This window comes from Xenopus laevis, chromosome 8L (genome assembly GCF_017654675.1).
Source record: "Xenopus laevis strain J_2021 chromosome 8L, Xenopus_laevis_v10.1, whole genome shotgun sequence".
NCBI lineage: Eukaryota > Metazoa > Chordata > Amphibia > Anura > Pipidae > Xenopus > Xenopus laevis.
Genome location: NC_054385.1, coordinates 12792044 through 12864132, shown reverse-complemented (window position 1 = coordinate 12864132; position 72089 = coordinate 12792044). Strand labels below are relative to the sequence as shown.

The 72089-nt window shown below is 41.8% G+C and overlaps 1 protein-coding gene across 1 annotated transcript; it reads left to right on the top strand.

Moving 5' to 3' along the window:
* The first annotated feature begins 30831 nt into the window (after positions 1-30831).
* On the top strand, positions 30832-69848 carry avpr2.L (arginine vasopressin receptor 2 (nephrogenic diabetes insipidus) L homeolog). Its single transcript, XM_018241467.2, has 3 exons — positions 30832-31120; positions 59280-60156; positions 68589-69848. Exons 2-3 carry the CDS (start codon positions 59280-59282, stop codon positions 68792-68794), a joined length of 1083 nt encoding a protein of 360 aa, XP_018096956.1. The 5' UTR covers positions 30832-31120; the 3' UTR covers positions 68795-69848.
* The last annotated feature ends 2241 nt before the right edge of the window (positions 69849-72089 follow it).

Below are 72089 nucleotides of genomic sequence, written 5' to 3'. Positions count from 1 at the left end.
CCCTGTGTATAATACAGTAACCCAGCATTAGGGCCCCTAACAATAATTTTCAAATGCCAACAAACCCCCAGAACAAATACCGGATTTATGTTCCATAGGGATCATAGGTCAGGCAGAGTATGGCAAACACAGGGTGCAAAGAGCAGGCAAAGTATGACACACACAGGGAGCATAGAGAAAACAGAACAGAGCAGGAGACAGGAAAATCAGGATCACTCTAATATGTACTACATACAGTGGCACAGTGCTGGTGCCCCAGTAGAATTTTGAATAAAGTGTGAACAGGTGAACAATGTGGGCAGTTTCAGTCTGGTTCTCGGGTGTGAACAGTATAGGCCTTTAGGGTGTGAACAATAGAGGTGTCACAAATGTGATTACATGTGTGAATTTGAGGTTTAAACTATGCAGGGGCCAGTTAATCTCTGTAGTGATACCCTTTAAATTTTACAAATAGTAAGCAAACACAGCAGGCAGACTTTGATGTGGAGGGCCACATAAGGGGGGGTCTTGGACAGCCCTGATATAAACAATAGTAGTGATTCTGAATCAAACAGCAGTTTTACCAGTGCAAGTTAACACTCTATTATATTTATATTACTTTAAAACACTTTAATTTTTTGATGTTACTTTTCCTTTAAGTATGGGCGCCCATTGTAGGTATATAGGACACAATTTATATTGTTTGTTTTTCTTATATTTTCTGTGCAGCCAGCACACCCTTTTTTTCTGGCATAAGACACTTATTCTCTCCCACGTGGGGCAGGGTCCACTTCTTCTTTCTGGGTATTTGTGCATTTCAGTTGTGGCCATTGCCTAAACTGGTCATTATATGTAGAATATATATGTGCATCTCCATGCATTAGATATAATAAAATAAGTTTTTTTTTTATGGGGCGCTTTAGTGGCATGCTTTAGAGTGTTGCAATCATTGAGTGTACGGTATGATTGCATAAGTATGATTTAGCCCACCACTCTCATGATTGAACATATAGTGAAACCACATGCAACAGCATCTCTACTGTAGTTAAAAAGTTGCAGTGATCATCCAGGACCATTAAGTCCCCTTCAAACAAAAAATAGATGGGCTTCTGCAGTAACTAAAGTATGTAACATTAGTAACAGGACACTAAAGAACATATATCATGTGATCATAAGTTGCATTGTCCTTACCCTTACAACAAGCAGAGCTGGTCATGGTGGGAACCTTCCCTCCCCACATGGAAACAATCTGGAAAAAAGTAGAGGCGTTTGTTAATAGAAAGGCTGTTTTGCAGTCACTAGGCCTTCAAAATTTATCTTACAATTCATCCATTTTTTTAATCAAAGAAACGGTGCCTCTATGATAAATATTGGAGGTTGAGAAGTATCTTTTATCTCCAAAGTTTCAATCATTTCTATATTGTTTGAGGGGTAGGGAATAACATATGCAGCAGAAAAATATCCTGTTCCAAATTCAGGCACTTAAATTATTATCAGTCTTATAGCGTTCACCAACAACAGAAAAATACAAAACTATCTCTCTCTTGCATTCCTAGTGGTCATATTTGGCTCAACGCAAATCTGATGCCGGCCCATAGAGCTAGCATGGTCACTAGTGGCTGTGTTGTGTACTAGACCTGTGGGCTTATCTCTTACAAGCAGGAGTTGTTAGTTAAATGCAGTAGACCTAAAGGTGGCCATAGACACACAAATAATATCGTACGAAACTCGTTTTCGTACAATATTCAGTGCAGGTATGGTGGGAAAAGAGCCGACCGATATCGGCAGAAGACTTAGATATTGGTCGGCTCGTTGATCGGGCTGGACGAAAAATTTTGATTGGGTGCCTTTGAAGGCACCTAAACATCGGCCATTGTTAGTGCTGAATCGTCTGATACAGGGAGAATTCTATTGTTTCTACCTGTATATCTGACCATTCAGCTCTACACGTGTGTATTGAAATGAACGATCTTTCATGGAAACATCTTCTCCAAGAAAGATTGAATTGTTATGTCTATGGCCAACTCTACACAGAGAATAAAATATATCTAATGGCAAAAATGTCAGCTCCCTGTTTCATAAAACACCCTTGAGGATATTTAGTAGTCACCTTGGAGTTTCATGATCTTGTGCCTTTATATGATCATGGATCTCTATAGAAGCTTGTAATACCCTTACATTTACACTACTTGTTACAGGTTATCGATGAGATTTGTGTATTGCATATTGATTTATAGCAGTTGCCATTTTAGGCCAAGCTGATCCTTACATTGTCCTCCACTCTAAGCAAAACTAAGAAGTGAAGGTAGAAAACCCTTCAATGTCATGGCAGATGGCTTGTCATTCTTTTCATAATTGAAACCTCATTGTTTAGAATGTATGGCATGTGCAAGATTAAAGAGCTAAGAACACCCAAAGGAGCTTTAACCCTTGGGCTGTCATGCAGGGACCTTGAGGACTTAAGGATAATGGCATCATGACAAATGAATAGGGTGTTTTTCTGTTTTCATCTCTGCAGGCACATGGCTAGATACAAACAGGTCATTTGAGTACATAAGTGCCACTGTATCTTGCACTTGATTTTTCAGACTTAGGCATGTGAAATTATGCTGGAGATCTGCAAAAGCATGTTGCTTGTTGGGTAAAAACATTTTTTTTTGAGAACTTTAGCCCTTTTTCTCATGGCCAACTTCAACGGAATGTCTGGAAATAGGTACAAAGCAAAAAACATGATAATCCTAGATGGAAGTTGAGCAAATAATCATTTACAGAACAAATTCAGCAGGACAGATATGTAATATATAAAACTCACACTTCTTTTAGCATAACATATGCATTAAAGAACGGACTAATCAATAAAATCTATGGCGAAAAATGAAAAGAGTTAGGTGTGAGCTGTATTGTGACGCACTTTCAGTCACCCAGCATTAATCTGGAATTTATCAAAGTCTTACATAGAGCAGGAGCTAGGCAGGGGAATGTGTATTTGTAGGCAGGGAGCTTATGTAAAATAAAATGTGGCTGATATTCTCGGATACAATAGGAAAAACAGACCCAGTGACTGCTAGGAGACCCAGGAGTTCAGAGACCCCACTTAGGGATCGGAATGTTTTGTACGGTCAGTATATGTGTCTAAATTACTTATGAAGGGACTCGAAAAGATTATCTAGTGGGGCACAGCAACCTCCACTAAAGTCTATTTCAGAATGAATAGGCCCCTGGACTGTTTTTCTTTTTTCAATACTACAGGAGTCCACTGTGTATAATATATGGGAGAGCAGGTACACTATAAAATTGGCGTGCCTCCACCCAGGGTTAGGACAAATTTGGCGGTAGTACGTCTCCCTGGAAACTTCTCTGACTGCAGCATAATTAGATATTAATGGGCCAAATTCTTTTTCAGGCCCCCAATATGTCTAGAGTTTAGGGATGCACCAAATCCACTACTTTGGATTCGGCCGAACCCCCGAATCCTATGCGAAAGATTCAGCCAAGTACCGAACCAAATCCTAATTTGCATATGCAAATTAGTGGTGGGAAGGGGAACACATTTTTAACGTCTTTGCTTTGTGACAAATGTCACGTGATTTCCCTCGCCACCCCTAATTTGCATATGCAAATTCGGATTTGGTTCAGCCGGGCAGAAGGATTCAGCTGAATCTAAATCCTGCTGAAAATGGCAGAATCCCGAACCAAATCCTGGATTCGGTGCATCCCTATACAGTGGCGAAACTAGATATTACTGGGCCCCACAGCAAATTACTTTTCAGGCCCCCAAAATATCTAGAGTATGACCTGTTTTACCAATATGTATTGAAATTCTATATGAATTAGGGCCTTATGGGGCCCCTATTCCTTCTGGGGCCCCCTGCAGTCGCAGGGTCTGCTTCTTCTATAGTTACGCCCATGTCCCTATACCTCCTGGCCCCCCCCCTGCAGTTACATGGCCTGCTTCCTCTGTAGTTACACCTTTGTTCTCTGACCCAAAATCACACATAGAGATAGGGTTGATTTATTTGCAGGGCAGCGTACCTTTAACTAACTTTGATAAATATAGTATCAGTCAGGAGCAACTTCACTTAATAAGGCAAATAGTTTGGTCTCTGAGCTGCTGAGGGTTCCCCACTTTAGTGGCAGTTTCTTCAGAGTCCTGAAGACTCCCTTTGGCTTTCTGACTGCCAAGTTTAATGTAAGACTACAATACCCAGCATGCAATGGGACCGACTTGTGTAGAAGTCGGGAGTTACCAGATATTGGGCTCTGTACCCCAGTCTCCCGTCACTCTTAAGCATTCACTCATTTTCCTGTGACTTTCCTCAATTTCAGACAATTTCTGGGCAAAAATCTACTGGCCACCAAAATGTCTAGAGGTTGAGCTGTTTTATCATCATCATTTATTTATATAGCGCTGTCAAGATACGCAGTGCTTTACCATTATTTATTGAAATTGTATACGTATTAGGACCTTATGGGGCCCCTATACCTCTTGGGCCGCCCTCTGTTGTTACACCCCTGGTGACGGACGAATCCGTCACATTTTGCTTCATAGAAAAATATGAAAAAGGCATATTTTAATATATATTCATTTATTTTGTTACACTTTTCACTGCAGATATTGTGCTATTTTTGGGCTACTTTTGGAGTGCCTCTTGGCTAGTTTTGGGCTGGTTTTGAAAATTAGACCCAGCAACACACAGCAAGATACAGGAAGTCACAGCCTACAAGAGTTTATAAAAGTCAATGACTGGATTATTAAGCCCTGTTATGCTACTGCAGGAAATATAGCACTGATTTTGCTACAGGAGTCCTGTGTCTCCGCTACTGTAGAGAGCAGGTACACTATGGGGCATATTTATTATGCTGTGTAAAAAAAAAAAACAGCAGGGTAATACACCACACATTGGCAGATAAATGCCGTTTCTCTCACCCAAGTATTATACGCATGTGCTAAGATGTGATCATCAATATTCATGGTTACATAACAGGTTAGGAATATTAAATTACAAGTTTCTCCTCCTGCATTTGTCATAATGCTGTCTGTATTTCATATTTATTGTGACATCTAATTAGTATCTGATATTGTTTTGTACAGAATGAAGTTAATAAAGTCCTGAAAAAAAAATTCTGGCCATGTTCTGTTTTGTTACAATCATCTTGATGATGTTTCTATCATTGCTGCTTCGTAAAAGAAATGGGTTGAGTGTTGCGAAATGAACTGAACAAACGCTCTCATGAGAACCTGAGGCAGCAACCTCGGCAGTCTCATTATTCTGAACAGTTTCAATTTTCTCATTATATAATATTTGTTTGCATGGGTGAGCCTCATACCAAGAACGCACAACTCATCAGCAAGTCATCACGGAACTCAGAAGATAAATATATATATATATATATATATATATATATATATATATATATATATGTATACGTGTATATATATATATATATATATATATATATATATATATGTATATGTGTATATATATATATATATATATATATATATATATATATATATATATATATATATATATATATATATATATATATATATATATATATATATATATATATACACATATATATATATACACACACACATATACACACATTGTGACAAACTGGCTGCATTCAAACATTTCCCCACTCTAGGGGTTCTCACCATGTAGCTTCCAGGACACTGTAGCTTCCAGAACACTGTAGCTTCCAGAACACTGTAGCTTCCAGAACACTATAGCTTCCAGGGTCAAACAGCAACATCCTTTAAACAGACAAACCATTCCCTATTTAGACGCGTCCCTTGCTACTTTCAACTCCTACACGGGAGAAATTAAAGGCAAAAGACACCTTTTTACACTTCTCTGTGATCATTCTTCCACAACACTTTAAACAAGAATGGTTTAGTTACTGAACATGTCTCAAATTATTGTATATTGTTCAATTGTATAATATAGGAATGCAGTTACATGAATGCTGCCTTCTGCCAGCTCTCCATTATTCCCAGATCAGTTCTGAAACGTGGATGTACAATACTGATGGAGCTCACAAGTAGGAGAGGTTATAGATAGGACTAGGCATGGTTTAGGTTGGTTAGTGAACAGGCAGAAAGGTCAGGTGTCTCCACTCCGCTTCACATGGGAAGACTTGAGAGTGGTATGCGGTTTGAATGTCAATAAATAAGTCAGAAGCACCTTCATAAAAACCAAGGGGATAAAGAAAAAATAACATGTATCTCTTAATATTTCCTTTATACAAAGACAAAGTTAAAAAATATGTCAGTAAAACTGACTATTAGACAGTGACAATGAACGGAACAGATATTTCCTTTCTCCCATTGGGCCCTATATTCTCTTGGGCCTCAAGCAGCCACTTGTCTTCATTGTCAAACCTTTTGACAATGAAGGACCTTTGCTGCCTGAAACATGTCGTGTGGACGCACAATAAGGCACAGATTAGCAGGTATTCTGCTATTTGCCCTTGATTTCCATATCTTATGATTAAACATTTTGTCTTGTACAATTCCTGGTAATACAATCACTATGAATATATATACAACTGTCTCCTACTTTCCCAACACACATATTATTTTCAAAAATGAAACAGTTAAAGTAGTAGACTTGAAGGAATTCTAGTATTCCTAGGGGTAATTATATGTTCCACAAAACATATCTAGAGTCAGGGGAAGTTGGAATCTGATTTTTCCAAACTGGTTTAGTGTGACCCATTCTCGTTCTTAGTTAATATAGGGGGAGAGAGTCTTCATTGGTTTCCACTCCATACCAGGGCTGGATGTGCCGTTAGCCTGGAGCAGGAAGCTCCAGTATTAAGCATTGAGATGGTCAACAACCTTAGAGACTGAGGACCCTGTGAAAAATGTAAGGGTAGTAGTGCTCAGTTCTGTCATTGTCCACTCCTAGGATCTTTTTGTAAAGGCATCTTACAAAGAGCATCCGCTTCTCCAGTAGGAATTGTAGTGTGGAGTAAGCATTACCTAGATGATACCTTTTAAATTGTTGGGATTACAGACTCTCTGAGATGTACTGTTGAGATTCCTTCAATCCCTTGATATCACCTATAGGTGATGGTGCACGTTCATCTGTAAACAGCATACTCTTGATTTAATACTCCTCGCAAATTGTCTCACTGTTGGGAAGTTACTGTGGGTTAATAGCTGTTAGACCAAGAATCACTGGTGCTTGATGTGTTCCTCATATATGGTATATAAAAGTTGAGAATTGTATTGCAGCAGAAGAAAGCTGAGAGGTGGTAAAACAAGGGAGACCATTTCACCTGTTACAAATTAGAAACATTTTGTAATGTTCTGTAACATTCCTCTGAATAAAAAAAAAAAAGAAGCTTAATAGGAATGTTCAGTAAAAAGTTGACAATGATGGACACCATTGATGGAGTCTTTATTATGGTGTTGTACTACTGGACAATTTAAACGATGAAATCAAACAAACTATATATTGTGGAGTTTCCTGCTCAAAACAAAATACATGCCTCTTTTTAATAGAGGATTAAATGGTAACCATTCAATGAAATCTAAAAACTTCAAAAACATCTTGAAATGCTTTGGCAATCTGTTCTCTATTTTTTTTTCCTTGAAGTAACCAGTAGCCAAGAATAACTACTTTATGACCTACATCAGGATTCAGTTAGGGAGAAGAAGAGACACCCAATGATATATTATAAATTCGCACACTGTTATTGCTTTGTTTATTGCTTTCCTCTTCAAAAGAACTTACTGTTCCAACAGGTCTTCATTTCTCTGCCGAAGTTATTATTAAATTCTGCATTCTGCTTTCCTCTTCTAGTGCCAAGCAATTTTCACTTAAACGTTTCCTCCAGTGAGCTCTTCTTACCCGTTTTCTGAGATGAAGACAATTCTGAAAATGAGTAGGGTATTTGTAGACCCAAAACTCTTAATGTCTATTTCCATGGTCAATCATCTTTTTTCCCTGACATGACATTGTGTTGCTCTTCCCAGTATTGTTCAATAGCAATGCTACAGCCTAATTCTATATTAGACCCCTTCTTTCTTTGAAATGTTGTAAATCAGCTGAGAAGTAGTGATGGGTCGAATTCGCGGGGAATTTCCGAGTTTCACCGCCAGCGAATAAATTAGCAAAACTGCAACCGAAAATTTGCCGGCATCAAAATATTTTTTAATTTAATGGCCGTCAGAATTGTCGTCAGCATCGGAATTGTCACCGGCGTCAGAACCGTCTCCGGCGTCAGAACCGTCTCCGGCGTCAGAACCGTCTCCGGCGTCAGAACTACGCAAATTCACTGACACGCGAATTATTCTGAACGCTACCTTTTACGCAAGACTGCCTTCGCCACCTCAGACCAGGCAAAGTGCAATAGAGTAGATAGGGATTACTTAAAAAAAAGTTAAAAAATTTCTAAGTCCCAAAAAAAGCTGGAGTTTTTTCTTCTTTTATGGGTGATAGGCTGAAAAAGATCGAAAAAATTTCCTACATTTCCTAACTCATGGCACCTTAACTATACAGTGGGCACATGTGTAGGGCAAAATAAAAATTTTATTTGCTGTTTTGAAGGTTTCCCAGGCATGTGTAGTGCTGTTACATATACCTCCAATGTAACTTTAATTTTGTGCCATATGCAAATTAACCATCGCTAGCGTAACTTTGCTTTGCTTGGCGAATTAACGCTAGCGCAACTTCCCAACCTTAAGCTTCCCATGAGTGCAACTTTGGATTTTAGTGAATTTGCGAAGCGCTGGCGAAAATACGCCTGGCAAAGTGCGGTGAAGTGCGGCGAAGCAGACGCTGGCGCAACTACGAATCTTAGTGAATGTCCCACTTAGTCTCCTTAAACTGGTAAAGAAACCCTAAAATGGTTTTATCTAGCAAAGCCTGGAATCTTGTATACTCGAAACATTATAATCCGTTGCCCTTATACGTCCCTAACCTCTTCTTATTTTCCTCCACTGTGGGGGAAGATTAGCAGGAATTTTCCACCAGAAAATTTTAAGACCACCTTCATATAGTTTACTTTACAATCAAAGTACTTCAATATTTTATTTAAAACTACAACTTCTACTTTGGTTTTTGGAATTAAGCAGGATTCAAACATATAATAAGCCCAACATAATAATTGAGAAAAAAGAACCCTACTCCCAGAAGTTGGGGAGCTATTTGCTAAACATGGATTTGCTGTAGAAATGACTGAGCAGTTTAGAGGCTCCTCTCTGAAAAGTAGAATTTTGTATCAGTGCAATGAAAAATGAACAATGTAGGAATGTCGTTTGGTTCTATATTTTCACAGAAACATCCATAGAATTTCTATCTTCAGTCTCAGTGCACCTGAACCAGCTTGAACAATGGTATTTGCTCATTTGTGCCAAACATTAACCGGTTATTTTTGTCTCTGAATATGTACACCAAGCTGTGAAAGGGAAGTTATCGTCAAACATAAAAGTCCACTGGTTTAATGAGAATAGCTTTAGCAAGGTCTTGTTTTCTCTCATTTTTAAATTGATATTTTAAAATATCAAAAAAGTTGTTTTTTTTTCAGTACTGATCAACCCAACAACCCCTTTATGCTTGTTTGGAGCTGGAGGTAAATGTAGGGTTCTACAAGTTCTCACTCAGGGATCATATCTTCTTATAAATTTAGAAGATAATAGCTACCAGGTTTAAGAGTATGGAAGCGCCACATATAAAGTATAGTGAATTCCTAAAATTGCAAGCTTGACATTAATCGTTTCATGAACAAGGGTCCAATAAACTCACAGATGGTGGCTGGATTATAGCCGCATTATTACAGTACAGCTACAGCTACAGAATCTGAAGAACAGCCATTAGATGGTTCTGAGCCCCAGAGCATATTTTTTTAATGGATTCTTCCATCCACAAAATATTTGGAAAGATTATATGTTTTGCACAAAAACTTAAAATTTAAGAGACCGGTTATGATGCTTTTTGTAAAAAACCACTACATCTTAGGGGCCTTAGTTTTTCTGTTGACACTTTTGAAGGTCTCACGGAAAGTGCTTTATCTATATGTAATAGATGCAAAACCATAAGAGAATTAAAGTATGCTCGGGATTCTATGCAGGCATCCTATGAACTAATAAAATCTAGGTGAACAAACAATGGATGTCTTTTACACACAGATATACAGCTAAGCAGAGTAGATAGTCTTGTTTGTGTGTTTTAGGTCACCATTATTTGTAGATTCAGTGACAAAAATCCCCATTACTAACCTTGGAAAGCAAATGGTCATTCTTCCAAATATCACCCCCCCACTTAATCATAAGTTGCCTATAGGGTTGAAAGGGTATCCATCATATTAACCACATTGGTTTCTTTTTTTCATTTGAACCTGATGGACATTAACCTTTATTTACAGATTATATTACAGGTATGGGATCCGTTATCCAGAAACCCGTTATCCAGAAAGCTCCAAATTACTGAAAGGCTGTCTCTCATAGACTCCATTTTATGCAAATAATCCAATTTTTTTAAAAATGATTTCTTTTTTTCTCTGTAATAATAAAACAGGAGCTTGTACTTGATCCCAACTAAGATATAAGTAATTCTTATTGGAAGCAAAACTATGTTTTTGGGTTTATTTAATGTTTCTATGATTTTCTAGTAGACGTAAGGTATGGAAAGATCCCTTATCTGGAATACAGCAGATCCCGAGCATTCTGGATAACAGGTCCCATACCCCCTGTATCCATCCATGCATGGATAGTCATCCATGAAAATCCAAGAAGATATTTAATTATCCACTATGTCCGTGAATGCATTGTGCAAAAAAAAAAAAAAAACATAATATATATTTATTTGTACCCGGATGATATTTTTCGAAGGTGAGTGCCAGTGACATTTTTGTTTGAAATAAATCAGTTTGGACAAATTCCAGTTGAATGTGGTGCTGTGTTCCTGTAAATTTTTCCTGCATCCAGGCAAGCGGATACATTTGCACAGGGAGTACTCCTCCTTGTTCTTATATATGTACAGTGTATATACAGTATATTTATATATTTTTTTTCCCTCTGAAGTTGCTGGTACTGTGCCTAGCCTTGAATAACTGGGTCAGATATATAAAAAAAAAAAGTTAATAGTTACCACTAACTATGCCACGATAAAAATACATTTCTCTGCCAGATCAAGGAAATTGGAACTTCCAACATTAAAAAGAACAAACCGCAAAATACATTTCAATCATTAATTGGCTGCTTTCTCTCTTTCGTTTGATGGTGCTTTTAATATTCATACATCTCCTGCTGACAGGTGCACGTTTCACAGTAAAACCGGTCTCTTTCAGATAACATAAGATTTTGCTGTAGTGGTAAAGTACCAAAAACCATGACAGTTCACAAACGGCTAATGGAGTGAAATTGAAAAGAAATGGTTCAAGAATTGTGCAGAAGATGTATTTATCTTATGTATTTAAGAGTGTGGAAGAATTCCCTTCAAGGGCCACTTATATTTTCCTGCAGAACTGTACTTATTACAAGGTAATGTATCTGGAATTTTGCGATAAACCTTTGTTCACAAGCCCTGGTTTATTTAGATTATGTAAGGAAGTAATTGAAAGGTGATACAGAAAAATAATAATGTCCAGTGTCGGACTGGCCCACCAGGATACCAGGAAAACTCCCGGTGGGCCCAGGTGTCAGGGGGCCCTTGTGCTGATAAAGATTTGGCCAATTTCATGGTTATTTCCTATTTCTATGAGAACAAAGAGGCTAAATAGATGGAATAATAGATTATAGTATGTAAAAAAAAGAGACTAGGAGAATAGAGGTTGAGTGAGTAGAATAATAATAACAGTACTGAGAATAGGCTCCTGGTGTATGGTTCTTTGGTGGGCCCCTGGTGTCCCAGTCCAAAACTGATAGTGTCACTGATACATTGCACACCTGTTAAAATTAGATTGTAAGCTCTATTAAGTATTTGGGCCCACTGGGATACCAGGAGAATTCCCGTTGGGTCCAAGTGTCAGTGGGACCTCCTGCTTCTAAAATTTTTGCCTATTTCATGGTCATTATCAATTTCTGTATGAGAACAAAGAGGCTAAATAGATAGAATAACAGATTATATTATATAAAGAAAAAAGACTTGGAGAATAAAGAGGTTGAATAAGGAGAGGTAGAGGAAATATAGTTTGGAGTGTGGGCCCATGATTTAAGGTTTTGAGGTTTTCTGGAGGGTCCCTGGCATCCCAGTCTGACTCGGTTTTGTATGAATTTTTTATGTTTGTATAAATCCTTCTGTTGTACAGTGCCTGATGATATGTTGGACCTTGGACCCACTTCAGCTCTTTATTCCAGCCCTGCCTTTCTTTTTTGTGTAAGAGTGATGGCATGGCACAGATATGTCACTCACGTAGAAACTTAGAGCATTGTATTTGTACAATGGAATATTAGGAGTTGAATCTATATTTGTTTCTTTTGATTAAAGTGATGATAAACCTTGTATTGTTTTCTTAAAGGGATACTGTCATGGGAAAATTTTTTTTTCCAAAATGAATCAGTTAATAGTGCTGCTCCAGCAGAATTCTGCACTGAAATCCATTTCTCAAAAGAGCAAACAGATTTTTTTATATTTAATTTTGAAATCTGACATGGGGCTAGACATATTGTCAATTTCCCAGCTGCTCCAAGTCATGTGACTTGTGCTCTGATAAACTTCAATCACTCTTTACTGCAAGTTGGAGTGATATCACCCCCTCCCTTTCCCCCCCCCCAGCAGCCAAACAACAGAACAATGGGAAGGTAACCAGATAGCAGCTCCCTAACACAAGATAACAGCTGCCTGGTAGATCTAAGATTAGAACAACACTCAAAAGGAAAAACCCATGTCCCACTGAGACACATTCAGTTACATTGAGAAGGAAAAACAGCAGCCTGCCAAAAAGCATTTTTTCTCCTAAAGTGCAGGCACAAGTCACATGACTGGGGGCAGTTGGGAAATTGACAAAATGTCTAGCCCCATGTCAGATTTCAAAATTGAAGATAAAAAAATCTGTTTGCTCTTTTGAGAAATAGATTTCAGTGCAGTAGTCTGCTGGAGTAGCACTATTAACTGATGTGTTTTGAAAAAAAAAACATGTTTTCAGATGACAGGATCCCTTTAAGGATTGTATAAAAATGACATCTCCGTTATTCAAATCATGCTTATTGGTGCTTCTCCTGTAGGTATCACTTTTTTGCCAACATTTTGATGGTTTACCATCAACTCAAACAGAATTATCACTTTGGGGGAGACATTAAATAGCATAGGTGAACAATTCAGTTAAATAAACAGGATGCTAGATGTTTGGTTTGCTAGTTTGCTTAAACTTTTTCTTTTTAAAGAATGCTTTTTATTGATTTTCAACAACAACAAAAAAGGGTATAGAGGAAGAGAAGAAAGGAAAGTAAACAATAGACAGCAATAAGGAGGCTGGAGGAATGAAAGTCAATCACAACGAGGTTGCAGGTGATTCAGTCCATGGAGACCATAATTCTTTTCCCGGACAACCTCTTGCCATATAAGTGAGTTTGTAAAGTTCCAGTTGGGAATTAACCATAGCAATCCATTTCCGCAAGGTTGGTGGTGATGGTCCCATCCAGTGAAGAGCTATGGTTTTTTTACCGTAGAACAAGAGCAGTTTCATGAAGTGTCTGGTTCTTACTCTGGGTACCATGGAATCTACTAATCCCAGCAAACATGTGGCAGGGTTGAGTACCTGCAGTAGGGCTAGTTCTGCTCCCATGAATTGAGTGACCTGTTGCCAGAACCTCTGCACTGTGGGTTGGGGCAGCTCCACATCATATGTATGAAGTCAGCTAGCTGTTCACTACATCTCGGGCAGTGTGGTAAATCCCGCTTACCCATGGCATGCAATTTTTGTGGGGTATGATATGTCTGATGTGTAATTTTAAACTCAATAAGTTTATCCCTAGTGCTAACAAGAGGTTTGTACAAAGATTCAATAACTTCTTCCCAGTCATCTGGATCCAGTTGGATCCCACTAACTTCCCACTTATATTTTACCCTAGGTTGTGGGTCATATCTCCTAGTAAGTAGCAGTTTGTATGTTTTTGATAGGAGTTTTGTCTTAGTAGGTTGAGATAACAGGTTCTTTATGTGAGGACTCTGTACCAGCGGTGGTGTGGGGAATTGGGTAGAGCACAAATGTGATATCTGCATGTGCCCAAACTCAGATAGATTGGGGCGAGAGGTAACCTATTGTAGGAGCAGAAGAGTATGCATAGTATTGTTAGTGTACAGTTTGCTTAAACTTTGATACAATATGTTCCTTGCGGCTTGATTGTTTTAGTTTAGTTACCTGTTCTTCAACAATAGTTCATCACCTGCTTAAAGGGATACTGTCATGGGAAAACATGTTTTTTTCAAAACACATCAGTTAATAGTGCTGCTCCAGCAGAATTCAGCACTGAAGTCAGTGAAATGATTTTTTTTATATGTAATTTTGAAATCTGACATCGGGCTAGACATATTGTCAGTTTCCCAGCTGCCCCAAGTCATGTGCTCTGATAAACTTCAATCACTCTTTACTGCTGTACTGCAAGTTGGAGTGTTATCAACCCCTCCCTCCCCCCCCCAGCAGCCTAACAACAGTTACATTGAGTAGAAGAAACAACAGCCTGCCAGAAAGCAGTTCCATCCTAAAGTGCTGACTCTTTCTGAAAGCACATGACCAGGCAAAATGACCTGAGATGCACCTACACACTAATATTACAACTAAAAAAAAAACACTTGCTGGTTCAGGAATGAAATTGTATATTGTAGAGTGAATTATTTGCAGTTACATAGTTACATAGTTACATAGTTAAATTGGGTTGAAAAAAGACAAAGTCCATCAAGTTCAACCCCTCCAAATGAAAACCCATCATCCATACACACACCCCTCCCTACTTTTAATTAAAATTCTATATACCCATACCTATACTAACTATAGAGTTTAGTATCACAATAGCCTTGGATATTATGTCTGTCCAAAAATCATCCAAGCCATTCTTAAAGGCATTAACTGAATCAGCCATCACAACATCACCCGGCAGTGCATTCCACAACCTCACTGTCCTGACTGTGAAGAACCCTCTACGTTGCTTCAAATGAAAGTTCTTTTCTTCTAGTCTAAAGGGGTGGCCTCTGGTACGGTGATCCACTTTATGGGTAAAAAGGTCCCCTGCCATTTGTCTATAATGTCCTCTAATGTACTTGTAAAGTGTAATCATGTCCCCTCGCAAGCGCCTTTTTTCCAGAGAAAACAACCCCAACCTTGACAGTCTACCCTCATAATTTAAGTCTTCCGTCCCTCTAACCAATTTAGTGTAAACAGTGTCATTTAGAAATAAAAACAACATCATAAAAATCATGACAGAATCACTTGAACAACCTAAATGGTTATTAGGTTACTGGTAACTTGTTTAACCTGTTTGAAGCTTGATCATTATTTGACAGAGTGTTTAGTTCCACAAAAGATAGAATTTGCAAATCTAATTGGAGAAGGTTAAGTTAAGGTCTATAGATCAATCCATGAGAAGAGAAGGATAGTTGATGGTCTTCAGAGCAATGCATGAGAAAGACAGGTGATGGTCTTTAGAGCAATCCATGACATATTTCAAAAGAACCTTTGTCACGTCATAGCTGAGATTCCAGCTATCTTCATAATAATTTTACCACAATGATCTAAGATCATAACTGCTGTTAGATATTAGATGCAACAACCCCTTTTGTACGTGAAAAGTTGGTGGCATGCTGTGCCCAGGTCCTTCAAGATAACGGGCTAGAATTGGACCATGATGTTTTAGAAAATTCATCCATTTGTTAAAGGGGTCACGTTTTGTCACAAGTGCTCCTGTGCTGAACACCTGTTCACATTCACAAATGTTTTGCCCAGTAGCCCACTATGATGAAAAGTAGTGGCCAGGCACAGTGTGGGGGAAGTGACCAGTTTGTGTCCCCCATTTGTGTGCATATAAACCATGCAACCACAGTAGTCTCAAAGTAGGCACAAATCTGTTTTATAGTGGCCCTGCAAACCTGGTTCAAAAGGGACATCTGGAGAAGAAATATAAACACTAATGTAAAGGAGCACTTTAAAAACGTAGTACCAGGACTGCTGGAGCTTTTGATGCTCTGGTTCTTGAAAAACATTAACTTCAAACATGGCCCAGCTGTCCTGAGAATTCTACGAACAGTAGATCCAGAACAGCTGGAGCACAGAATATGATCTATGGCACCACGAAGACAGCAAAACATGTTCAACCCAATCCAGCTGTAGTTTCCAGAATCTGGCTGAGGATAATGGGAGCCATAGTGTCAAACAGATGGAGGCCTGTGACAAGATAAGACTCTTTCAATCACAGTAGACCCTGTTAATTTGTTTAGTGAAGTCTGTGCAATATATCACATGGCATAAAGCAACACAGGAATCTGAGAAATGTCTACTTTCAGAGGTTTCTCACACCTCAATTTTTATCTGTCTGATCGTCTGAAGCTGATAATCAAAATGTTAGGCAGTGTGATGCAGAGATAAAGACAAGTATGATTCATCGGGGCTGGATCATGAAATGTCCACAGCCTGATGCTTAATAATTCTGTGTAGTATAATTGCATTTCAGAGCTGTATGGTCACTGTTACAGGAACTAAGGTACATTATATTTGTATCCACATACTGCAGTTTAACACAGTAGTAGTAACACAGTAGTAGTGACATTGAAAGAAATACCGACATACTACTCCTGGCATACTCTGAGAACTGGGAGACTGGACAGTAGTGGTGCTAAATATGATTGTCTAACAAGTTGTCCCCAGCCTGAAGGCCAATTGGAGTGAGATGTTGAAAGAATTCCTAAGAATCTCCTAGATACTTTTGGAAGCCCCTGTAGAAAGTCTAGTAGATTATGATTTGGGAATTTGATATCCTAGACCAGGGGTCCCCAACGTTTTTTTACCGTGAGCCAAATTCAAATGTAACAAGAGTTGGGGAGCAACACAAGCATGACAAAAGTCTCTGGAGATGACAATTAAGGGCTGTGATTGGCTATTTGGTAGCTCCTATGTGGAATGGCACCGAACAGCATGATCGAAATGACTACACCTAGTTTTTATGCAACTAAAATTTGTCTCCAAGTCTGAAATTCTAATGTAAGCACCTGCTTTGAGGCCACTGGGAGCAACATCCATGCGGTTGGTGAGCAACATGTTGCTCACAAACCACTGGTTGGGAATCACTGTCCTAGACCTTATTTAAAGGATTCCCTAATTAAATCTAGGAATCAATGGGGAACAGGGGAACCCGACCCAAAACAGCTTCATGGTCTAGTTTTGGGTCCTGACACATAGTTTAAAAACAACATTGGAATTGCAGCTGAATGGCTGATACATTTATCAAATAGGGGTCTGGCCAAATGTTGGACCTCAAAGGGGAGCTTGAACTGAAGAAGTCCAAAAACCACTAGTCTAAACCAATGGGCAGTGACTCTTTTACTAAATCAAGCAACTGGGGGAACAGATCAAGCTTTAGAAAGTGCCTATAAAATATGTAAAGTATGTACACATCTGCTGTGTTCTAGGTCATAAGCTGCGGTGGACAGTTCCTTCTATTACATTAGTATGCTATTCCTAAATAATTGGCAAGGAAAATGCTTAGTAACCAAACCACTAAATCATCAAATAACACCTAGTTCAGGGTGAGACAGTTGAATTTTAATACCCTATTCCAATGTATGCCAAATGTTAATGGTGTAAAGAATCGCAAACTGCATAACTATCTTTCTTATCTACTAAGGCAAATAAATATAGTGTAGAATTACTAAATTACTGGCAAAAGTGACAATAAATCCCCTAGAGGCCACAGAGATGGTGCTTTTTATTTAGGTGTATAGAGCAGGTCTTTTAAGGCTAATGCCAGACATGGTACTTCTTGACTAGTGTATAAATTCCACCCCTATGCCAGGAATTAGCCCCTTATTTGCCTGCATACAGAACCATTGCGTTGGCCCAAGTGCAGGCACATATGTTGAAATGCAAACTGTCGGGTTTTGTTGAGTAATCTGGTGCATGTGCTTGCACCTCGGCCAATGTAATGGTTCCGGGTGCAGGCAAAGCAGGGAATGATAATTCATGTAGGGGCTCCACGTAGGGGCGGTATTTATCCACTAGCCGAGAAGCACCACGTCTGGCATTAGGTGTTAAAGGGCAAATGACCCTCAAAGAATCCGTATTTTTCCTTAGGGCCTATGAAATTCAAGAAATGGAAAAACTTGGACAACTGAGTTCAATGCAGCCAAAGCTGTCAGTTCCCACTCATATACAATAGATGAAAAAATGCTGCAAAGGAATCCCTTGCACAAATAATGGGCCGGGCCATTGTAAATGGTATTTATGTTTAGTGTAAGAATCAGGTAACATGATACTCTCAGGAGAGCTATATACTCCAGAGGAAATCCCAAGAACTTCAATCTCACACGGTCCCTATGGACAGCAGAGAGGAAATACATGGATTCAATGGTGATACTGTAATGAACTGGAAGTCAAAGCAGAGGGCACATACTAGTAGGGATGTAGCGAACTGTTCGCCGGCGAACTAGTTCGCGCGAACTTCGACTGTTCGCGTCCGCCGCAAGTTCGCGAACGTCGCGCGACGTTCGCCAATAGGCGTTCGCGTCAAAATCGGTCGCCCATTCGACCATTCGATCGCTAAAATCGAACGATTTTCGTTCGATTCGAACGAAAATCGTTCGATCGAACGATTAAAATCCTTCGATCGTTCGAATCGAACGATTTTCGGATGATCGAAGTTCGCGAACAGTTCGCGAACAGTTCGCAAATTTTGCCGGTGTTCGCGAACGGCGTTCGCGAACACATCGGCGGCGGTTCGCTACATCCCTACATACTAGTACATTTATAGCATCATGTGAAACATACCAAGGAGGACACAGTTAGGCATTCAAACAGCTTGGGAGAGGGGCTACTAAAATACAAATAAACAGCATAATAAATAGCGTTTTCCTTTTCTATAAAGGCATTTAAAGTTTTCTTTCTTCTATGCTCTTCTGTTTATTTGTGTTTTCAAGTTTCCTTGCAAGGCAACTTCAAGCGGCTTCGGAAAAGCCAATGTAACTTGTATATTTTTCCACCGGAGATTCACATTATTGCCGGTGGAAAAGAATTGGGAGAAGATTAGTCGCCTGTGCTAGAAGAGTTTAAAAGAGGACTAAACCATAAAAATGAATATGGTTAAAAATGGCATATTTTATATAATGAACTTATTGCACCAGCCAGTAGCATAACTAGAGGGGGCGGGCCCTGGTGCGTGATGCGTAGCTGGGCGCCGCCCTCTCCGTACCGCCCACATTTTCAGTGGCGTGCGGGCTGCTGGGGGGCCCTGAGGGGGTGCGGGCCCTGGCCCGCTCGCACCCCCTGCTCCCCCGGTAGTTCCGCCACTGGCACCAGCCTAAAGTTCCAGCTTGTCAATAGCAGCAATGATGATCAGGACTTCAAACTTGTCACAGGGGGTCACCATCTTGGAAAGTGTCTGTGACACTCACATGCTCAGTGAGCTCTGAGCAACTGTTGAGAAGCTAAGCTGTACAACATTTCTAGCTACTTATTTAAGCTTTAGTTCTCCTTTAATAGCAGGCTGACTAATCTCCCCAAGCTACAGGGCCCTAAAAGGCATCATCATCCAAAAACAGTTTTTCTGCATAATAAAAGAAAATGTCATTCAAACAACCTGGTTCATTAATTATTCTCAGTGATTTGAACGTTATTTGTAAATAGAAATGCTGTTGAAAGCAGTACCTGCCTGTTCCTTCTTCGGCTTCAACAGCAATTACATTTAGGGTCTGGCCACATGGGCAGATTCGGGGAGATTTTTCGCCAGGCGACAAATCTCCTCTTCTTCGCGGCGACTAAACTCCCCTATCTGCCTTCCACTGGCTAAAATGTAAATCACTGGCAGGCACACGGATCGCTTCATTTTCCAAAGTCGCCGGTAATTACCCCATGAGGAAACTTCGGGCGACTTTGGAAAACAAAGCGCTCCACCCCCAGGCGATTTACATTTTACATTGGAAGACAGATCGGGGCGATTAGTCACTGCGAAGAAGAGGAGATTTGTCGTCTGGCAACTAATCTCCCAGAATCTGCCCATGTGGCCAGACCCTTACAAATAACAAAAAAAAACACTGTACATTTTTAATGAAACAAACAGATACTCAGATTTCCAGGCATTTTGCCGAATGCAAACATAACTGGAAGCAGCATTTGATAGGAGAGGTAGCGCAAGCAGAAAACATTACTGAAAATTGAAAGTAAATGGATTACAAAATGTAATAATTCAACCCCTGATGGACTAAATGACTTCTGAAGTTTCACAAAGTGTCTGTGATACAGATTCATCTTTTTATATTTACAGGTCTTCAATATAGAAAACACCAGCAGCATAGACTAATTAAAGGGAGTGTAAACCCAAAAAATTATTCTAAACAACTCTGACCCTCATGGGCCAGACCCCCTCTCCCCACATGGGATTCCACAAAATAAAAAAAGATTTAGGCACCTTCGGCGTGTGCGTGTTGTGCCGAGCGCTCTCTCATGTGTGCGCACCGAGCGGCGCCTCATAGTAGGGGGAGGGCAGGGAGGGCAGGGAGGCCGGAGGGGGCCCTGTACAGCAGTCCCGGTGGGCCCCGGGGCCCCCCAGTCCAACCCTGATTAATAATGGCCGATATTCAGATGCCTTCAAAGGCGCGCTATCAAAAATTTCCACCTTGGCCAATTGATGAGCCGACCGATATCCAAGTCTTCTGCTGATATTGGTCGGCTAGTCTCCCACCATACATGACCGAATATCGTAAGAAAATTTGTTTCGTACGATAATATCGGTGCGTGCATGGCCACCTTTAGATTTCATTTATGAAATCAGTTTCTACGTGCGACATTCCTATTACTGACATTAGATTCGGCGCATCCGATGTGCCGCCTGTGCTTCCTCGCGTCATGTCGGAACAGAGGTAAGCGCATTGTGCAGTTCTACCCTACAAAATGAAGGCTGAAAGCTTGTGTGTTTTGAGTTGTAGTTTAAAATCACCTGGATATATTGGACTGACTAGGCCTGCTCGTACTACAGACAATTACTGAATTTCTGTTTTGTATAAAAGTTTTTTGATTTTATGAGGGACAAGATGACGATGGTTACTCTACACAATGCTGAAGTAGAAATGAATGGCAGACTGATTTAATATAGGCAACCACTGCTGGCTAAACGGCTCAGTCTGGGCCTGTATATCCACATAAATAATACAAATAGGGATAGCCTTATGGGACCCTCCTACAATAAAGGACAGGAACATATGGTATAGTAATTCAAGTGACTTGAGAATACTGCAGATGGGAAGGAAAAGGCACATTAGGGGGGTGTTCTGTTGGCTCCTGCCAAAACCACTGCATATCTCTTCCCATGTGATGACTCAGCAATGCTTCCATGAACTATAATAATAGTACTATAATAATCCCAGTTCACAAGATCTTTGGTGGTTTTGGGCATGTTATCAACACTTTTTCCAAGCCAATTATACCCATAATATATTGAGCTACTGACATAACATCATGTATCTGATTTTAATCATTTCTCATGTGAGTCAAAGGCCACCTTTTACAGTTTTATGCAGCTTGCCTGGCTTTTATTATAAACAAAAATGAACAGGTTCAGCACACTTGCTTCAACACAGGAATAGCAGTCCCCCTCACAAACCCACGTTGGTGTATATAGAAACAAAAATGTTCAGCACTTACAGCATTAGCAGAATTGAGTCCCAAAGTCCTTTCCAGTTCCTTCCTCTAGTCACTTGATGATATTCCAGTTGCAACTCAGCATGGAAAACTCAGCATGGAAAACTCAGCATGGAAAACTCAGCATGGAAAACCCAGTCTGTTTCTCAGCTACTCCCACACTGGGTAAACTGTTTTAATTAGCCCACCTGAGTGCAAGAAAAACCTGAACCGGCTACATGGCCTGAAACTATTCTAACAGAAACTGGGACAAACATTAACTGTTTCCAGGACTTTCCCAGGTATCCTATCAGCCATTCTGCTACTATATATATATATATATATATATATATATATATATATATATATATATATATATAGATATAGATATAGATATAGATATAGATATAGATATAGATAGATATTATGTATATAGATTAAACTGCACTCACAGCTCTTCTTCCATGATTAAAGAGTGATTAAGTCAACATTTCAGCCCTTACACTTGGGCCATTTTCAGGAAGTGCAAAACTATACACAACACAGTGCTTTTTTAAAATTAAAGAAAGGTGCCAAAAAAGCTAAGTGATGACGTGGTCTGTGGCCATAATCTCACCCTGTGACTTTATTATCCTATTAAATATTTACATCCAGGGTCGGACTGGGGGGCCCGGGCGCATGCGCGAGCGGCGATGCGCATCGGCGAAAACTTTTTTTTCTCCAAAATTTTTATATGTATAGGGGGTCTGGCCCGGTGGGGGCCCACGAGGGTCGGGGCCCACCGGGTTTTTTCCCGGTGTCCCGCCGGGCCAGTCCGACACTGTATACATCCAGTGTCGGACTGTGGTTCCGAGGCCCCCTAGGGCTTCTGACACAGGGGTCCTCACCCCCCCCCCGTCTCCAGGTGCCAGGGCCGGAACTAGGGTTAGGCAGAGTAGGCATGTGCCTAGGGAGCAAAGCTGGGGGGGCCCCAGGCCTACCCTATGTCCGGTCCCCTCTCCCCAACTCTATTCTAGCTGCTCGGTCTATCTGTGCTTCTGCATTCACGCATGCGAGTCGAGTGGCAATTTGCGCATGTGTGCACAACGGTAATTTGTAAATGCACATGTCTAGTCGGCACCGGGACAAGCCAGGTTGCCTAGTGTGCCTGGCTGGCCTAGCTCTGCTAGGCACAACCCCTCTCCAGACCCCCTGCCCCAGGTGCAACCCCCCTCCTGGCCCCCCGCATGTACCCATCTCTAGTTGCGGCCATGATTGGGAGCAGAGGAGAAGATCGGGAGACAGCACAGGCCAGTGCCGTCAGCAAACGGGTGTGTGTCTAGGTCGGCGGGACCCGTGAGGGCCAGGGCCGACCGGTATTACACCCGGTGTTCTGCCGGCCCAGTTCAACCCTGTATACATCAAGTATATACATAAGTTATAAGGAATATAGTGAATCTTATATAAACCCCCAAAATCGATTCTGTGTAAATTAAAAATATCATAGGGCAAAACACCCTTTCTAATCAGTCCAATTTATCCCTAAATGAAATAGCGTAAAAACCCTCAAACCCTTCAGCAGGGGGTAACATCGGCTCTATCGCACTTACACCATTGTAACCCTTCAGTACAGGTATGGTCCAATGTATCAGCCGGATACGTGTGGTGTATAGTTTTGCACTTCCCGAAGAGCGCCCGACTGCAAGGGCTGGAACGTTGAATAAATCACTCTATAATCATGGAAGAAGACCTGTTAGTGTGGTTTAATCTTGTAATTAAATAGGTGCACCAGACGGGAAGGCAGTTCGGGGAGATTAGTCGCCCCGAAGAACAGGCGATTAGTCGCCGGGCGACTAATCTCCCCAAATCTGATCGTGTGTCCTGACCCTAAAGGTAAGGAACCCCAAGTTAATTAAATATATTACATTTTGTAGGAGCACATTTAAAGGGGATTATGGTGATCTATAGGTACCCATTTTTTTGGTCCTGCCATAAAGGTCAGGGCACACACTCAGATTCGGGGAGATTCGGGGAGATTGCTAATGCAACAATGTAATATATTTAATTAGTGGCGAATATTAACTCAAGTGATGAATAAATAACTCTAAACCAAATTCCGATGAATATATCTGACTCCAGGTCTTCAGTAAATACAGCAATATCCTCTTTCTATTCTGATTGAAATTAAAGGGAAAAGTAAACCTTAATAAAAATTCTATACTAGAATCCGAGGTATTTACATTTATAAGTCATCTACGTTCTGCACCTCCGCACCGTTTATTAGGCGCCATTCTACTGTACATAACGGTAACCAAGCAACTTACAGAAAAGACAAACAAAGATCTGGGAGAGATTGAAAGATCCAGAACAAAGGAAATGATACGAGCTTCATCCATCAGCAAATTACTGCATTCCCAAGTGAAAAGTGTAGAACTAAAACCTTATCTCTGTTTTCTTAGATAAGCAAATCGCCAACGGGATGGCACTCAGAGCGCTTCTCGTTTTTCCTTGAGGCAACTTCGGGCGACTTTGGAAAAAGTGCTCCGAGTGCCATCACGCTGGCGATTTACATTCTAGCCGGTGAGAAGGATTTTCGGGGAGATTAGTCAGCCAAGAAGATGAGATTTGTTGCTGGGCCACTAATCTCTCCGGAATCTTAGCGTGTGTCACCACCCTAATACATACAGTGGTTTTCTGTTCCCCTGGAGGCTTCCATATTTTCTATTAACTGGCCAATCAGTGAGCCAGGGTGACTAGCAAAATCTGCATGGAGTGGTGGTGTGTTTAGAAGGCTAAATCGGAGAACTATACCTAAAGCAACCAATCATAAGCCCTGAGAGAACCAATGCTTAGACTGAATTTGTTTACTTGTTGGAAATGTAGTTTTGAGGCAACATAGAACAATACCAAACTCTAATAAATTCGAATATACTTCGAATTCAATTGGGAGGTTATTTAAGAAATACATAGAATATCTAAAACTGGAACGAATCGAATTAGACTAAAATCGAATCAAATTTTTTCCTCCGAAAAAAACTCGAATGTCAGGAAGGCTATTACCATCTTCAATTGGTCACTGGACCTCTCCCGCTGACTTCTATACATACTCAGCAGGTTTAAGGTGGCGAATAGTTGAATTAGTATTATTTCAAGGGTATAGGTTTGATAAATCTCAAAATTCGAATTAAAATTCGAATTAAAATTTGAATCGAGTTTGGATAATTCACAATTGGAATTTGTCGTAATTGTCACTTCTAAAGCTGGCCATAGACACAAAGATCCGACCACAGGGTCGGACTGGCCCGGCGGGATACTGGGAAAAAGCCCGGTGTGCCCCCCGCCCCCTCTCCTGATCTCCTGGTCCTAAAATAAAAACCAATTTGGGGCGCTGCACAACTCTGTGCGGTTCTGTGGGCACATGCGCTCCGTGCAGCTCCGTGTGCGCATGCGCACCATGCGATTCTTGTGCAGCTTTGTGCGGCGTCGCAATAGGGAGGCCAGGGGGTCCGGAGGGGGCCCTGGACAGCAAGTCCCGGTGGGCCCCGGGTCCCCCAGTCCAACCCGGTCTGACCGTACGAATCCTCCATTCGTACGATTTTTGGACCGTGTGTGGCGAGTCCCGACATTTTTCGTCCCACGGAGGTCGGTCGATCAGACAGGTTAAAAGATTTCTGTCGGCTGCCGATAGTATCTCTGCATGTAGAGAAGAAAAAACAAAAGTTCTATCTGTAGAGCAGGGGTGCCCATACTTTACTAATGCTGGTTCTACTTTTAGTGATGTTGTCCCATTATGATCTACATCCATAAAAGCATTGTTAGCATTCTGTTCAATGAAATATTACTTAAATATTATATTGATTGATGAAAGAATTTATATTTCAATGTTTAACAAACAACTATTTCTTATTTAACCTTAGAATAAAAAATATCTGAATGAAAATCATGAAATAGGAGGGTGATTTAGACAAACTGTTTGTTGACAGTGTCTTAATATCTACTGATCACCAAATAAAGGTCTACCTTTTGGGCACCCCTGAGATATAGATCGGTGGATTATGCTTTGCTCTGCATTTTGTTAACATAAAGCAAGACAGGTCTGTTATTTTTCACATTAGAGGGTCCTTGTGGGCCCCATTCGAGGAAAATGCCCATTAGTTGCAGACCGTGTTGAAAGTGGGAGGTCTAATACAGGGCTCTGATTGTTGAAAAACGGACCCTGCGTGTAATGTGTGGATAGCTTTGCTTGGCCCAAAGCCAACACTGAGAACACTGGGCTTATCTCCGTTGCATAACTTTGTTCCTAATAAAACAAAGTATTTTGGAATAAATGTTTAATGGGTAACAGTGGAACTTACATGCCCTTATGTGATCTAAGCAGTACAATAGGGGGACAAATCTCCTCTTCTTCGGCTGACTAATCTCCCCGAAATGCCTTCCCTACAATGTGAAACTCCGGTGGGATGACATTTGTATAATTTGTTCACATTTTCTAGGACAAAAAAGTTCCTTTTAGAAGCTGCTATGTGTAATGCCTGTGAGATTTTATTCTGCTAATTTTCTGCAAACATTTTTGGCCACACCCCCTAATTACCATGTTCATTTTACAAAATTTTGCAAGTTTGAACACATTACTGTGGGTTTTATGTGCTATTACAGTTTTGCTAATGAAGGTGACTTGCCCTTTAAGATGTGAGTTATAAGATTGCCATACACGGGCCAGTTGGCAGTTGACCTAGCCGGCAGCTTATCGGCAGCCCTCTGACGGGCTTCCCCGATAACTGGTTGAAATTCGTCCAGACGTTAGAAATCCCGTTGGATCTGTTTGTAGATGCGGCCCCGCGATCTGACCATCCCTTATTAGTAGCATTATGATCTGATCGTTGGGCCCTAGGGCATAGCGAGGAGAGATCGACTTGTTTGGCGAAATCGCCAAATGAACGGATCTCTACGTGTATGGCCACCTTGTTCTCCCAAGAGACCTCCTTATCTTAAACTGTTGCAAAAGTACCTAAGAATCTATTCTGGGCTCTCTGCCAAAAGCCAATTAAGTTAGAGACATATTATCCTTTTCTGGCTGTTCAGTACAGGAGATCAAAGAGAAAGTTGTGACATTTCAGTAACAAACCCGGGACTGCGGGCTGAGCTGTCAAAATCAGGACTGTCCCGCGAAAAATGGGACATTTGGGAGGTATGTAGTGGCCCTCTTATGGGATAAGTAAAAGTGACTCGTGTTATCATATTCTATTATAGAGCGAAAATACAAAGGGTGGGGTGTGGGAACATTCCAAGGGTAATTAAAAAAAATTATTATTGCAACTGATCTGTCCATACATGTTTAAAAAACTCAAAAACGGCAAACATTGTATTTTGGTTTTTTTTTGTGTGTGAATAATTAGAGGTTTGTAGTTACAAGATTATGATAATAATGTGGCTAAGCCACTACACAACATCAAGGTTGATCCCTTATGATAGCCCTTCAAACTGGCATCACTGTGCATGGCTGCATTATCCTGGAAAAAGTACCTTCTGACCAAAGTTGTTGCAGGGGGACCCAGACCATGGGGGTCTGTTCCTCCATAGCATTCCTCCCAACTGACCCGTTTTCAGTAGGACAGTCCCGCTTTTGACAGCTCAACTCGCAGTTCCACGTTTGGACTGAAAAGTTCCAACTTTCTTCGCACTGAACAGCCAGAAAAAGAAACAAAGTTTCTAACTTAATTGGCTCTTGGCAGAGAGCCCAGAACAGCCACAGCAGCAGATAAGATACTTTTGTAACAATTTTGAGATAAGCAAATAAGTAATTGTAACAATATAAGATAACAGGTCCCTTGTGAAAAGTTAGACTCACAGCTTAAAGGGCAATTCACCTTCATTAGCAAATCTGTAATAACTGAAAAAAAAACACAGAAATATGTTCAAACTTTCATAACCTGCCAAATGTTGTAAAATAAACATGGTAATTAGGGGGTGTGGTCACAAAAATGGGTGTGGTCAAAAATGTACTAGCCCAAGGCAACCACAGCCCTTTAGCAGTAAAGATCTGTGTCTCCAAAGATGCCCCAGCAGCTCCCCATCGTCTTTTCTGCTGATTCACTGCACATGCTCTGTGCTGCTGTCACTTACTGAGCTTAGGGACCCACTCACAATATACAGTACACATAGAATAGAAACGTCACAATATAAGGCTGATTAGTAATTAATACAGATAATTACTACATGGTAGCACAGAAACCGGTGCAATTAGCATCAGAATTTAATAATCAGCCCTGCAGCATCAGCTTATATTACAGGGGAAGCTCATTTTCTGCTGGATAATTAGTGACGAGCCCTAAGCTTAGCTTCTCAACAGCTGCTCAGAGCCCACTGAGCATGTAAGTGTCACAGACACTTTCCAAGATGGTGACCCCCTGTGACAAGTTTGAAGTCTTCGATCATTGCTGCTATTGACAAGCCAAAACTTTAGGCTGGTGCAATACGTTCAGTGTATAAAATATGGCATTCATTTTTAGAGTTTGGTTCTCCTTTAAGGGGTCACAGATTGGGCCCTTACTGTGAGTTGCTGCAGGATTGGGTCACACAATATGGAGCTGCAATGCTCTACATCCTGCATGACTCTGCACTGGAAGAGCTTAGGGGAATTCTGGTATTAGAAGAGAAATTTATAGAGAAAATCCTGCCAAAAAAAAACGTGCAGGCTTTAGCTGATCAGTATAGAGAGAGAGAGAGCGCAAAGGCAGTAAAGCAGCAAGGCATTCCATTATGTGTACAGTTTATAAGAGAAAAACTTGCCTGACTGCATTATTGAGCAGTATCGCATGGCATGTGATTAAACATCAGCTCCAATGCACACACCCAAGAATAAAGGGGCTCATTAAATAGAACAATTGCTGTAATGTCCCATATTAAAGATAATGGGATAGCATACCTCCCAACATTTTGAAAACAAAAAGAGGGACAAAAAAGTTGCAGAGCGAAATTTTTGCCCACACCCATTTTGTGGCCACACCCTCTAATTATCATCATTTACAAAATTTGGCAGGTTATGAAAGTTTGAACACAGCTCTGTGTTTTTTTTCAGTTATTACAGTTTTCTAATGAAAGTGAATTGCCCTTTAAGCTGTGAGTCTAACTTTTCCCAAGGGATCCGTTATCTTATATTGTTACAATTACTTATTTGCTTATCTCAAAATTGTCACAAAAGTATCTTATCTGCTGCTCTGGCTGTTCTGGGCTCTCTGCCAAAAGTCAATTAAGTTAGAATATTTGTTTCTTTTTATGGCTGTTCAGTGCAGAGAAAAACGGGGTTTTCCAGTACAAACGAGGGCCTGCGGGTTCAGCTGTAAAAAGAGGGACTGTCCCTCTAAAAACGGGACCGTTGGAGGTATCCTCAGACCTTTTGATTGGATCTCGTGCATTCTTGAAGTATGGTAAAATTGGGCCCTTGTAGTTATATTTGCCAGACATGAGACAGTATCATTTAATTGAAAATTTCCTACTGGGCAGGTTATAAAACGCAATTGGGCAGATCCGCCTTCAGCAGGTTGTCAGACAGTTGTAAGGGGGTCGGTGACTGCTGCACAAGAGCATTTTAGCATTTCAAAATGTCCTGTGCACCTAGTCCTTTCTCAGTTGCTTATGACCATAATTAATTGCACATACCCAAATTTAGTGGCGGATTAATGAGATGTGAGGCCCCTCGCTACATTTGCCACAAACTCCCCTTCTGGACTACTCCTACTCCCAAGTGGTCAATGATCTAGCTTTCTTTCAGCTATTATTTTTATTTTATTTTCTTTAAAATAAATATTTTTATCAGTGCTGCTGGGTCTGGTTGAGACGGGTGCACGGTCTGTATGTGCTGGGAGAAGATTAGATTAATCTTTTCCCAGCAGGTACTGACTGTGCACCCGTCTCAACCCGGACCCACGGCCAGCAGATAAAAACAAACTTTTTAAAGAAAATAAAAAATAATAATGGAAAATGATTGGCCCCTAGTCTATAGCCTAAGGTAGCCTATTTATTAATCTGCCCCTGACATGTTCCACATCCAGCCACAGAAAAACATTTACTCTTCAGTTTATTTTTGGCATTTGTTCCTTTTTCTCTGGAACTTATTAACAGGCTAATTAATGACTAAGGATATACCAGGGAGATACCCTGCTGCTATAATGGCATTCATATGCCATCTGCCGACCTGCTGAAATCCCAATCTGTTTACGTAGGTTCCCTTAGGGCAGGACTCGCTGACCCAATGCAATGCGACTAAATGCATGGGACGTGTCGGATGGTTTACTGAAAACGGAAGTGAAGGAGAAATCGCATGTTACAAATACATTGATCCGACTGTCGGATGAAATCGCAGCTGCGTTTAGTCGCATTGCGACGTGTCGGGTCAAAATTCATCATCGAGTCCGGCCCTAATTGTGTAACTCTTCATGTGGCTGTAGACAGAACTAATGATGGAACACTTAGGGCAGAGACACACGCTGCAATTCCGGGAGATTAGTCTCTTAGCAACAAATCTCCTCTTCTTCGGGGCGACTAATCTCCCAGAACTGCCTCCTGCTGGCTAGAATGTAAATCGGCGGCGTGATGGCACTAAGAACGCTTTGTTTGCAGAAGTCTTTTTTGGGAGGCAACTTTGGAAAACAAAGTGCTCCGAGTGCAATCCCGCTGGAGATTTACATTCTCAGATCGCTTCGTTTTCCGAAGTCGTCTGAAGTTTCCTCGGGAGGCAACTTCGGAAAACGAAATGCTCCAAGTGCCGTCCCGCCGGAGATTTACATTCTAGCCGGCGGGAAGGCAGGGGAGGCAGTTCGGGGAGATAAAACGCTGCAATTCGGGGAGATTAGTCTCCTCTTCTTCGGGGCAACTAATCTCCCCGAATTGCAGCGTTTGCCTCTGCCTTTAAAGGGCCAGCACACAAAAAAAGATCAATGAATATTTCCTATTTCCCAGCTACATAAGTGTCTTCATCTCTTTTTTTTACTAAACGAAGAGGCAAAGGCTATGAACTGGAGCTTGAATCAAGTGCTGAGTTTCTTTTGAGATGTTTGCCAACCCCTGGATGTGAGTGTGTTTGTGTGAAACACCCACCCACCCTTCCCTTCTCCTCCTCCCTGCGAGTGCACAACTATCAGTCTCACTCTCCTGCCAAACATAAAACTCCAACAGTCCAGGCTGATGGCTGGGTCCTCAATTCCTTCCTACTGTACATTGTCCTTTTCCCGATGGGATTCTAGGGGCTGCAGAGCCATGAGAATGTAACACTGACATGTCAACCCTCTACTCCTACACTTGACATTTTGGATTTCCTTAAAGAAAAATCCTAATAATACTAAACCAGATGCCTTGATAAATAGGAAGGAACTGTACAGATTTCTCTAGCAAGGTAAGTTGGCTAATGGTTTTATTGTATTTGATTTCTGTAGAATTCATTCATTTGTAAAAAGGGTTTCAAAGACATAGATCTGTGCCCATTAAGCCACATGTGCAGTTTTCAGCAGAAAATAGACTTATCAGCTAAAGGTCAGGGATTTTCTGTCTAAAAAAAAAACAGCTTGAGCTCTGCAAAATTAGGAAGCACAGCAGGAATATTGTGACACTAATTTCCTAACCCGGCTTAATTCATTAAAAAGGTTTTTATTGTAATCGTCTGGCTCACGCGTTACCTTTTGAAATGTTTTACCTGTGATACAATACAAGTGAATGGTAGAAATCTGCTAAGAGCCCCCGATAATGTGCATGTGAGAGACAGATTGTCAGCGCACTCAATCATTCCAAAAAAACTATTCTTTGCACATAAGGAAATCAATACATCCAGTAATAAACAGAGAAATCTATTCAAGTGTTCATTAAAGAATATAGCAGCTTTTGTTCATTTTAACGTTTTAAACATAAAATAATCAAAAGTTGTAAGTAGATAAATTATACAATACTAATGCCGTTTACAATAAGTATAGATGGATTGAGAAGTTTAATTTTTCACCATAACTGGGCAGCTTTAAACTTTTAAACATTGTGTGGGACTGCATAGGCATAGTAGTGGGGATAATAGCTACTGTGACTGTGGGATAGCAGGTATAGTAGGGAGAGATGGTGTCTATAGTAACAGTGGGATAATAGTCTCTGGGAAGGGAGTGTGACTGTGGGATAGCAGGTATAGTAGGGAGAGATGGTGCCTATAGTAACAGTGGGATAATAGTCTCTGGGAAGGGAGTGTGACTGTGGGATAGCAGGTATAGTAGGGAGAGATGGTGCCTATAGTAACAGTGGGATTATAGTCTCTGGGAAGGGAGTGTGGCTGTGGGATAGCAGGTATAGTAGGGAGAGATGGTGCCTATAGTAACAGTGGGATAATAGTCTCTGGGAAGGGAGTGTGACTGTGGGATAGCAGGTATAGTAGGGAGAGATGGTGCCTATAGTAACAGTGGATAATAGTCTCTGGGAAGGGAGTGTGACTGTGGGATAGCAGGTATAGTAGGGAGAGATGGTGCCTATAGTAACAGTGGATAATAGTCTCTGGGAAGGGAGTGTGACTGTGGGATAGCAGATATAGTAGGGAGAGATGGTGCCTATAGTAACAGTGGGGATAATAGTCTCTGGGAAGGGAGTGTGACTGTGGGATAGCAGGTATAGTAGGGAGAGATGGTACCTATAGTAACAGTGGATAATAGTCTCTGGGAAGGGAGTGTGACTGTGGGATAGCAGATATAGTAGGGAGAGATGGTGCCTATAGTAACAGTGGATAATAGTCTCTGGGAAGGGAGGGTGACTGTGGGATAGCAGGTATAGTATCGTATTAAGTATAGTATTAGTAGGGAGTGATGGTGCCTATAGTAACAGGGGGGATAATAGCCTCTGGGAAGGGACTGTGAAAGCAGAATACGTCAGTGCTACTGTATATCATTAAAGAATAACAAGGTAAGAAATTTCTGGGTATGTGATGTCAGCGGAAAGCATGCGCACAACTACTCCCGAAGCCAAAGAAACCGTGCTTCTGACGATTTTCCAAAATTTTTGGTGAATATGTGGTGTGCACATAAGGAAACAAAGTTACGAATCATACAAAGTAACTACGCCTTGTAAATTAGTTTCATGTAAACTTCTCCTTAAAATAGCTTTAAAGGGCAATTTTGCCTAGCTCGGGGGTTTCTTAATATATGAGTTATGACGAGGGTGCCACACCCTTAAAAATCCCCATCCTTTTTTACCAGTGCCCTTAAAGGTGGAACACCTAAATCCCTTTTTCTTTTAACACAGTGCAGATTATAGAGTTAATCATGTTTATGGTTCATTGAGCTGGCCATAGACGCAAAGATCCGATCGTACGAATCAACGTACGATCGGACTTTCCCATCTCCCGACCCTCCACTAACCATTCAGATCAAAGTCTTTACCATTCCGATCAAATAGAACAGATCACCCAATGTTCTGCCCCTGACAGCAACCGTACGATACTTATGTCTGACAACACTAGTGACAGTCTCCCTCTGAATCGTACGATCGGCAATACACGCAGAGATATTATCGGCAGCCGACAGAAATTTTCTAACCTGTCCGATCGACCAAACGACCGATCTCCGACGGACGAAAAATGTCGGGACTCTCCACAGATGGTCCGAAAATCGTACGAATCCACGATTCGTACGATCGGATCTTTGCGTCTATGGCCAGCTTTATTCTGTATGGACCTGTTCACACTAGTGAATTACGTTCCACAGGGTGATGTGTGCGGCTGGAAAAGCCTTCAAGTCAAAGAATCTGAAACTCCCCTTGCTTTGATTTTGCTACTGCGAATAGCACCAAAGAGACGGCTGTCATGTATAATAAAAATATCCACTGCTACAAAGTCTGAAGTGAGCAGCAGCCTAAGGCTAGGGGATATGATAATTTAAGGGATCATTTTAAAGTCCAATCACACTTGCTTATCTGTAAAGGAGCATATTGGGGCTTTGTGGATATTATGTAAAAGATTCAGTGTCTTGATAAGAGTAGACAGGTTGTGTATCCTGAGAAACTTGGGGGTCTGAATGTCTCACCCTACTATACTCCTAGCTCTATATCAGAAAGGGAGGAATGTAGTGCAAATGATTCTCCCGCAGTGTTAGAAGGAAACATCAATCAATCAAGTTTTATAAGCTCACTGAGCAAAGGTAAAGTCAAATGGAACGTATTAGTCTTAATAAATGGATACATATTCCAACAGAGACACCTTAATAGTTATTAATGGTTGTGCCAGGTACCATTATATACCATTAGTAGGTACCAGTTCTGTCAGTGGGATATACAGTAGCTAAATAATCTGCAGCCAGTGATCCCCAAGGGTACCATTTCTGACTTTCAGGGCTGTTTTTGATTGGCTGCTGATTGCTTACAGAAGTGGCAAGGTGGGTGACATTTGGTGCTTTGTGGCGATTAAGCCTCTTTCTGACACAGGTCATAATTCATCCGAGCTTGAACCTTCTGGGACTGAATGACTGAAGAGACACAAAGGAGGGAATTTTGTATCAATTTGTGGGGCTGATTGACTAACATAGATGATAAACGGCAGTCAATGCAAAACCAAGTCATTTGGATCTTTGCCTAATTTAGTTTAGGACAATGATTTAAGCATATGCAGAAATGTCACAGCTAGGGTTCTCATCTGGCTGGCAACCGGTATATTACCAACCAATTATCGGGCCAGTATTATAATTTAATTTGAATGTATTTGCAGGTAAACCTGCCTGTTGTCCCCCAATCCCTACTTTCATTGGCAATGATGCATGAGGAGATTAGTCGCACGTAATTAATCTCCACTCCTGCGGGCACATACCTCCCAACATTTTGGAAGCAAAAAGAGTGACAAAAAATTTTATACCGCACGTAGCGCAGCAATTTTTTGACCACACCCCTTTCTGTGGCCACACCCCCTAATTACCATGTTTGTTTTACAAAATTTGGCAGGTTATGAAAGTTTGAAAATATTTCTCCTTATCTAAACTGTGTTTTTGTGTCTCAAAATTGTTACAAAGTATCTTATTTGCACCTGTTAGCTGTTCTGGGCTCTCTGCTAAAAGCCAATAAGTGAGAAACTTTGTTTCTTTTTCTGGCTGTTCAGTGCAGAGAAAAGAGGGACTTTCCAGTACAAATGAGGGACTGCGGGTTGAGCTGTCAAAAGAGGGACTGTCCCTCCGAAAAAGGGACAGTTGGGAGGTATGCGGGCAGCTAGCCTCCTCCAAATGCTTTCCCACCGGCGGTAAAGTCAATTGCTGGTGGTAAAACATTTGCGTTGTTTCGTTTTTTTTTACGGACATCAGTGCATCTGAAATTTTTTTTTAGAAGGTGGTAACCTTAACCACATCAATATGCCTATTTTCAAATCTGCCCAATATCTGCCCAATGTTTGGCCAGATATCAGTCAGGTATGCCATTTGAAAGACCCCATACAAGGGTCAATAAGCTGGCAACTTAGAGCAATTTATTGGCCCATGAATGGTTACTTTTATTCAGATCAATAAGTGAGATCTCAGCTTTTATTTTGTAGCCTGTAGTTGATGGATTCATTGCAATGTAACTGTTCTGTTGCATACACGGGCAGATTAAAGATGCCGATATCGGTCCTTTAGACTAATTCACCAGTTTATCTGCCTGTGTTTGGGTCTTCCGACAGGTCTTCCCGATCGATATCTGGCCACCATATCGATCTGGAAGGTTTAATTTTCCAGGGAATGACCTGTCTGAGCCCATTGCTCCTCCTAGGGCCAAACATTCGGATTATAACCCATTATAGCCCTGCCGTTGGTGGGCACATTGGGGAAAGATCAGCACAAAGTCTTTTGGTAGATGTGTTGGTTTTAGAGAGTCTCTGTGGGCTGATTATAAATACAACTGCAAGTGCATTTCAGAGACGTTGGCTCTTGGAAATGTACGTAAATCTAGCTGAGATGTAGCAGTCAATGTATATGTTAATGGAATTACCGGTCAGGGCTCTTGCCTTTGACGTTCAAACAGAAACATACATTTATGGATTATGGATGAGCATATTTAGTAAAGCTGTTAAAGGGCTAATTAATTTTCAGTAAACCTAACAACCAGATACCAGTTAGGTAGTAGGTTAGTAGAATGGTATTTAGTAGCTAGTAGAATTGAATTCAGTAGGATTTTAGAATTATAAACATTTCTAATCTGCCTCTGTTACGTTCGGTATCCCAAACCCAAAACAAACCCCAAGGTCCCAGGCAGAGGTGCTTCGCCAGTGAGGCAAGTTGAGGCTGTCGCCTCAGGCGGCAGCACCCCACTAGGTACCAGGGGCAGCAAAAATGCTGCTCCTGGTACTTTAACAGCGAATTTCCAGGGGAGGGGGGGAAGCAGCAACTGCTGCTGCCTCAGGCGGCGGAGGGGCCAGGATCGCCCCTGGTCCCAGGCACGGCTCATTCTTCTGCTTATAGGGAACCGAATGTTTGCAGCAGGAACGGAGAACAAAGAGAGTGGTCAAGGGACTGGCTGCACAGTACACAATGATGAGACAGGAGTGTAGTCGAAGTCACAAGCCAGGTCAATACACCAATTTCGCAGTAATCCAAGAGAATAGTCAGTACATAGGCAGAGGTCAGGACAGACAGCAAACTAGACTTGTTCAGGGACAAGCAGGGTCAAGAAAAGATCAGAAACACTAGAAATCGCACCCAGGAACTATTGAAAATAGAACTACATTGGGCAATGAGTTGCCGAGCGTGGGCCTCTAAATATTTACATTTCTCACCAATGTGTGATGATGTCAGACGCAGCTCCGTGTCAATCCCGGAAGAGGCACATGCGCATGTGCCATTACTATTCGACTCACGAAGGCAAACAACGGGTGTCCCCGCCGCACCACCGCTAGACCCCCAGGTACTCTCACAGTCTCTTTCCATGCTGCAACTGCAACTAAATTTATTTATCAGCAAGAGAAGAAGTAAAGAGAGAGCTTGAAGGAGCAGGAGTGGGCAGACAACATGGGCAAGGTGCTAGGGCACATAGGGGCCTATTAATTAAACCTCCATTTTTTCAGGTCGAGTTTTTAAAGAGAAAAACTCAATTTTATAGAGGGAAAAAAACTAAAAATTTTTTTTATAGATTTATTGTAACTGCTAAAAATCTGAATCCAAAAATACTCCAGCTAAAACATGTCAAGGTCATGTAGAAGTCAATGGCAGATGTCCCTTTTGCAATCTGAAGATGTCATGATCTGCTCTGGTTTTCATCCAATTGTTTTCAGGCGACAACTCGAAAGAATTGTACGATTCCGGCATTAAACTTGAAAAATTTGTATGATTCGAAAAATGTTTCACAGTTTTGTGGAGATTTTTCCTGCACCGACTTTTTCGATACGCAGAAAACATTATTCTAAGCAACTTCCCAATATATATTTATTAAACATAGAATTATGTTTGATTTTATTAGACAAATAATTATTTTTTGGGGTTAAGTAATGATACTTGCTCACTTGCTCAAGATAGAATCCTGCAGAGGGTCGGGTACCCATGGGTCACCCGCAAAAAAAGTGTCCACCTGCGGAATGAGGGTAGGATTTTAAGGTGCGGGTATAGATGCGAGCCTGTGGGTCGCAGGTCTTCGGGTTGCGGGTCTCATCTAAATTTCTTATCTTATTTTTTATTGTCTATTATTGTTTATATTTTACAAAACTTGCTTTTGTCCCCACCCACTTTTGATGATGTCGGGTCCAGGTCTTAGAAATTGGTTCCGCACAGGACTCAAGAGCTGAAATAGCCAATATATGCCACAAGCATTAAGTCCTTTGTTGCCATGTCTGTGTCTAACTATCTCTATTATACATTCATTGTATGGTTCCACCTGCTGAAGCAACTTGAAAGGGATTAAATGCTGCAGGGGGGGGGGTCCGGAATAAACTGGAAATAGCTTGCAAATGGCAATCAATAACTTAATGTAGTGCACCTCATTACTCACACCCCAGGTTTATTTTATTGTGCGCATAGCTAGGCACTCAATAAGACAATAATGGCAGAAAATCAATAACACCCACAACCGGCCTCATCAACAATTCCAAATTCTAGTTGCTGACACTTCTTTCACTTTTCCCAGTGGCTTAAAAAAAACACCTATAGAATGTCGGCAATAGACAGCCATGGTAAAGAGATGTTCCTATTTCCTTAAAAGAGGACATGTTTATATTGCATGGTTAATTAGGCTCTAGAGCAGTGATCCCCAACCAGTAACTCCTGAGCCACATGTTGCTCTCCAACCTCTTGGATGTTGCTCCCAGTGGCCTCAAAGAAGGTGCTTATTTTTGAATTCCAGGCTTGGAAACAAGTTTTGGTTGTATAAATACCAGGAGTATTGCCAAACAGAGCAGCAATGTAGGTTGTCGATCCACAAATGGCCAATCACAGCCCTTATTTGGCACCCAGGAACATTTTTCATGCTTGTGTTGCTCCCCAACTCCTTTTATTTCTGAATGTTGCTCACGGGTTCTTAAGGTTGGGGATCTCTGTTCTAGACAGTACTGGTTGTTTTACTGACATTAAACATTGGGTCCAGGATTATAGAGTGTCCAACGGAACCCTGTCCAGTGGGGGGGGGTCTAAAATAAAGGTCTGAATGACCTGAGGATCTCCTTGTAGGCTATATGGCTGCCACCTATCAGTCTGCTACTTGTCACCAACTTTTTAATCCCTTGATCCTCACTCCCACTTTTTCATGATGTCTCTATATAATGTCATCGCCCCTTCCACCACAGGCCAGTAAGGTGGCAACCCTATGCGGGAATGGACCCTTGACATAAGGTTACACTGGAATGTCCAGTCAGTTGCAACAGGTGATTTAAAATGAACAATGCAAGATGCTTTATTTTTTTATTATCCCCCTATATGGCGAGCAAATCACACTGTCTTCCCACACGTCGTCTAAGTAAATCATTTTCCGGGAATATAATCCCATCAATTCTATGTCACCCAGGATCTCTTAAACTTCAAAATCCCAGTTGCTTGAATGTGATTGGAATATTATGTAGGTGGCAAAAAACACTAGGTATAGGATCCATTATCCAGAAACCCTTATCCAGAAAGTTCTGAATTACAGAAAGGCTGTCTCCCATAGACTCTATTTTATCCAAATAATCCAAATTTTTGAAAATGAGTTTCATTTTCTCTGTAATAATAAAACAGTACCTTGTACTTGATCCCAACTAAGATATAATGTATCCTTATTGGAAGCAAAATCCCCTTCCTGCTGTAATCTGAGCCCAGAGCTATGAGTGAGCAGGGAGAGACGCAGGCAGGAAGTGATATCACACCAAGCTAATATGGCAGCTGCTATCCTAAACAAACAGAGAGAGACTCTAGAGCGGTTTACTCTGGTGTGGTAAAGCATTCTGCAGAATAAATATAGCATTCTAGCTTGCACTATTGTGGCAAATCTATTGGCTATAAACTGCCTTGGTAGGTTTCCTTCTCCTTTAAGGTATATAGATCCAAATTATGGAAAGATCCCTTATCTGGAAAGCCCCAGGTCACAAGCATTCTGGATAAAAGGTCCCATACCTGTACTACGTTGGTTTTTACAGACACATACAGCTCTGTGAATTTTATTTTCAACATTGCACTGGGCCAAGGACATTGTAAATGTAGGCCTGGGGCCCAACAGACTTTGTCTGCTCCATTTTTATTATTTATGAGGTGTTGCTTTAATTCACGGTTGCCTTTTGTCTTCATCTTTTCATATGTGGAAAATCCCTTCCCGTTTCCCAGTCCTGTAAAAAACAAAACTGGCACGGGGACAAGGGAATAAATACCAGTTTAGAAGAACAAAGCTCATGGGAGGTAATTGACCCACAGTGTCTCTCTTTCATTCATTCCTTTCTCCCCAAGAACATAGCAGAAGCCTTGGATAAAAACATTACAATGGCTCATTAGTAAACACTGGGCAAATTTGCCCATGGGCAGTCACCAACCAGTGAGTGGCTTTTTTTCTCTGACAGCTGCAGGTTGAACTATGAAAGCAAATATTTGATATTTGGGGTGCTGTCTTAGTTACTTTGGTATGGTAGGGCACCAAAGAGGCTAGCGAAGGTGCCAGAGACTGGGGGGAGGGATGGTCGGCTGGGGAAGGGATTTCTGGGGCTGGTAGTCCACAACGGGATTGGAGGGCAACAGATGGGGGGAGGGCTGTTATTTAAAGAAGTGCAACGCCTCACCTTCTTCCTGTTCCCTCCGCATCCTAGAGCGCTGGTGTAGCTGCCGCACCCACCCTTCCGTCAGTTCCAGTGGTTGATTGATGTTTTATATTCTGTATGTATGTCAATTTCACGCAGAAGGGGTTTCCATTGTTATGTTTTCAGCATTGATTACAGTTGTTTTGTCACAGCTAGCTCAAGGGCGGGGGAAAAGTGTGTCCTTGCCAGACAGACCAAGTCGGCAGTTATTGGCCCATGTGTGGGGCCATCCGACGGCCTTCCCCGATCGATATCTGGCCAAAAGTCGGGCAGATCTCAATCGGGCAGGTTAAAATCGTTTATTAAAATCCCGCCCGTATTGGCAGCATTATGATCCGATCATTGGGCCCTAGGGCCCACGATCGGATCAGCCCAATATTGCCCACCTCAATGAGCATATCGCAGAGAGATCCACTCATTTGGCGACATCGCCAAACGAGCGGATCTCTACGTCTATGGCCACCTTTAGCATATAATACTGGTCCAGCGACAAGTCCTGGAGTCAGGAAGAGAAGTTTAACACCCTTCTGAGGCAAATTGGTGGCATTTACAATAGGGGTATTCTCAACTACCTGTCCATCAACCTGCAACCTAGGTAGGATTTATTTATCAAATTGCTGAATATAATGGGCAATCTCAGCTACAATTTAACTGCACAGGACTCAAAATCAGACTGAACAATGTTTGTTATTTTTCCTGAAAAGGATGTACAGATTCTAAGAAACATTCCAAGCTTTTTTTAGGGTTGAATGTAAAAAACAGAAGGCATCATTGATTTATGGCTTATTCTGACTTTTCCCACCAAAATGTTCTCCTTGGTGCAGGGAATTTAAGGATCGAACAAAAATTCTCTCTAAGGGGGCAAATTCACTAAGAATCGAAGTTGCGCCAGGCGCAACTTTGCCGCTCTTCGCCGCACTTCGCCAGACGAATTTTCGCCAGCGCTATGCAAATTCACTAAAATGCGAAGTTGCGCACAGGGGTAGCGAAAGGTTGCGGAGTTGCGCTAGCGTTGTTTCGCTTTATAAAGCGAAGTTGCGCTAGCGAAGGCTAATTTGCATACGGCGCAAAATTCAAATTTCAATGGAGGAACACGTATCTGCACTACAAATGCCTAGAAAACCTTCAAATCAGCCAATAAAATTTTTATTTTGCCCTACACATGTGCCCACTGTCTAGGTAAGTTGCCATGAGTCAGGAAATGTAGGGGGGAGGAAGGGGAGCCCCAAAAAATTTTCGATCTTTTTCAGCCTATCACCCGTCATGTAGAAAACACGCCAGCGTTTTTGGGACTTAGAAAAAATTTTGACTTTTTTTGAAACAATCCCTATCTACTCTATAGCGCTTCGCCAGGTCTGAGGTGGCGAAGGAAGTCTAGCGTAAAAGGTAGCGTTCGCTACACTGCGCAAGTTAGTGAATTTGCGTAGTTTCGTCGCTAGCGAAGATTCGCCTGGCGTAAGGTTGCGAAGTAACACCAGCGAAACTACGCCAGCGTTCGTTAGTGAATTTGCGCAGTAGCGAAAATGGCCAACGCTAGCGAATTAACGCTAGCGTTCGGCGCTTCGCGCTTTAGTAAATTTGCTCCTAAGTCGGCAACCTTTCAAAATGCAAACACAACACAGAGGATGGATTTGTACAGAATAGTACATTTTATCCATCATCAGAATAGGTCTTCCTTTCATGTAATATTGATGAGGGATAGTTGGGGCTGTAGGGAAGAAAGGAATCGGGGCTAAACGTCAGGTGCTGCATTCTGTATTGTCCGTGCTATGTTTTTTTTGTTGGTTCTTTACCAAGAATTGCTGGATATCTAACCCATTAAGACCAACAACAATCAGAACAATCTGGCCTTATCCAAGGATAAATGCATTGATCCAGTGGATTGTTCCATGGGACATACAAGATGTATGTGTAGATCCATGCATGTACTTTTCGGTTCCGCACTGATTGCAAACTCATTACTTTCAATAGAATGTAATCAGTGCAGCCCACTTAGCTGGAATTTCTAATAGTGGCCCCAATTTGTCACATGTTCTAGTAAGTTAATGGCATCTGGAGGATTTTGATCACCACCATTAGGAGGAGGAAGGCAATAAGCAAAATGTTGTCATCTGCCTGCCACTGTTTCAATGAATCAATCCATCATTTCTGAACTGGAAAACTTATATTTGAAACCATACAACACATACAAACTACATGCAGATAGTGCCACGGCTGTAATCAAACCTACAACCCCCTACCAACGTCGAACTGGAAAATTGGGGGCCCACTGGGGCTCTGACACCAAGAGCCCTCCTTGTAACCTCCAGGATCTTCTTTTAGGAACAAATTTATTCAGAACTTTGACAGATCCTTGGCTCTTGTGTCATCTTTTTGTGATCTTACCATCTTGACATGGATACTTTTCCATTAATCAACTACTCTTGCCCTGTAAATTAGAATTTCCCTTTATTTCCCCTGAGCCTGCCACAATCCAGCGACAGAACAAGAAGGATTATCCTGGCTTTCCCTTCCTGTGAAATGTTCTTCTGTCCTGGTGAAATAAATGCAGATTTCGGTACAGTGGTGTAACTAGAGTGTGCAGGGCCACCCTGCAAAAAAATCTTCAGAGAGGCCCAGTGTACTCTGATCCCCATCCTCCTGCCCACTTCCCATCCTACCTCAACCCTGGTCCTTGTCCCACCTTCGCCCCGCCAACTCCGCACCTAGACCTGCCCGACTTGTGTCCCCCTTCCCTGCCACAGGTAAGAAAGCGGCTGGGGAGGAGAGTTTTTTTTAATTAGCTATAGTGGGAGCCCCCCAGGTCCCTGGGTCCCCTGTGACTGTGGGGGTCTGCTTCCTCTATAGTTAAGCCACTGTTTTGGTAGATTACCTCAATATGGTTTTAAACCCTTGCACGTCCCTTCTCCCATTTCATACGTATAATAAACACATGTTGTATCCCTTATATAAGAACTTTTTTACGATCCTTACAGAAAAAACTGTTTTAGCCCTTGATCGTGAGAGATATATATATATATATATCTATAAATTCCTGGAACTTACAAAATAAAATGTAGTGCAGGAGAATTCCCAGCATTGATTCTCCTTGACCACACAAAACTCTGGGCTCTGTGAATGGTGTATTTGTTGTTGTATCCAGGGTTATGATAATACACATCAACAGAAATAGTCATTGACACAGTGGTGCCTCCAGGCCAAGAATGCATGGATACAAAAGGAAAGATGGGAGAAGGGATATAGAGATTCTCCCAATCCCATCAAAATTTAAGTTAGGTCTTATGGTGGCCATACACTGAGAGATGTCGCTAAACAAGCAGATCTCTACCCGATATGCCAACCTTGAGGTGGGCGATACCGGGCTGATCCAAACGTGGGCCCTAGGGCCCAATGAACGGATCATAGCGAAGGGTAACGGGCTGTCGGAGCGCGGGACCGCATCAATGAACAGATGCCCATGCCCATTTTATGGCCACGCTCCCTAAATACCACCTAGAATTTATGAAAGTTCTTCCAGTCTACATTCTCTCAGTCGACTGCCATCCAGACCAGATTTAGGCTGCTATGTGTACATCCCAGTAGGACGCCCTTCTCCAATGCCCCATCCAGGAAGCTGTCTATGCAGGTGCAAAGGGCCATTTGTGAATATGTCACCGTGTTGCTGTAAATGTTTTCCTCTGGGTATTGGCCTGTGTCCAGTCAACCATTTTGTTCTTTATATTACTCTTTCAAACTCGGCCAGATTACTAAAAGAAATACATATGTATTACTAGTCACAATAACAAGCCGGCCTGCAGTCCTAAGACTTTTGACCCTTTTAGCATTAACTGTTTACCATAACTGTCACTTGCGATTTACACATGGTAGTAACCTGTTTCTCAGGCGCCTGCGGCTCTCTCTTGGCTCCTGGCCATTGGAGGCAAATAGTGACAGTAAGTCTACCTTGTTTTTCAGGATTAGTCATGATGCATATCTTACTGAGTTACATACATACATGCATGCCCTAAATACTCAACAATGTTCATAACATTCAGTAACATCACCTACTGAATCCTGTATCTTTAGGGTCAGGGTCCCTATAAAAGTTTTTGTAATACATTGGTGGCCAGGGTCCCCCATAAAAGTAAAAAAAAATGATTGCCGTGTGCTATAAAAATAAAAGAAAGACCATTGGTGTTCAGTTGAACCTACCTTTAAAGGTCAACTTTGACTCTTTTTCAATGTTTTTCGGTTCCATCTGTGGCTTTTGACTCCATTTGGTGGCTTCCAGCTCCTTTCGCAGTTTTCAGCGACTTCTGCAACTCAAGGGAGGCTCAGCATGGCCCTGTCACGTATGGTGAACCCAAACTCCTGGGGAAGTCACTGGATTCTGGTCTAGGCATGATCTTCTGCCTATAATAGCCACCTGGCCCTTAGCGCCAGGTCTTACCTCACGAGAATCCAGCAACTTCCACAGGAGTAAGCAATGGAGCCAAACATACAGCAGGGAAGGAGCCAATAGAGACAGAATAATCATAGTCAGGCAGGCTGGATAAGAACCAGAAAATCAACCACTGAGGAGTGAGGCAAATGCTGGGTCAGGAACAGGCCCGGGGTCAGAACCAGCAAATCAGAATTCAGGAGCTGGAATTGGTAATCAGCATAGAGGAACAAGCAAGCTTGACCTACAACGGACAATGTGAGAGTGCAGAGCAGGGGTTCTTGTAGCCACGCTGATGGCAAACTCAGAGCACCTGTGGCCAATTGACCACAGGTGAATTCACAATGCCTGCCTGGAAAATAAAGGCAACCAAAGCATGAACTAAGCAACCTCCTGCCTGCTCAGATAGAGCAGTGTCAAGAAGGCAGCACAGAAGATAGCAGGTCCCCAGTTCAATTCCATATAGAATGTGACAGGACCCCCTTAGCTTTAAAAACAACTGGGCCCCAGTACAATTGTGATGGTGGCACTGTATGAAACCATAACAAGTCAATCTTGGATGTGAATAGTGATGTAACATTGCGTGAGAGGGAGATTAGAGTGGGTTATTCTAAGGTGTCATCGTCAATCCATCTCGTTCTCTGGCATAAGCAGAATTGCTTTTTTTTTGCTCCATGCTTCTGGGCCATAAAAATATTTTACTATGGGACACAGTTAGGGGCGTAACTACAGAGGAAGCAGGGGGCCCAAGATGTATAGGAGGGCCCATGAGACAGTGCAACCTCTGTATATTTTGTGGCCCTAAAATGAATTTGCTGTGGGGCCCATCTAGTTATGCCACTGAATACAGTACATTCTTGGAGTGGTGGTGACCTTTATGTGCCCAGCGCCCGCCCAAAATTGCATTCTAGGCGCATGCATCTTCTGCCTACCCCTTGTTCCAGTCCTGGACAGAGGCATAACTATGGTTCCTGCCAACATCGAGACAGCCACTTGCGCTCACCCATTGCCCTTTTGCTCCCTGATATGCTGGACTGTACCAGGACAGAAAAGTGGACAAGTATAAACTAGAGATTCACGAGTCAGTATAACATTGGTTCTGGCGACACTCAAGCACCCATGCTTCCAGGCATTGCCACCTCTCTTCTATGACTTAACCTCTGCATACTGGATATTGACTCATTCACAATGCACTTATTGTACCTCCTCTGGGGCCCTATCCAGTGCTGAGGCCTGGTTGAGTTTCCAGCTTCAGTTCCATCAAGTTCCTGTGCCCCTACTAAGTAACCCAGAGCCATCTCTTTTTCTAATACCCTGTACAACAGGGTTCCCCAACTTTTATTTTATCCCTGAGCCACATTCAATTGTAAAAAGAGTTGGGGAGCGGCACAAGCATGAAAAAAGTCCCACATAAGGGCTGCGATTGGCTGACAGCCTAAAGCTCTATTTGGTAACATATCTGGTTTTATGCAAACAAAACTTGCATCCAAGCCAAGAATTAAAAAATAAACACCTGATTATAGGCCACTGGGAACAACAGCTAAGGGGTTGGTGACATGTTGCTCGAGAGCCACTGGTTTGAGATTGGTGCTGCTCAAGCATAACTTTTAACTCAGCCATGCTGAAGGTGCTAAATGTTTGCCTTTGTGCCATCTACAGCTGTAGTCACTTGTGCATGTGTGCCATAGTACTAGTGGGTGTTCTTATGTAACAGAAGGTTGACCATCTTCCAACCCAGCATCTATTTGAAGGAATGCATTTTGATCCCTGGACAAGCTTGTCAGGTTCTCTCCATAAGGCCTCCTTATCAAAGCCATCAAAGGAATGCCTGTGGGGCATCTCAGCTGTCTCCATTGCCTGGAAAACAGAATTATACTCAAGTGCACCACTGCTGCTTTCTGTCACTTACAGTACTTTAAATAAGTGGTTCAATGCACACACAGATTTCTGCTTTTTTTGCCCCATGCTTTTGGGCCCTAAAAAAATGTTTCACCATTAGACCCAGTAGGCCAGTTACATCTCTACCAAAGGTCACTGATTCTTTGGAGCCTGTAGATTACATTTTATCTTGATAGACCAAGCACTTTGGCAGCTCATAATAAATGCAGATAAGTGGGTACATTTTTTTTTATTATACAAGGATGTTTTTGGATGGAGTTTCCCTTTTAATGTGCAAACCTATCTGTGTTCTGTGAATCGTACTTCCTTTGTTGGACAAGTTACCGTAATGAAACATATCTGCACTTCACTTTAGAAGCCTGTTGGCTCTTTCTGCAAGGAGTAGATAAACCTTTCTTCCACCCAGAGGGATTATAATACATCTATGGAGGAAATGCCCTTGTTCCTCCAGCCGTTTAACCAATAAACCATTTTAGTTGGACCCTTCGGAGAGGTCTCCATTAATCTGTCACTGTGTTGTGGTATCCACAAAAATCTGGATCCGAGCTTATTGTCCCTGAAGCCGCAGGGCAAAGGGTGGCACCCAGATTTCAGACAACTCAAAGCTTGTATTATTATTGGAACTAAGGGCAGAGACACACACTCAGATTTGTGGAGATTAGTCGCTCAGCGACAAATCGCTTCTTCTTCAGGACTACTAATCTCCCCAACCTGCCTCCCGCCGGCTAGAATGTAAATCATCGGCACAATGGCAATTGGTGCACTTAATTTTCCGAAGTCGCCCAAAGCTGCCTCATGAGGTTCGGGGGCGACTTTGGAAAATGAAGCGCTCCGAGTGCCATCCCTGCCCGAGGGAGGCAGTTCGGGAAGATTAGTTGGCCCAAAGAAGATGAGATTTATCGCCGGGTGACTAAATCTCCCCGAATCTTTGCGTCTTCCCTTACCCTAACTGTAGTGTCAGAACTGAGCATACAAGCTGCAGTCATCAGTAGTAAATGAACACTTTCTAAATAGGACACATGCCATAGCAAAGCAGTCATCATTAGCTGTAAAGATTAGATGAGAGATAAAGAGACATTATCCTTAACTGGAAATTAAATTATTCTTTGCAGGACTACCAGAAAGCAGTGCCATAGGCTACAAGCAGTTTGCTATTTTGGGTGATGGGAGACAGGGTGTTTTATTGCCTATGGAAAAGCATTTGTCTCTCATGGGTGATAAAGTGCACTGAAAATACCCTTTAATCCAGAAGAAAGGGGTTCACTCTAATGTAAAATGTCCTATTTTCTCTGATGCCTGGTGGCCACATAAAGTGCTTTACATGCAGTGTGCCCCATTCATATGCACAATACGAATGCATGTCATTTCCTTTTATGGGATATTATTATTAATATTATTCTACTGCATTCAGAGTCATGGGGGTTATATCTCTGGTTACTGGGGGGCGGGGGAATACCCTTTTTGCCCTACCCCGAAACCCTGGCCTTAGTTTTATTATTTCTCCATTTTTGCTTTGCAAGTTCAGTTGGGCAGAAGGCAGTTCAGGGAAATTAGTTGCCCGTAGAAGAGGTGATTAATCGTCGGGCAACTAAATCTCCCCAAATCTGAGCGTGTCTCTGCCCTTAGGTGTATCTGTGAAAGCAAATAGGCATTCACCCTTCATGACACTAATCTCGGGTGACATCCCCAAAGTTTGGTAAACACTGCTTTGTTCTGATGTGCTTGAGCTTATTTTTGTTCCACTTAGGTAACACCAAGGTTTTCCCAGTTAATAGGCTAGTAACTAGGGCCGTCACCCAACCCCTTTAAACCAGAAGCACTGAATCTTTATCTCGTACAACTAATTTACAAATCATTTAGACGTATAAAGCAAAAAGCTGGTGCGCACCCAACTCTAACCCATCCACTCCCAACCCGTACCAGACAGCAACCCAACTGGCACTGCGCTCATCTCTGATATCACAAAACGGGGACAGGGCAGGCGCACACCTATAAATCGAGGCTTCCAGGGGTAGTTCAGCAAGGTTTGGGGACCCAAGGTTAAGAAACATGTTTCCTGCTGTGCTCAGATATTACACTTTTGCCTATTACCTGAAGTGCACAGGAGCTGGGAAAGGCCTGAGGTTACCATTTTTGCTGATTTTATAGTTAGTGACACTTTTTCAATTAATATGAGGTGGTCAAGAAACTAGATTTTTATTGTTATCACTGCATATTTCTATTCCTATTCCAGCCTGTAATTGTGCTCTTAACACTGTTTATACAACCTGATCTTTGCACTTCATACCCAGCGTGTGCAGCCTTAATCTACTAACATGGATACACATTTTATAGGTAAACATCCACAGTGTTCCGGAGTAGCCAGCAATAGCTGCAAGTCTGCAGTGTAATGTATAGGCTGTTGAAAGGTTACACAAACAGTTCTAAACCTGAGACTGAATCATTGTTGCCTTGATTCATTCCTGACCCTATAAAGTGGAAATTGGGTAATACCTGGAACAGCAACAAGCTGTGGTCACAGCATAAATGCTCCAAGGGAATATGTCCTATCATTCTAAAGTTATTTATCCATGATATATATTTATGAATGTCCAGTAAACCATATGCTTATTTTGCAGTGAAAGACATATTTATCAAATGGGATTTACTATGAAAGGTCTCTTTATATGTAGCCAAATTAGTTTCCTATAGAATTTATGGGAGGAAGAATCTACCTTAGAGGATGAGTGTTTCAATGGGGTGGATTGAGGGGGAGAACTCCAGACATCCCTCCTAATGATGTTAGTGTCAGGGGACCTCCCTCATTTGCAGTATAGAAGAAGTCCGCCAAGGACATATAATGGGTGTTAAGGTGGCCATACATTTAAAGGAGACGAAATGGCTAAAACTTAGTAAGCGTTAAAAGGTCTATATAAATACACCAGTACACCATCAAAGCAATGCTGCTCTGAGTCCTCTGTCAAAAGAAACACCACATTTCTTTCCTTCTATTGTGTACTCATGGGCTTCTGTATCAGACTTCCTTCTTTCAGCTTAAACCTCCAGGGCTTGGGCTTGAGCATGCTCAGTTTGCTACTTTCTCCCTCTCCCTTTCCCCCCCTCCCTCCTCCCCTCCCTGCTGTAATCTGAGCTCAGAGCTATGAGTGAGCAGGGAGAGACTCAAGCAGGAAGTGACATCACACCAAGCTTATATGGCAGCTGCTATCCTAAACAAACCAAGAGAGCTTCTAGAGATGTTTACTTAGGTATGGTTAAGCATTGTACAGAATAAATATAGTGTTATAGCTTGCACCTTTGTGGCTAATCTATTGGCAATAAACTGCTTCGGTAGCTTTCCTTCTCCTTTAAGCTCCTGATTCAGTCACTTTTGACCAAGTCGGCAACCATAAAGGTTTGAGTTTGCCGTTGGATTAAGGAATACATCCGCACTGTGCCTACAGACTGCGTAGCAGCAATTATTATGCTATCACTGGCCCAATGGTCGAATGATCAGATCAACCCAATTTCGCCCACCACAGGGTGGGCATATCAGTGAAAGATGGCCAACGAGCAGATCTTTACATACCCAGTACTGATACCCACTAGTTTAGGATGCCAAGCAGTAGTCCCCAGCAGGGACTGAGTGCCCTTTTTTTGCTGCTGGGTTTTCCGAAGCGAAAATAATCTTTATTCTTATTTATTTATTTATTTATATTATATATTTATTACTGCTTATTTAACTGCAGGGTTTCTTAACCTTCACTTAATGAGATCAAATAAACAGAGCAACATACGCAATGAAAAAATGAAAAAGAACCAAATTTGTACAATGTACAGGTATAGGATCCCTTATCCGGAAACCCGATATCCAGAACGCTCCAGATTACGGAATGGCTGTCTCCCACAGATTCCATTTTATCCAAATAATCCAAATTTTTAAAAATAATTTCCTTTTTCTCTGTAATAATAAAACAGTAGCTTGTACTTGATCCCAACTAAGATATAATTAATCCTTATTGGAAGCAAAACCAGCCTATTGGGTTTATTTGATGTTTAAATTAATTTCTAATAGACTTAAGGCATGAAGACCAAAATTACGGAAAGATCCATTATCCAGAAAACCCCAGGTCCCAAGCATTCTGCATAACAGGTCCCATACGTGTACTAGGAGATATTTAGGATGTAAATAAATGTCAGTGTTATAAACCACCGCTGCTCCATGAATTTCCCTGCGCACAAGCAACAATTAGGCCTTAGAAAAGGATACATGTGTGTATATAATACTGTATATATATATATATATATACAGTATTGCTGATAATCTTACTGCCATATCCCTGGGATGCAGAAAATTGCTGGCAATTGGTTGCTCCTAACCTCTCTGTATTACAATGACTTCAACAGTAAATCTGAGGGGTGAGAATGAGCTCTCCTGCTGCTACGCACGGCCTGCAATCTCTTTAGTGCCCTGCCCTTTGTCACTTCCCCTCTCACTGTCACTTTCCACTGTCACTGTCCATTAACCGTGAAAACCTGGAGCTGATGATATTGCTTCTGTAAAATGAGAATTGTCATGAACTGACTGAGTGGCAAGAGAAGAAAGTTATCTGAAGCCAATTTCCTCCCACCAATAATGAGCCAAGATTACTACATCATTTCTTTGAAAAATTGAAAAACTCTTTATCATCTTGAGCAGAACCAAATCTGGGTCAAACAGTGTTTATGCCAAGACAGAGTAACAGGCCCAAACTGTGTGTTCTGCCAAATGCCAGAGGGGCTTCTGTAAGACGCCATAGTCAGTCACTATTTATTGGGCTGGTGGGGGCTGTTTGGACCTCTCGGTGGACTGTTTCGGCTAAAAATGCCAATGCCTATTTTGAGTTTCAGTCCAGACCTGCGGAACACTGATTTTTTGTATTCCGTGTCCTGGCTTGGCTACTCTCTTTCCTATAGGAATTGTCTTTGAAGCAAGAGCTAAACATTGAGCCCCAAATTCTTTACAATGCTCAAGGGGCTGATTGTGATGGAACCATATAGCTAGAATATGACCGGTCTAGGCTCTGGACAGAATTACAAATTTACTGGCTATATACTTGCTGGTAAATTAATACCCTGTAATACCCTGTCCATGTAAGCCCAAGTCTGCCCAATATTTATATACGTTTATTTTACTCTTCGCCGTTCCTTGCAGGAGTCACCCCACGGTCCACCCACTATGTCATTGCTCAACCCTCACACCATCACCCTGCCCGTTTACTCAAACCATTAACCCCCCACTGGTATGATCCTCTTCAGAAGGTGGAAACCCTTCTGACCCGCGTATTGTCTAGACGAGTGCTGTGCAATTGTTTTATATATCATGGTCCAATTATGTTCAGTAGAGCTCTTGAGCAGTCTGGGGGCAATAAGGGTAAGGGCACACAGGCAGATTCAGGGAGATTAGTCGCCCGGCAACAAATCTCCTCTTCTTCGGGGCGACTAATCTCTCCGAACTGCCTCCCCTGCCTTCCCGTCGGCTAAAATGAAAATCGCTGGCAGGATGGCACTCGGATCAATTCGTTTTCCGAAGTCGCCTGAAATTGTCTGACGAGGAAACTTCGGACGACTTCGAAAAACAAATTGATCTGAGTGCCATCCCGCAGGCGTCGGGCCGACTAATCTCCCCGAATCTGCCTGTTTGACCTGACCCTTAATCAGGGCTCCACAGATCAGGGATTAAAGGAGAACTAAGACCCCTTAGGTACAACAACTCCCCTCAACTCCCCCTTCCCACACAGTCTATTACGTAAAAAAAGTGCCCCTGAGATAAAAAAAGCAAATCAGCGCAGCAAAGTTTCCAGGCCCATCTTCTGTACATTACAACACTCATAGTAAGAGCTTTATTAAGGGTCAAAATGAAAATTTGGGTTCGAATTTTCAACATTTTTTTCAAAACTCTCAAATTCGAATTATCCAAACTCGATTCAAATTCGAATTTCGAGATTTATCATACTCTGGCCCTTTAAGAACTCAAATTTGACTATTTGCCACCTTAATCCAGCTGAATTACTATATAACTCAATGGGAGAGGTCCAGGGATGAATTTGGTGATGTTTGCAGCCTTCCTGACAAAAAAAAAAACTCGAATCGAGTTTTTTTTAAATTCGATTAGAGTTCTAATCGAATTTGATTCTAGTTTTCTGGTTGATTCAATTTGTCCGAGCTGAGAATATTTGATTCTATTAATACATTTCATGATTAATACATGAATTAAAAATTTGACCCTTAATAAAGCTGCCCCTTGGTGTCTCACTGCCGACATGGACCCTGCAGGCACATGCTCAGTTGGAGATAGTAAAGAATCCGCTTCAACTGCGCAAGCGCCCGCAGGATCCGTGTTGCAGAAGAGACCCAAAGATTAAATGAATGGACAGAAGATGGTACCTGGGAACTCCGCTGCACTGCTCTGTGCTTTTTAGCTGGGGTTTTAAAACTGGAATTTTTTAACGTAATAAACTATGCAGGAAGGGAGAGATGAGGGGGGCATTTGAACCTAGGGGGTTTAGTTTTCCTTTAAATGAATGTACTGAATTTGGGGCTGGTGAAGGTTTTAAGGTGTGTAAGCTCTTTTGACAAGGGAACCCCATTTCTATGCCATATTATTAGCTATTTCACTTTAGTGTCTATTCTTTCTGTACCTTTCATATGTGCATGTGAAAAGGAAGTTGTTAGCATATATTCCCAAGGCTAAGTACCCCATGCAGATATTTATCATATCAAACACAAGATGCAAGTGTTATATAACTGCTCCAATCCCCCTCCAGTGAAAACCCCTGCAACCCCCTGAAGTTCCAGATTAAAATATTCACAAACTGCCAAATCAGCTCTAGCGCTTTGCTTCTCAGAGAAAGGTCATGACAGCAAATTGGCAAAGTTATGTAAATAGTTCCATTAACCACTTCAATGAATATTTCAAGCCTCTCAGATGTCCCTATTTATAGACTAGAGTTCCAGTTTTGCCTGGATAAATCAGGGCATCTACTACAATCTCCCCATATTCCAAAGGTGTAATAAGCAAAAGGTTTGGTTTTATTTATATATATATATATATATATATATAGCCCTACTTGTGTGCACAGGATTGTACATTAAAGGAGAAAGATAGGTTAGGGCAAATGTAATCGCTTACCTGAGACCTCAAGGCCTGTGCTTCTTTACAAAAATACAGGTAGGGATTAAGATAATAATGGAATAAAAATAATAATAATACATATTAAGAGACCTTGTCCCAAAAAACGAAAGGTGGCCATAGGCGCAACGATAATATTGTACAAAACAAATATTCGTACGATATATTTGGTGTGTGTATGGTGGGAGACGAGCTGACCAGTATCGGCAAAAGACTTGGATATCGGTCGGCTCGTCGATCGGTCTTACCAGAAAATTTTGATTGGGCGCCTTTGAAGGCACCAGAACATCGGCCATTGTTAGTGCTGAATGGTCAGATACAGGTAGAATTCTATTGTTTCTAAGTGTTTATCTGACCATTCAGCTCTAAAAAGAAAGATCTTTTCCAGGAAAGATTGTAATTGTAACATCTATGGCCCCTTAAGTTATACAATAGATTCATTAATAGGGACCCATGCTGACCCATTAGGGCAGAGACACACGCTGCTATTTCAGGAGATTAGTCACCCAGCGACAAATCGCTTCTTCTCCGGGCGACTAATTTCCCCGGACTGCCTTCCCGCCTTCTAGAATGTAAATCGCCGGCGCGACGGCACTCTGATCGCTTCTGCTTTCCGAAGTCGCCAAAGTTTCCTTGCGAAGCAACTTTGGAAAACAAAGTGTTCCGAGTGCCATCCGGCTGGCGATTTACATTCTAGCCGGCGAGAAGGCAGTTCGGGGAGATGAGTCGCCTGAAGAAAAAACAATTTGTCGCTGAGCGACTAATCTCCTGAAATAGCAGCATGTGTCTCTGCCCTTAGGAGAAGACAACATCAAAAGGCTGATGCAGTCATCATCTGATGGGATTTTTGTATCCTACCTACTAGATATCCACCCATTGGCAGATAACAATTGGGCAGACTGTTGGAAACAGGCATATAAGCTGCCAATTTGGTCTGGAGGGGAAAGTTTTATAGGCCTGTTCATGGCTAGACATTCTTTGCTGGGACACTCAGTCTGCCCCTTCTGACTACACCTCCCACCATTCCCTCAAAGGCTTCCTGCACTCCGTCCTATAAAGGTAGCATTTTGACATCTCTTGATGAATTATGATAGACACCTACCCAGGAAAAACAGGTCTGGCTTATAGAAGCCTAGAAATTGCTTTTTAGAAGATGCTGGGTGTTGTGGTTGGCACCTTCCAAAGTTGGCATGCCTGGCAAAGACAGCTGTGAAAGGTGGAGATGTGAGAAGAGGCAGGGTAGGTGAGAGGAGTTGAAAGAAAAGGAGGAATGTTGTCAGGCCGATTTGAGAAGGCCTGTTCTTTAGATCTGCGCTTTTACTCTTTTTGCTTCTGCCATATACATTCTTCTTTATGCCTCTGAAGCCCACAGCAGCCGTGCAGTCATGGAATTGATTGAAGTGGGTGAGACTTTCCAGTGTCCAATAAAACCATTCTGTCTTCATGAAACTCATACTGGTCAATGGACTTGTGGGGTAATATACTTGCTCACTGGTTTCTATGGCAAGACTGTCATTAGTTATCACAGGGCCCTACTAAGTTAGTAGGGCCCTCCCAATAAGGTTACCTAAGCCTCGTGGGTCCATCCAACAAGTAGAATGGGGCCCAATGGAAAAAAAGTCTCATGCATGCATGGCTATGCCCCTGTCCCACCCCAGACATGTCCCATTATACAATAAACTGATCCATGATCCACTCTTACTAAACCTCCTCCCCATAAATCTCCCCTTTCATAAACCCTACATTTTTATACTGTACATATGGTACAATAAAACACATGGAACTAGGAAGACATGGTTCAATATAGAGACTTATAGTATAGTCTTTATGAAGCCTCCCTGTTACTGACCAACCTCCCCCCCGATCAAGGCCACAAAGAACAGAAGTTAAAGGTACATGTGTGTGTGTGGGGAGGAATGGGGAGGGTTGCAGCATTGGGGACTGCCTGGGGGTCCCTGAGGGGGGTGTGGGGGCCCCTGAGTTGGCAGCCCCAATAGGCTTTGGACCACTAGTCCGACCCTGTATATATATATTTTTTGTATTTTTAGCTGCTGATCTATGGTAATACAATTGTACCACCCCTGGAAATATTATAAGGTGTTTCGTTTGTCGTTCATTTTACACAAGGGCCTAAATAAAAAAAGACATAGAATTTGGGAGTTCTTCTAGAAAGCGCCCAGTGCTGTGTTTGTATTTACTGATTGCATAACCATTCTAATTCACCCAAGCAACCAGAACTACTTACTCTCCCCAGGTATGTTCTGTAAATGTGGGCGTACAGGAAAACTAATAGCAGCCTTGTGCGGGGAGTGGGGTGCACTAAATAGGTTTCAACATGATTTAGGGCCAAGGGTGGAATGGCATGTGGGTGCAAATCTCAGATTTTCTGTTTCTTTTTAAAGCAAAGAGTCTTTAGTATTATATCATCTGAATGCTTGTGTATTGGAGAGCTGTATATATAGGGACATTGAAAATTACTACTGAAGCCTGAAATTAACAGGCATTGCTTAGAACATAACTCTGACTCTGGCGCAATAGGGCTGCCTTTATAAATATAGAAAAATCTTCCTGCAATAGTCATTCAGTCATAGTTCTAGGAATCTAGGAAGAATATCTAGGGCATCAGATAAGGGTCAGGGCACACGCTCAGATTCGGGAGATTAGTCGCCCGGTGACAAATCTCCTCTTCTTTGGGGCAACTTATCTCCCCATACTGCCTCCCGCCTGCTAGAATGTAAATCGCTGGCGGGATGGCACTAGGAGCGCTTCGTTTTCCGAAGGTGCCTCAAAAGGAAACTTCGGGCGACTTCGGAAAACGAATCGATCTGAGTGCCCTGACCCATAAGGTGTTAAGATCCCAATTATGGAAAGATCCGTTATCTGGAAAACTATAGGTTTAACAGCACAAGTGAACCATTCATACTGCTGTGTATGGGCACGGTGCCCCATCTATACATATTAACAGCTAATGAATACACAGAGGCGATGACGCATCAAGACGGGAATCCTGATTGGCTAATTATACATCTCCTATAAATGCTGCTTCTCATTGAACAGCATCCCTGAACTATTCTCAACCATGCTATACAATTATCAATTACCGAATCCCTCCGGTGAAACTCAAACAAGATACATTTTGTACTTCTCATGCAATTAGAGATGTCATACTGATTTTTAGCGCCTCTAAATGGGAGTGGCGATTTTCAGAACATGCATTCCATTACTGGGGGCGGCATTGGCATCAGATGGTACAAAAAAGCTGAAGATATTTGAGATCCATGTATTGCTTTAGCTGTTAAAGGGGAACTCCACAGCAGGTTTGTAGGCTTAATGTTATGAACATAGGATTTTGAAATCATTTACTGCCCTACCGCACTTATCAAGTACAGCTATGCAGTCTTATATACGTTGAGCAATAATTCTAGGTATGATGGTCACTGCAAATGTCTGAAATATACAGTATAAAGGAATATAAATGAGAGCAGAGTCGCTGATTCTACATTCTCTGAGGTTTTACTCAGCAACTGCAAGCCCCAGGGGCGTAACTACTGGGGGAGCAGGGGGTGCAAATGGGCCAGGGCCCGAACCCCCGCAGGGCCCCCCTGGAAGATCGTGCGCGCTGCAGCCGGCTGGAGTCGGCTGCAGCGGCACCGAAAAAACGCACACACGAGGGTGGGGTCGGGCCCGTCTGCACGGCTCGCACCAGGGCCGCCCCCACCAAGTTACGTTACTGGCAAGCCCAGTGTCAAAACTCCCGGTGGGCCCATGTGTCCGTGGGCCCTTTTGCTTCTAAACATTTAGCCTATTTTATGGTCATTCCCTATTTCTTTATGGAAAAAGAGGCTTAATAATGGAAGAATAAAGTATAGTAAGTAGATATAAAAGACTAGGAGAATAAAGAGGTTGACTGCAGAGAAGAGGAATAATAGTTTGGAAACTGGGCACATGTTCACGGTTTACTTGTGGGCCCCTGGTATTCCAGTCCGACACTGTGCAAGTCTCCGTCTTCAACGTACTAATTAGGTCTGGTCTTGGTCTAATGGAGTCCACATAGTTTCTCTTTCCAAGTACAATGATTGTGCAGTTCTTTACTTACTTACAGTAATTCTTATAACTCATACTCATAAAGGAGCATGGCTACATTTAGTTGTTTAACTAAATTTCAACTAAACATTGCTATACAGTCTTTGGCTGTGCAGGGCTGATGTTAGGCAATGCTTATACAGTATTAACTGTTACTGCTACCATCTTACCTTCCTATCTACCTTACCCAACAGCCAAAGTTACATTTTCAGATGCTTTTATAACAAATGTTGATCGGTACTACCTCACCCTACTATACCTGCTATCCCACAGTCACCCTCCCTTCCCAGAGACTATTATCCCACTGTTACTATAGGCACCATCTCTCCCTACTATTCCTGCTATTCCTGCTATCCCACAGTCACACTCCCTTCCCAGAGACTATTATCCCACTGTTACTATAGACACCATCTCTCCCTACTATACCTGCTATCCCACAGTCACACTCCCTTCCCAGAGACTATTATCCCACTGTTACTATAGGCACCATCTCTCCCTACTATACCTGTTATCCCACAGTCACACTCCCTTCCCAGAGACTATTATCCCACTGTTACTATAGGCACCATCTCTCCCTACTATACCTGCTATCCCACAGTCATACTCCCTTCCCAGAGACTATTATCCACTGTTACTATAGGCACTATCTCTCCCTACTATACCTGCTATTCCACAGTCACACTCCCTTCCCAGAGACTATTATCCACTGTTACTATAGGAACCATCTCTCCCTACTATACCTGCTATCCCACAGGGAGTCAAAATAGGCCCTGGCATTTCAGGTACACAGAGGCACAATCATCTCACCACCAGCCCACTAAATAATGACTTTCTATGGCATCTTATGGCAGCCCCTATGGCATTTGCCAGAACTCACAGATTGCTAGTCCGGGCCTGGTCACACTCCCTTCCTAGAGACTACTATCCCACTGTTACTATAGACACCATCTCTCCCTACTATACCTGCTATCCCACAGTCACACTCCCTTCCCAGATATTATCCCTACTGCTACTATAGGAACCATCTCTCCCTACTATACCTGCTATCCCACAGTCGCAGACCCTTCCCAGAGACTATTATCCCACTGTTACTATAGGCACCATCTCGCCCTACTATAGCTGCTATCCCACAGCCACACTCCCTTCCCAGTGGCTATTATCCCACTGTTACTATAGGCACCATCTCTCCCTACTATACCTGCTATCCCACAGTCACACTCCCTTCCCAGAGACTATTATCCCACTGTTACTATAGACACCATCTCTCACTACTATACCTGCTATCCCACAGTCACACTCCCTTCCCAGATATTATCCCTACTGCTACTATAGGAACCATCTCTCCCTACTATACCTGCTATCCCACAGTCGCAGTCCCTTCCCAGAGACTATTATCCCACTGTTACTATAGGCACCATCTCGCCCTACTATAGCTGCTATCCCACAGCCACACTCCCTTCCTAGTGGCTATTATCCCACTGCTACCATCAGTTCCATCTTCCCCTCATATAGAATATTTGATATCCAACATTGTTCCTACCTAGGAGATATTACGCAACTACATCCCATCCTACTGTAACTGCTTTCCAGAGTCTAGTATAACAGTTGAAATTATAATTGCTGCTCTACTGCTCAGTAGGGCCCCACTGCAAAGCAAATGTGCCTAATTGATCCATTCCCAAGGCAGCACTGTATATGATGACCAGCATTACCTGCACTTGTGTAAATAAATCATAGTGGACACTGTTGTTTATATTATATTAATATGTTATCTGTTCTTTATACAGATGTCTGGGACACAGCCACCCTTTGAAACACCCAATATCACAGAACCAGCAGACGCGAAACGGGACCCTATTGTAGCACAATGGAACATTGCAATGCTGGCAGCAATATTTGGCTTTGCCACATTTGGAAACTGCCTGGTACTGGTCACCTTACTGAGGCGGCGAAAGCACAATGCCCTCATGCACACCTTCATGATCCATTTGTGCCTTGCGGATTTGGTGGTCTCTTTCTTTCAGGTCCTTCCACAACTTGTCTGGGACATCACTGACCGTTTTAGGGGACCAGATGTGCTCTGTAGAGGAGTTCGGTACCTTCAAGTGGTAGGCATGTTTGCTTCATCATACATGATCGTGGCCATGACATTTGACAGACACCAGGCGATCTGTCGGCCATTGATGACCTTCAAGAAAGGGTCGGCGAGATGGAATATTCCAGTGTCCTTGGCATGGTTGGCTTCTGCTGTCTTTAGTCTTCCTCAGGGATTCATTTTTTCCAAGAAAGAGGTCCACCCAGGTGTATTTGACTGCTGGGCTACATTTATAGAACCATGGGGTCTTCAAGCTTATGTTACATGGATTACATTGGCGGTCTTCATTCTGCCAGCTTTGTTTATTGCCACATGTCAAGTGCTGATCTTTAGAGAGATTCACCGTAGTGTCAATACGGGCCCAGAACATTCCCCAGGACCAAGGAGAAAAGCGAAGCTGATGGGCGGGAGAAATGGTACCCGTTCAGCATCGGACTCTGGGGTGACCAGTGCTATGGCAAAGACTGTTCGCATGACTCTTGTCATCGTGCTGGTATATGTTATATGCTGGGCCCCATTTTTTATTGCTCAGCTCTGGAACGTCTGGAATAAAGAATCAGCAGCTGGGAGTAAGTAGCTTTGTTAATATTACAATGCATTAACTATTTTTTCTGCTGAGACCTTGTTGATTTTGCCAAAGCTAGAGCCAACCTGCAACCAGTCATAGCTGTATAATGAGAAACAAAATTCATTGTAGCCTCAGTATTTTCAAATGTTCACAGTCAACTCCCAACTCCAATAGGGCAAAATAATACAAGGTTTCCACTATATATTAGAAAATAGGTTCATACAGCCAATTATGGCACAGGTATGGGACCTGTTAACCAGAATACTCAGAATCTGTGGTTTTCCAGATAACCATATTAAGGAACATTAAGGACATTGTTTTTAAAAATTTGGATTACAATGGAGTTTATGGGAAACAAACTTTCTGTAACTCAGGGCATTCTGGATAATGGGATTCTGGAAAACAGATCTCATAGCTGTACTTGTCATCTGTTCTTTTTTCCCATTTTTGGTTCCAAGTGTTGTTATACAAAAGAAGTAGAGCTTACTAGCAAAGAGTTAAGCTTTGGTTGTGGGTTTGTGACCAGTATTTTCCATTTGGGAATGATAGCAGATAGGTGTGATTCCAAGAAATGAAACCCTATCATGGGTGCCAATATTCAAATAAATATCCTACTAAACTGTCAAGAGAACTGGTTTCTCAATGCCAAAGCTTGTTCTTCATAAACTTGATAGAAGTGTTGAAAGGTATCACTCAAGGAACACCAGTTAGTAGAACAATGGCAAATTAAATGCTTGCCATTCTTGTTCCCAGGCTAAATCTAAAGGTTTTTCAATATAGGTAAAAATCCACTAATTTGGTCAGGTTGCAGAACAAGCAGATATCTGCCAATCTGGTTCATCCATTATTTAGCCATTGGGCAAATAATTGGTTTATACTGTGGGCCTATGAGGCTTAAGGTGGCCATAGACGCACAGATAATATCGTACAAAACTAGGTGCGTGTATGGTGGGACAAGAACCAACCGATATCGGCAGAAGACTTGGATATCGGTCGGCTCGTTGATCGGGCTGCACGGAAAATTTTGATCGGGTGCCTTTGAAGTCACCCAAACATCGGCCAGTGTTAGTGCCGAATTGTCAGATAAGGGTAGAATTCTATTGTTTCTACCTGTATATCTGACCATTCAGCTCTACACGTGTGCATTGAAACTAACAATCTTTCTTGGAAAGATCTTTTCCAAGAAAGATCGTAATTGTTATGTCTATGGCCACCTTTAATCTGGAGATTACTGCATGAATTGGGGCTAAAGCAGTCATTCACCAACAGGAATTTCTAACATGTCCAATAAATATCAGGCCAATTTTTAGCTAAATACTGGACAACTGACCAAACACCTATATATGCTACAAGACATACTTGGAACTGCAAACTTAAAGTTCTGATTGGGTAAAAGTTGCTCATATGCAAATTCTACATTAAATAAATAGCAATCTATATTGTACATTGTGTTGTACATTGTAGTGAACTCCAGTAGGTGGGAACTGCTGACCTCCCACTGGACCTTGGAGCTAATAACCTGAAATATTGTGGAGCAGTAGCTGGTACTGGTAGAGGTTTGGTTACTTTGCAACATTATGATGCTTTATGGTAGCTGTGGTCTTTGCACAGTCGAGATACTGTTCCATACTATATATACGTTTGCTGCAAATAGCTTATAGACTGCTGATTGCTATAGTATAGTCAGCGAAGAAACCTATTTTTGGAGCGGGTGGTGGCTGCTGGATGATTAATAATTTTAGGAGGACCCAACTAGGATGTATGAAAAGATGTTGGTGACAGCCCTTGTTACCTATGTGTATGGGCAAAACATTTATCTAACCCATGTAGGTTTACAGCAAAGATATGTAAATGCCAGGGAGGATTCTACTCTACATCTGGTGGAGGACAGTGATGGATGTTACCTTTGATATTGTCAGTGAGACTTTAGTGGCCAATTTTCATCAGAGGTTCATGACCTAGGACTTATGGTCTTCATATGGAAGTCTTTTAGCATGGGGGTTGCTTTGCCTGCATTCACAAAACTGTATGTGATAGACATTCTATTTCTGTACATTTGGACTTGCACAAAGTGCGGAGCTGCTATACTCTTCGCCTAGAGCAGGGCCCTCCAAAGGATTTGTATGGCCCTCAGTCTGCTCACAGGCTCCATAGACCACCATATGACATCATCATTTCAATTCAGTCTGGTCCTCCAACATGTGGTATGACATACAATTGGCCTACTATATGTAATAAGTTGGACAACACTGGCCTAGAGTATAGCAGCTCCCTATTTGCCAAGCATAACGAGAACCTTTGGCTGGCCAGTGCCCTTGTGGAAATAGACACAAGTTCTTGCTTTAATTATCTTGTATTTGGGGAGTTTGCATGTATTGCATTAATCTTGGCACAATACACCCACCAACGCTGGTTATGATACGTCTTCTTAGACAACCATCAAATGTAATATCCTGTCTGCTCTGCGGTAATTTTATAAAGAACATCTTCCTGCTGGGCTAGTTAGAGCTGTCATTCAGCCTACCCAGACTATTAATGGAAGTACCTGAACATCACACAAGTAGTAATACATATGTTCTCCCATGTCTACGTGGGTCTCCTCCTACACTCCAAAAACATACAAGCAAGTTCATTGGGCTCTTACGTTGCCAGAATTACTTATGAACACCTGGGGGCAAATTTTACTAAAGGGCAAATTTTCACCAGCGAAGGCTCCACCACACTTCGCCAGGCATACATTTGCTTCCACTATGCTAATTCACTAAAATGCAAAGTTGCAGCCGAAGTTTCACTAACGTTAATTCGTCAGCTTGAGCCTTTCATAGCGATCTTTCACTAGCGTTTTCTGCCTATCGAAACTCTTACGCTTAGGTCAATTTGAATAGGGCAGGTACATATAGGTCATATATACTGTATGTCTTTATTAGAGATGTTGGTGCAAATGCTTGAAGTGGCCACTTATTATCACACATGTCCAAGGAAGCAAAGTAAAGACAAAAGAGATGCTCTAATGTCCTAGACATGAGCCCAGCCTAAAACAAGTGTGGCATGCCCCTCAAATGGTAAAATATAAAAAAGTTAACACAAAAATCTTTAATAGTTAAAACTTTTAAAGACAATCCCGCTTTGAAATATTAAAAAACGCCAGTGGTTTTTTTAAGAACTTTTATGACTTTCCAGCATACAGGATATGATGTCACTGATACAAGACTGAGGAGGATGTGGCTTCATCTTATCAGTTCCTCAGGTCTAAGGTGGTGAAGGAAACTCTAGCGAAAACGGTTACGTTCTGTAAAATTCACACTTTAGTAAATTTGTGGAGTAATGATCATTTGCCTGATCGAAAATTCACCTGCCGATAGGGTTCGAAACTGCACTAGCGACGGTCTCTTTCGTTAGCGAATTGTCCTCTATGTCTGTTAGTAAATTGGCGATGCCCCTGCGGATGGGATTTCTGGCGAATTTTCACTAGCGACGGCCACCGTTTAGTAAATCTGCAGCAAGGATTTATACTGTAGGTATTACGATGCCTTATAATAAGTACTGGGAGCAGAAAACTCCCTATAATGTGGATAAAGGAAGACAAACAATTATGGGATCATGGACCCATTTTTACATAGTAAAGAAAACTGTCGAATGGGGTGGGGTCACAGTTTCTGCTCATGTGATAACCTTTTGTGCTTTGTCAACTTCCCAAAGCAGCTTGTCTCTGAGCTTTTTATATAGTAAACATTCATTAGAGCTGTTGTTCTTCAAACACAAAATAGCATGAGTTGTGGGTGGTAGAGCCGGTCGTATCAACCAATACACTAGAGTCTCAAACTGTCCCCTAAAAGCGGTAGAGGTTATCAAAAGTAGGTGGAGCTGTAGGGGTGAATTGGGAGCAGGATATTCAACTTATGAGAAACTGGGGACTAAAAACACATTAACCACTTCTATCATTCTATTTACTAGTAGGTACATGTTTCAATGTGTCATGTGACACTTTACATCACTTAGCACCGAGTATAACTAATGACATCACTAAGCACCACTTCTAAGGTTATAATTTACAGCATATTTATAGGCAGAATATGGCTAGTACATATATACATACTTATATTTTACACAAGAGCCACGAATATCCTGTAAATGATATCTTTATAAATGGTGCTCAGTGATGTCATCAGTTATAATCGATAATCAGTGATGTAATCTCTGTCACATGAACTCACTGAAACTTGTGTATTATAGTAACCAATAGTCCACCCTGTTGTAAAATATGAGCATATTAGAAGTTACCAAAGAGTTCCATAACCTTTATTAAAGCATTCTGTATTCCTCTGTAACTTATAATAACCTTATAATACACAAAAGCCATGAATATCCTGTAAATTATATCCTTATAAACGGTGAGTTCTGATGTCATCAGTTATAAACGGTGAGTTCTGATGTCATTTCTATTACATGACTCACTTAAATTTGTGTATTATAATAAATAAAGTACCCCAGTTGCAAAATATGAGGATATTAGAAGTTACCTCTGAGTTCCATGACCTGTATAAAAACGCTCGGCCTTCGGCCTCGTGTTTTTATATGGTCATGCAACTCCTCGGTAACTTATAATATCCTTATATTTTACAAGAGGGGGTACTTTATTCACTATATATATAGCGGGTACATTATTTACTCTATATTTAGACAGAGAGGGACTAGTATATATACAGGTACGGGATCCATTTTCCAGAAAGCCCCGAATTACAGAAAGGCCATCTCTCATAGATTTATAACCACATAATTCAAATTTTTAAAAATGATTTCCCTTTTCTCTGTGATAATAAAACAGTCGCTTGTACTTGATCCCAGCTAAGATATAATGAATCCTTATTGGAAGCAAAACCAGCCTATTGGGTTTATTTAATGTTTACATGATTTTATAGTAGACTTATTTGGAAAACCCCAAGCATTCTGGATAACAGGTCCCATACCTGTATTGCATAATCACTTTATATTGCCTTATTTGTCTGGATGTTTTATGTTAGTGGAAGTAGCTATGGTTTCCATGTCCGTATCCAAACACTCTCATATACCAGTGTCGGCTGAATGATCATGAAGAATGACAGAATGTCTGCTGTGCTTACCCAAAGGATAACTTTTCTACAAAGCGCCTTAGTGCACATGAAAAACACATGTTCTTCTTCCAACCATAAGTTGCCTGTCTATGTCCAGAAAGTAATAACATAACTTTAAGGTGAAGGGTCAGACGTGTAAAAAAATGCATTTAGTCTTTTAGACTGCCTCAGTCTGTTGATAGGAGCCAGGAGCTATACTTTAACAACTGATAGAGAGTCGCAGATTGGGCAACTCAGACTTCAAATTGACCTTCTATCCCCACGACTATTATAAGAGCCATTTTGTTGGCCGCACAGTCAAGAACTGTATATTACATACATTATCCCTGTTTATAGCTTATACCCTGGCAGGTTCCCCAAGTGCTGAGCCCCCCACCCTCCACCCTCCACGTCTGGACCCACGGCTAGGAATCCTCACACGTGGCACATATATCCACATACTGAGGTTTTACGTATGTTCTTGTGTCTTAATATAAACCAGGGAACATCCGGGAACATGGTAATGAGGCAGTATATTTATTCCACACGCTGTGTCTGCCTCCTACTGTTCTGCAGAATATGCCACAATGACTACATATCAAGTGAATAAGAAACTTCAAAGCTTTAATACACTTCCTAATCTGCAACATATGTTCCTGCTGTGTTTCCATATGGGTTCAAACATTGCCCTGGTCTCCTTCCAGTTTAGTTTAGCATACATGCCAGTTCCACAGGGGTATTTTGTAATACCAACCAACCAACAAATGGGGCTCGTTTACATTCAGAAAACTTACCCTAGTGTAAAGGCCCCCATACACGGGCTGATAAAAGCTGCCGACAGACTGAGCCGGCAGCTTATTGGAACATGTGTGGGGCCCTCCGATGGGCTTCCCCGATCAATATCTGTCCGAAAGTTGGGCAGATGTCAAGCACGCAGGGTAAAAATTCCCGAGATCCGACTGCCCGTAGGGCTTCCATTCTGATCCGATATTGGCCACCTCAATGTGGGCATATCGGGGAGAGATCCGCTTGTTTTGCAACATCACCAAACGAGCTGCTCTCCCTATGTATGGCCACTTTAAACCACCAATCAGATATTTGCATTCATTATTCTTACTGCAGCTGGCTGAACACAGCTTATCTGATTGGTTGTTATGGTTTACCGCCACCAATGGAAAAACATCCAATAATGGAATTGTTTCTCATCCATGATGTGTTTGGTTCTAGTTGATAAAGGTTAATAGGGATTATGCGGCTAAGGAGGCCAAAAAGCCCTATCCATGCTGGGATGTTGCCGTGCAATGTAGCAGCACCAGAACAGGTGGAGTCATGACATGGGGGACATGGTTATTGGGTCCCTCAGATGCAATTAGGTGGATTTCTGTCCTGTTTTGACAATGCTGGTAAACAACTAATGGGCCACTATACCACAAAACATTTCTTACAAGAGAATACCTATGCTATCAATTTTATGGCATTGCTCTTTACAGCCTTTGATTAAACTTTATGGTTGCTAGGGCCCCAATGAATTAAAGTGATACTCACATGTCTAAGCTGCTAGAAGAAAAAGATATCCCACCCACTACAGACTAGAAACTAGGGATGTACCGAAGTTCAGGATTCGGCCAGGATTCAGCCGCATCCTTCTGCCCGGCCGAAACAAATCCAAATCCTAATTTGGGGCTGGGAGAGAAATCACGTGACTTTTCATCACAACACAAGGAAGTAAAAATGTTTTCCCCTTCCCACCCCTAATTTGCATATGCAAATTAGGATTCGGCCAAATCTTTTGTGAAGGATTCGGAGGTTCCAAAATAGTGGATTCGCTTAGTTAGTGTTCCACAGACCTTGGTGCAAAGTTTGTACCAGAGCCTCCCCTTAATTGAGGAAAATCCTGATGAGGAGATCAACCCCCTTTAGTACTTACAACACCGAGCAGGAACTACAGATAGCATGGAGATTTACCAGATGTGAAGTGCAATTAAACACATCTTCTACACAATATCTCAAGAGTGGAATAAAACAGGAGGATCTGTCCCATTGTATTAATAATAACACATGCAGAATATTCACATCCTAAACTGCCAGTGGGAAATCACATCTATATACCATTTGTGATACAGGCTCTGGCAACAGCTGGGCACCACAGTCTAGCCATTAGTGCTTGAGTACATTGAATAATAGAAAGGCAATGTTCTCAATGTCTAGCAGGCAATGCGTAATTAAGAACCATGTTCTTGTGCCATTAGCAAATACAGTCTATACAGAGCAATGTCCTTGGATGCTCCTGAGCTTCTTTGCAGAAACTATATGTGTATCTGTCGGGGCTGTGAGAACATTCAGTTGTAGGGCTAATGTCACGTATATAAGATATGACATGAAGGAACACAGGAGCCTTAGACATATTTCTGGGACATGGCAAATTTCCCAGCTGGATGACAAGACAAGGACCTAGAGACAAATGCATTTCTTCTTAATATGCTGTATGAATATTAATGCTCTAGTAAAGACAGTTTTCCATCCAGCCATAGGAACACCCAGAGTGGCTGTCTCAATCTAAGGAGAAGATGTAAAGGACAAGGAATACAACAACCTTGGTGTATGACACTGGTATATACCATAGTACCACCACTGAAACTCCAAGTACTGTACCTTCCAAGTTATTCCTTAGAGCAGTGGTTCCCAAACTTTGAGGCTTGCCCACCCTAGGGGGCTCGGAGCAGTGATAGGTAGGACTCAGCCTGATGGCCAGTTAGGGTGAGAATTGGGGAGAAAGATCATTTGGTCTCCTAAATATACTTGCAAGCCCAGTTTGACGGCCAGTTTTGGTGAGATATGGGGTAGATATGTATTTGCTGTCCTAGATATTCATGGAACTAAATTATTAGGATTGATACACTTATATTTTCCTATGTGTACTCATTTCATGAGTTATGAATGTCACTGTTGCTACTTGCACTGTAGGGTTCTGCGAGGTCCATACATTACACGTGACCTCTTATAAAAGGGGTTACTGACAGTTGCTATATATATCATCTCATTATGCAATGGTAATGTTCTTGAAGCTGCATTGTAGCAGAACCTGCTGTGAAGCTCTCATAATGTTCTGGAGATGGCAACATATATAAGTGCTGCAGAATAATAGCATATAATAGCACAGGCTGTGAATTTTGAAATTCTGAAAAGTTTCAATATTCTTATTGGCTGTTGGTTTGGCCTGCTGAATTCTCTGTGGTTGTATTTAGTGCTGGTTACACTAAGCAAAAACGTGATTACAACAAGCATTCTCGCCCCCAATAACAAAATGATAATAATGATGGATTCATTCTTTTTTCTTCTTCAGGTTCTGCCATCAAAGTCTTGATGATCCTTTCCAGTTTGAATAGCTGCACCAACCCTTGGATCTACACCATCTTCAGCAGCAGCGTGTCCAAGGACGTGAAAGAGATTCTGTGCTGTGGCTGTCAGACACACCAACCCAAGAACTCTTTGCCAGAGGATTCCTGTTTTACAGGTTCTTCCACCATGCCCAAGGAGTGTATGTACTGATCAAGCTGTGAATAAAACCTCAATATGGATCTGCTGTGAAGCCTACTGAAAATTCCACAATGTGATGGGTGGAGAATCCTTTACTGAATAAGAAGGTTGAGGAACACTTGTACTTACATAACTGATATCAAGGAGCAATCTTTTCTTATTTTCCAGATCTGGTGCCATCACACTTTTTAGGCCTTTCATGTTGTTGGGACTTGTTTCTTTGTTTATGGAGGAGATGCAAGCCAACCAGGAACTACATAATAGTACACTGTGTACAATACACTTTGAAGGATTTTGTAGTACATACCTTTGAATACCAATGCTTACAGACCTAGGTCATGTGGACTTTTCCATCAAAATGACCTTTGGTGATAAATGGACTCAAGTCGAGTCATTATCTTAGCAACTCCATATTCATATTCATGTTTCCTATAATGCAACGGGGACTTAAGAAAAGGTGCAAGGAATTTCGACATGTCATCAATGATAGAGGAACTGCAATTGATCTGATCTCAGGAATTACCCTCTTCTCCCTTACATATAATATATTCTTTCCCTCTAGGGCAGTGATCCCCACCCAGTGGCTCGGAAACAACACGATGCGCTCCGACTCATTGGGCATTGCTACCAGTGGCCTCAAAGCCGGTGCTTATTTTTTAATTCCTGGTGTGAAGGCAAGCTTTAGTTGGATGAAAAAACATGTTTACTGCCAAACAGAAACTCCTGTAGGCTGCCAGTCCATGTGGGGCTAAAAATAGCCAGACGTAGTTTATATTTGTCCACAGGGAGGCTCTTCATGCTTGTGCTGCTCTCCAACTATTTTTACATTTGAATGTAATGGGTAAAATAAGTTGGGGACCCCTACTTTAGGGAAGTCTGTGCATTCTGGGGGTCTGTGGAAGACAATTCAACAAGTTTGCTTGTGCAGGGGCTGGCCTCATACACACCATCACTCCTAAGGACACCTTGCTTCTCAACAAGACATAGCCATTTAGGGGCAGACTTATTAAGGTTCAAGTTGTGTTTTCCACAAAAAATGTGAGTTTTCAAGGCTATTTTGGAGTCAAAAATCGATTTTTCGGGTTAAAAAAACTCAAAATTTTGGAGATTTATTATAATCGACCCTGGAAATAACCTTAATCCGAAAATACACCCTCTAAGGTCATGTAGGAGTCAATGGTAGAGGTCCCTTGAACCATTTAAAGATGTTATTAGTCTTCATGATGTTCGAGGGTTTCGCTTGAAAACTTGAGTGTTTTTTTCGCTGAAAACTCGATCAATTGGAGTTTTCGGGTCGTTAACCCCATACTTGCTGATTCCAGTTTTTTCCATTCCCGTTTTTTCTTAAATTAGAAACCATTCGAGTTGTGAGTTCGTTCGTGTTCATTCGAGGTCTAAAAATCTTTAAAATTCAACTTTTGATAAATAACCCCTTTAATGTGTATGAAGTAAAATATATGTGAAGATTGTATAATATATAGAAAGGAGATGTGCTGATATATATGTATATATATATATATATATATATATATATATATATATATATATATATATATATATATATATATGTGTGTATTAGGTGAAGGAGTATTCTCTTGATTCATCTGCCCTACAGCCGAAGAGTTCAATGAGATTTTTTTTATTGAATTTATTATTTTATTGATTACAAATGTTACATGTGATGTTCAGTCATTAACATGTCAGGGAAAGCTTATTCATTCCCTGTTATGGTTTACAAAGTTAAGTCCTATTAACCCTCTCTTTCAGGAGAAAGAGTAGCCAGAGCCCCCCCTTGTGGCTGAGAGTTAAAAGTAAAAGTGGAGGCTTTCGCTTCCGTCTAATGTGAATACGCTTTTTCCAGGGATCTACTACAGAAATGACCCATTCTGTTCTTTAGCAGTTTTACAGCATGTTGCTCCAAATGATGGGAAACAAAACACTGTGCTTGTTTTATAAAGGAGATTAAAAGGATCATTTAGGAACACAGTACAGTGTGCAGATGCACCATGTTTTGTATTCACAGTGCACTAACTTTTCCCAGAATTTCGACATAATTGTGTCTACAACGCCCAGTCTGACCCTGGGTCTATGGTTAAAGTTCTGGTGGGCCTGTGGCATCCCAATCTGAAAGTGCATTTTCAGATGCAAATCAGCATGTTTTTTACCCACCATTCAGCCCTCTTCCCAATAATCTGGCATAATTGCAACCACATTGGGATGCTTCAAAATGAAAGCATGTGCTAAAAGTTGTGCCTAACATTCTTTTGGGTGCACTGCATTCAAATAATATGGTTGTGCCGTTGTTTTGTGCAAACATCCTCAGGCCTGGATTTGTGGAAAGGCCACCAAGGCCAGGATTTTAGGGGGCGGCATGCTGCTCAGCCGCATCAAAAACACTGAGGATGCGCAGGAGATACAATCAGTTTTTTAATTTCCCATGTGCCAATCCCCATTGCTCCGGTCCTGATCATGAAAATCTGCACAGAAGCGACGAAACGGCAGTGGGCCTAGGGGCGCTCGCTATCTAAATACGCCACTGAACATCCTACGCCTGTTAATGTAACCTACTGCGGAAACACTAGAATTACTGCCACATTAAAGAAGGAAAGCAACCAAGGCAGTTTATTGCCAATAGATTAGCCACAATAGTGCACTCTGATGAAGCTTACTTAGTTTTAACCTTTCCTTTAAGAGTGGTGGCCACTTCAGGGTTGAATAGGCTCACTTATATATGACTGGGTAGATCAGGCAACTGTACAAAAGTTTGGATTCAAGTACCTTCAATGGATTGATTAAGTACAATATGTTTTTCCATGTAAACATGACCTGTTTTGCATCTGAGTCAGGCCCGGATTTGTGGAAAGGCCACCTAGGCCCGGGCCTAGGGCGGCAGGATTTTAGGGGGGCGGCATGCTGCCCAACCACACCCACATTGGTTCAAAAACACTAGGGATGCACTGGAGATACAATAATTTTTTAAATTTCATATGCGCCAATCCCCATTGCTCCTGTCCGCCTGGAGGGGACAGGGGCGACGAACGGCAGTGGGCCTAGGGGCTCCCACTATGTAAATCCGGCCCTGATCTGAGTTAAAGGACTCACATGCTCTGCTTTTCATCCATTGCACACAGTATAGGGCTCCGTTACAAGCTCAAGTGCAGATGCTTGTGACGCCATGTTTTTTTAAGCAAAACAGCGTTTTCTCCACAATTCCAGCATAATTACAATCACAATGTTGCAAGGCACCCGAGTGAGCAATGTGACAAAACATGCTGCAATTTCACTGAAAATAATTGGCGTTCCAATG

What these genes read in the sequence shown, in the direction of transcription:
- avpr2.L (XM_018241467.2), top strand. Translation starts at nt 59,280, where the DNA reads ATGTCTGGGACACAGCCACCCTTTGAAACACCCAATATCACAGAACCA. An exon ending in TAAAGAATCAGCAGCTGGGA is followed by an intron (nt 60,157 to 68,588) that starts GTAAGTAGCTTT and finishes TTTCTTCTTCAG; the next exon opens with GTTCTGCCATCAAAGTCTTG.